Genomic DNA, 71,202 nt, shown 5'->3' with positions numbered 1-71,202 from the left:
GAAAACGATGGGGAGAAAGAGGGTCTCTGAAGCCACTCTGGATCTCCCATTGTTTCTGCAAAGCCTTGCTTCCCTGCTTTCTCTTTCTCAGAGAGAGAAGCAGAGATGAGCATAGATTCGCACTGCATTGAAGCACAGCTCTCAGCAGTGAAGCCTACTCACTCAGTACAGTATTGCTGGGTTACATGGCAGGTGTGAATGAATGCAGTTCATTTGGATCCAAAAGAACTCAGCAGAAGACAGCAAGATAAATAACTTTGGAAAAATGGTGTTGACAAGCAGGGACTTGTGGAAAGTAACTGGATGGACCAGGAACCTGCTCACACAGCTCTCCCCACTGCCTCAGCAGCCTTAAAGCACCCCCACATCACAGCCTTCATATTCTCTGCATGACCCTTTCCACTGACAGGGCATTTTGGTGAGGTTCTGCATGCAGCCAGCCCTACTGCCTGGTCCTTCCAAGCCTTCTGCCCACGAGGTTTTCTGACAGCACATACCTTGAAGATACGCCCAGCCCACTGCTACCATCAGTGAGTCCTGACTCCACTGACACTGCTTCTTGCCCCCAGCACTGCTTTTCCCTATCAAGCTTTGTAGCATCTGAAAGCGCAATCAGCCAGCAGGAGGTAGAGAGCATCCAGCTCCTACAAAGGATTATCCAACCTCTGATCACAGATCTGAATGAACACAACATCAAGCTCAACTCCAGGTAACGATTTGCTCTGGTTTCTGCAGCAATACCAGAGCAGTGACCATTTCATAGAACTGAGGCAGACCACTGAGAAGTTCACATGAACATCCCATGTGCACAAGAACTGTAACAACTTCCAGCCACTGGCAGAGCACAAGCAATGCAGAGGCCAAGTATCAAAGACAGAAGGGTTGTGTCCAATCCAGCTCCCCTCCACACCAGGCTCAAGCAGATGTGAATTTGTATAGGCTGCTTATGAAGGCCTGCAAAAGGAAATCCTGACACAGCAGTGTGAAATCACATGCAGCTCTGTCACTCTAAAGGCTTACACTATAAAACCTTCATTGCTCCAATCCGTGAAGCAAAATGACAAATGACTCCAGTCAAAAGCTTGCAGTCAGGACCTAAATCTTCCACCACCCCCTTTCTGCGTGAATTAATTTTAGGTGTTCTGTGAGATAAATTGAATTTTGCACTCCTCCAGCTGCAGAAATAGATTGTTCTAGTTATTAAAATAAATATATGAAAAATAAAAATGAAGGAGATAAAAGAAAAAGGAAATGCTAATGTAGTCAGAAGCCACAGAGTCGTGCCAAAGAATTGCAGTGGTACTACGACACTTGTGCTATATTTATGCAAGAAATAAACAAAGAAATAAACAAAGAAACAAAAACCATATGCACCTACAGCCCTCTTCTGAGAGTCTTTGTGGAGGCAGTTTAAGGTTAAAATGAGAGGCTGCCATGTAGCAGATGTCATAATTTATCCTGACAATCTACACTGCACTGAGTGATTGACTTCCGAGGGAGAAAGAATGGGCCAAGAGTTTTTAACCTCCTGTTTTCCCTCCAGGAGTGTCAGTGCATTCACTGATCAGTGTGGGTTTTTCATGTCTAAATTGCAGATTTTGCCCATCATATTCAAACATATTCAAATAGCCTTCCTCTGCTCTCTCCCACCAGACACCATGCACCATTTTTCTCTAACTGACCAAGCTCAGTCCTACACAGAAGACACTACAAATCTTACCTGTTCAGGCAAGAGCACTTAGACTTCCCAGAAAGTCCTTCTGAAAGCTGCCTTGGTCCCTCAGGTACCATTTTCCTCCTTCCTCGATGCATTACTGCACATCTGGTTTTACATACCTTCTACCAATATTTCACCAAGGAAAAGTCCTCAGGCAGTAGCAAGACAAACAAGCAAACAATATCAACACTTAGAGACTAAAATTAAGATCGTGGCATCTCCATGGTTGTATATTTGGGCCCCCGTGACCATTACATAGGGATTATCACTTAATAGCCCTGAGTTTCACCATCTCAGTCACCCACAGGACTGGAGCCTCTCAGGTGGGCCAGTATGACCTTTTTAGACATCTGTTTTCAGACAGCTGTACACCAGGCTCAAATGGAATTCTGTACCAGGCTTGTAGAAAAACACACACTGAGATGAGGGCATTTTATTCAAAAATAAAATATCTGATATTTTTAAGCAAATGAGCTTTGAACATGAAGCTTTCATTTCAGCTCAGATAAAATATTTCATTTGATTTGAAACAAAACTTTTCTTAGTGTTTTGATTCATCCAGCAAAACAAAAAAAGATCAGTTATTTACAGAGTGCTGCTTAGATTTGGGCTCTCAATAGATTTCAGTACAGAGGAAAAACAATCAAGTGCTGTAATGCTAACTATGACCAATTAAGTCTTAGTTCTGCAATAGTGGATTTTTTCTTAAAGCTCCAGCTTCTTGAATCACGAGATGACATCTCAGCCTTCGTTAGCACAGAAAGTGAATGTCTGATAATCTGGATTGCAAACAGTCACAGACTGGAGCTCCAGAGGCTTATAGCTCCTAAACAAGCAAAAAATTATTTTCCCATCTTACTAATTTAAAAAAACCCAAAAACTCATGGTTTGAGATGGGTCTTATTTGTGATTTTTTAACTCTTCAGGTAGACAATACTGGAAATGACTTCCCAGATACTTCCACCCTCTGGGCTTTTTCCCCTTCTCTGTTCTCGTCCCCTTCCCCCATTGGCTCCCATTTGGTTTGGGGAAGGAAACCCTCAGCCAGCCAGCTCCAACCCCCACCAACAGTAAGAGTTAATTTCTTGCAATGTATCTCAGTGTAGTAACTGATTACATTTTTCCCCAAAGGAAACTTCAGTTAATTTGGTTAGTGACTCATATGCCAGGCTGCCAATTACAACACAGATGATTACACACATAAATTCATGTCGGAGTGGCTCAACGATCACAGGGAAAAAAAGAAAGAAAGAAAGAAAGAAAAAGGCAGAAAAGAAACCCTTGGATTCCCTTTTATCCTCCCAGGAAGGGGGTGGGTAAGTGTCCCATAGTGAGGGGTGCCCACCAAGATTTGAGCCCCAGTGCCCCAATCTGTAGGATGGAGCACAGCCTTTGAAATGGCAGTGTCTCCTAGCTTTTGTTTGGGATGTTCATTGCAGAAATGTGTTGCATGTTCTCTAAGAGATTGTTTGCCAGTATCGTTAGAAGAATCCATATACAAGTGAGAAGGAAGGAGGTTAAATGAGCAGTGCTTGGCAGTACGTCCGTAAATCATTTAAAGATAACCTGTGCATACCAATACAAAAAAAAAAAAAAAAATCCAATTAAAGTAACTTATTACAGACCTAGTCCTCTCTCTGAAGTGCTTTAAATTTCCTAAGGAGGAGCAGGAGAGGGGGAGGGAAGAAACAGGACAAGGATTCAGAGTCTAATGCTACAACATGGGGAAGGCCCAAGTTGGGCATTAGAGAAAATCCCTCCACGCCTCATCAATTAGCCAATGAAACCAATATCCAGGAGTTGGCTGGGCTCCTGAATGCATTCATACAGAGAAAATTAGACTTTGTACTTCAGAGAAATAGGAAGCTCTGACATTTGGTGGAGCGCGTAGGAGGGAGGTGTTCTTTAATGAAAGATACTTCACTGGCCCAAAATGCATTTCTGTCTCGACATTCCTCTAGATAAACAGCTGCATACGTTTCCTTCACTCAGGGTCAATGGGCTGGCTATAGTATAACTCACACAGCTCCTTGCTTGAGAGGTCAAAATCCCTCACAAGCAGTAATTAGGCTTCATGGCACCGGGCTATTATTATACCAGTTTTACAAGGAAATAAATAAAAGCATGTAGCGGCAAAGTGATTTGACCAAGGTCACCAAGCAAGGCAGTGGCAGAATGAAGTCCCATCTCATGTCCTCACCTCTCACCAATACGCTACTCCTCCATGTCTGCCTTTATTAAATAACCATTAGAAAACGTATTAATTGTAATTTGGAACTATGTAAATTGACTCTTTCTCAAAAGACAGCAATTGGCTGTTAAATAAATACCAAGTGATTATTACAATCGTATTTGCTGAAGGGTGGATCATCAGTGTAATGTGCTGGGTTCAATAAAAAGGTTATTGCCTGTCAAATAAACATGATGAGCAGAGCCTGGACTGATGCAAAGCGTATTGAACAGCAACCAGCTCTGCTGGGAGCTGCAGCCACTCAGCACCATGCAGCCCAAGCTCAACATAGGGAAGTGGCACTGCCAAAGCAGAGCTCTCCATTAGCAAAATAACTTTGGGTCAGGTTGTGGCACCAGGAACTTCACCGTAAGGACAGCTGTCCTACTGATTTCTGGCAAAACAACTCGTGGTGTGAGATGCTGCTCTTAAGCAGGAAAAAGGTGAAAGAAATCACTGTAGAAGAATGGGATGGTTTTTATGTTAATGCTAAATTAAGTGCAGATACAAGAAGCTAAGGATCTTGCTTCTGCTTTTATAATAAATCACCAGAAGGGGACAGCTGTAAATACAGTTGAATGATCAGATTATGTCTTTCAGAAAGATGGCCTGAGCACAAAGGAAACTATTTTAAATTGCCCATTTCTTTTATGTTTTTCTGAAGTGTGAGTTTTTTAGAATAACGTTTGTTCTCTGCCAGACAATCGTGGACGCATCAAAAAAATCTCTGTACCCTGCAGAACTGACTGTCATTTGCAGTTTCACGCTAAGGCAGCACCCTGCTATGAATGATGGCCATCCATTTTTAGGCTGCTTCTCTGGCAAAGTGGGGTAAAGGGACACAACACACAACAACCCCGTTTGGATGCAGTTTGTCAGCACAAGCAGCTGGAACAGCAAGCACTGCTGCTTGTCTCAGAGCAAATATTGTTCTAAAAGCAAAACAGTCCATGCGTGCAGTAACTGGCACTTACATCAAATAAGCAATTCTAAGAATCAGCTTTTCCAGCAGTGAGGCCGGCAATAGGACGCGGAGAGCAGTACCGAAGCGCAGCACTAGGTGGCAAGCCTCTAACAAAGAAGGAACTTCTGGGAGCAGAGCCTCCACCAAGGCTTGCAGCAGTCACCTGACAGAATTTCGTGTGGTGGAAAAATGTTCTTGATTTAAACACCTAATGTTTCCCATTAAGAGCTAATGTCCTGTATGCTTTAGCTGTGCCAGCATATAGGGAGGACATGTTGTACTGCAGACAATGCTCAGAGACAACGATTCTTAGCGTTCTTATCTGGAGACCTTACCAAGATGTACTTTTCCTGTTAATGTTTCTTTATTACAGTTACTTTCTTCTCTCCTCCCTTCACATTTAGTCTGTTTGCGGTTTGGCTTCTGGAAACAGCTGAAGGTTAACAGATAGGGACTGCAAAAGCACGGGGCTCGGCGTGGTTTGGAGTGGGATCGGGATGCACACGGTACAGAGAGCCAGGCAGCGCTTCCACGCACATCTGCACTTGCACAGGCCAATTAGAACGTTAATAATAATTAAGTGTCTTACTCCTAAGACGCTCCTACACAGGGGAACACTAAAGTGCCAGTCAGCTCATTTCATTACAGCCAGACACCTCTCGGACCTGGCGTGCTGCTGGGGGAGCAGAGCAGCGCGGTTCCAGCGCAGCTGATCTGCTTACAGACTGGAGCAGCAGACAGAGAGAAAACATGGACCCAAAAAGAGAAGTCCAGCTGTGGCAGCCAAGCTGCACCTCTCACCCCAAACTGAGCACCTCGGCAAATAAATGCAGAGTGAAACTGATTGCAGGGGTTGGTGGGAGTCTCTTTAGCTTCAATTCACACACTTCAAAGTGGCTCCATTTCAGATTTGAGATAATCTCCTAATTAAACACAAACTCAGCCTTAAGCTGCATGTCATCTGATTTCTACCCAAGCACTCGGAGCTGGACACAAACTCACTCTGAGCTGCTCAGCCCATCCGGCACCAAGATGACATTTCACTGTGCGGTGAGGGCTGGCCCTGAGGTCACCTTCCATCTGAATGTGAGTCACCCACCTTCCTCATCTTCCATAAGCACAGCAGCCTGGCTCTCAGCTGACCAGAGTGCTGCTTATTCACCGATGAAGCCATTTCAGATGCTAGTTTTCAAGCAGTGGGATCCTCCGATAGGCAACAGGACAGAAAGCCAGCAGAGGGAATGGGTTTGCTGCTGGAAGAGCTCTGGGGTTCCAGGCTGCCCATCTGGTAACATCCAGGAGGGCTGGAAGAAAAGCCTGGCTTAGTTCTCATGTGCACATCCTCTTGGGTGACCCTGACACGTTTTCAAGTTCCACCATCCCTGGCTTTAAAGGAATGTGTATCAGAAATGTTATGGCTGCTTTTCAGTCAAACCTCTAGGAGCAAATTAAAAATAAAATAAAATAAGAGGAGCAAGGAGCAAAATCTACAGAAGTACAAGAACAGAAAGCCCTGTTCAGAGCACACTCTAAACAAAGCAGATAAAAAATATGTTAAAGCAAAACTCAGCCACTGTAATTTCCAGTAAATTAAAGGAAAAAATATCCTACCACTTTTCACTCTATCTCATATCAGAGAGCAGTCACAACAGAATACTCACATAATGTGATGATGACTTTACTCTTGCACCCAAGGGGTTTCCCTGCCTCTCTCGTACAGGTCTTACAATTATCACATTTGCTCCCATTTTGCATCCTTCCCTAAATCCAGTTTGCCCTGTTTTGAACACTTCGGGCTGACAGAATTGCCTGCTTGCAGTTTCCTTTTACTATCCTTTGATATTTATTATTTTTTTTACCAGCTGCAAGAGAAAAGTCAAGAGAAAACGCAAAACCACGAATCTGCTTAGGTGTGCATAATGCAGAACTTTGAAGCTGGGTACAACTCAGGTGTCATTTTCCTGAAAGATCAGGAATGTGAGCAAACTCATGTCAGCTCAACATCCCGAATCCAGCAGAGCAAAGCACTGTGAAGGTCCCCTGCACCCCATTTCTTGCTTCTCCACCTATAACCAGAGGGAATGCTGTTGGCCCAGCTCCCTGCTGGGGTAAAAGCCTTGTGTACACAACCTCAATTTTATCTCCAGCCCTTGGATGTAAAAAGCAAAATGAGGAATCTTTCTGTCTCGTGCTCACTTTGCTTGAGATCAAATTCCATCCATTCATTCAACCAAGAAATTTGTTCTCTCAAAAAAGTCGCTGAAATTACAGAAATACAAAAACAATACAACAATACAAAAACAGAAAATAACAACTAAAAGTGAAAAAAAAAAGTTTGAATAACTCTAGATGATTTGCATTAGTATTACTCCACACGCACCAACTTTCAAACCACAGACATAACAAAGTGTGCTTGATAGTCATTTGCCTCTCTGCCGTGTTGTAATGAAGACAATCTGTTTTCTTGTTAGTGCAAGGTACCAGTGAAACTGTTGGACAATATCTGAAATGGGAAGAAGTATTGAAAAAAGTCAGATGATCTGAACTTTGTTATTCACATGCAGCTAATAAGACTAATGTTAGCGTTCACAGGCATTGCTATCTATAAATTAATGGAAAATGAGCTGGGCAATTAGCTGGAAGCAAAATAAGCATCCCCATCTCCTGTAAAATACAGTGCAGTATTTTATAAAGAAGCGTTTGATCAAACAATCATTTGATCTTGAGGTCTGTGTAACCAAAGTTTTCAATCACTTCTCCTTGGCTGCCACGAGTTTCAGAATTACGGAAGCTGTATCATTTTGTCAACCTTCAATGCACAGAAACGTTGAGGCATGTCCCCACAAGATGATTATCTGTCTGACTTGCAGTTGAAAGCTATTAGATGTTACTTTTTACATTAGCTGAGAATTGCCCAGTTGCAGTTTTTAAGTCTGTTAAGGATGACAAAGATGGGCATGACAGAGAGACTTGCCGTGATTAAATGCTACTTGAATTTATTTCACAACGTGCTAAATGTTTCTTATGATACGATCTTAAAATTAGAACAAACTGATCTTGTACCTACTGAAGTTTATGACATGATGAATTCTTTAGAGAGTAAATTACAATGAAGCATTGATAGCAAATTACTTGGTTATAAACGGAGCTCATCCAAAAACACATCATTACAGGAACAATGTGAAGGATTTTATTCGGTAGTATACGTCTGCTCTCATTTCTGATTTCACATTCTGATTACAGCAAATAAGATTATTTTCACCTTAGACAATCATTTTCTCTGGGGAAGAAAAAGAAAAGACTTTACAACAGGTGCTGAAGAGCTGTGATTTTACAGGAAGCTGAACTGGGACAGTTTGATGAGAAATATTGGATATATTATACACTGTAAGGTTAAGTGGAGAGTGTGTGTGATGTACTTCAAAAGCCTGGAATTTGGACATGGTATATTTATCTATCTTCAGAGTTCCGGTTCTTTCAGTTTCTTACAGCTCATGGATTTAATTATGCCCATTTCTACCTCAAATGCAGAAGTGGAACAAATAATTTCCTTGGATAAACAGACTGAACAGATTGCAGAAGACCACAAAATATCGATTATGTTAAGTTTGAACTTCAAATTAAGGTACAAATGAAGGTTAATTTCAGTTATTCGTGCAAAGAGTCTTATGAATTGCTTTAAAATGTATGAAAAGAATCAGAACTGGCCTTAAGTACTATTTTCAGTAACCCATTTACCTTTACAGGATTGAATTGTATATTCGAGGGTAGCAGATGTGAACACAGGGAGAAAAAAAAACAGAATTTACTAACAGAAAGAAAATTTCTTTATATTGCCCTTTCAAAGTGGCATCCTCCCCTAAAGTGCTCAGCCATTTCCCAAGCAGGTGGTCGTCCATCACTGCAGGTACAAGAAAGGCTGTGGTCAGAACAGCTCTGTATTTTTGCTGCTTTGCTAGAATAAGTGACAATAACCTGCTTCAGCTCCTGTCACCATTGCTTTCTTTTGCAAGTGCTAAGAATGTTGTTGCTGTCATTACTATTAAATTTGTAGCATGGTTGGTCTGGAGTCCCTACAAACACACTTCACTTTGGGAAGCTGTGCTGAATTCTGAGGTCACAGTGTCACATACACTGTGTTCACACTCCCCTTGGGGATGCAGTGTGAGATTAAGCTGGGAAACTGAGTCTCTCTCCACAGTAAAACCAGAGAAAATGCCAACACAAAGGCTGTTCAGATAGACTGGAATATGGGGCTTCTCTGTCTTGACACTGCAGAAGGAAATCAGCCAACTAATGGGCTCCAGCAGCATGCAGCAGCTCCCTGGCATGGCATTATATCCCCATCACATCACAAGAGGCTCCCAGCCGTGGCATCAAAGCGTTGTGAGCACACAGTTTTCCTGGGTAAGTCTTGATCACCTTGAATTGAACCTGTGAGATGTTTCTGTCTTTAGCAGCAAAGTGGACCAAAGCTTCTCCACATACCTCTTCAGCCCCACACTTTGGAGTCATACACTTCCGCCATTTAAGGCTTTAGGAGGCTTCATATCATTGTGTCTTCTTTATAGTATTTGCACATATCCACACCCGGCACTTCCTTTTCTTAAAATACAAATATGCACACGTGTAATAAAAATGCTGACAAGTCATAAGAGTTCAAAATGATTTAAACCTGGAAAAATGTACCTAATTCTAATATCTCTGACCTGCTGCCCATCACTGGGCATAAACAGCTCCTCTCCTATGATCACAGCATGGAAGCTTTGCTTTGCTGTCTATCCCTTGTCATTAAAAGCATAAAGCACAATGCAAGATAGGAATTAGACACAGAGGCAGGCGATCGCAGCGGAGCCATGAGGAAGAGTTCAGGGAGCCCAAGGGCTGGCACACGTGCTGACGGAGCCTGTCCTGCTGCCAGCTGCACCTCCAGAGGCACAGCTGAACCTGGCTCACTGAGCAGAGGAACAACAAGGCACAGGCGATTGAGACCACACAGATGTGTGCACCCATTTCCTTCTCTGGACCTCTGTGCAGGTGGTAAGAGAAACCTCTCCCCAGCAAACTGTCACAGATCTGTTGCTTTTTCTTTTCTAAGCTCTTTTTCAAAACAAACACGCACATGCTCTTTTCCTGTGAAACAAATTTAGTTTTTTTCCTATTTAAGTTACAAACACATCAGAAATCTTCCTCACCACAGCGCATCCTGTTTGACATTTAGAGTACAAACTCTAACAGTCTATCTAGAGTGCAGGGTCTCTTTATTTTTCAGTGTCTCACACAGTGCCAAGTCGTTGTTTCAGTGTTAAAAAGTAAGTAGGAAATGCCCACACTCCTATAGAAGTTTAAAGGATATATGATAGCTTATGTCTGATACACACAATATTGTCAGTAAAACAGGCCTGTGCAACATACTCGTCTATTCATACACAGTAAAACAGATCCTGATTTATGTGCTTGGGCATACAGACATGGTGCAATATATATATATAAATGTATATATATATATAAAGGAGGTCCTTGAAAATGTGCATGCATGTCTCTCGTTTATAAAAGCACCATCAGGATCCAATCAGATTGGGAGAAATAGCAAAGAGCAGAGCAAAAAAGGGTGTGCAGCAGGAGTCCTCTGCATGAAGCTCACCAAATGATAATGACGTCTGGAGATCCTCCAGCCCAATCCAGCTAAAGCAGATTACCTCAAGTAGGTTACACAGAAAAAGTATCCAGGTGGGTTCTGAGTATGTCCAGAGAAGGAGACTCCACCACCCATATGGGCATCCTGTTCCAGTGCAGCTATCCTCAAAGTAAAGAAGTTTTTCATCATGTTCAGATGGGACTTGATCCGTTCCAATTTGTGCTCGTTACCCCTTGTTCTGTCACTAGACCCCACTGAAAAGAGCCTGGCCTCATCTACTTGACCCTTGCCCTTTGGATATTTAGAAGCTTTGATAAGATCCCCCCTCAGTCTTCTCCCTACTGGCCACGTTCCTTTTAACACGTTCCAGGTACCATTGGCATTCCTGGCCACCAGGGCACACTGCTGCTCATGGTCACTGTGGCCACCAGAACACTCAGGTCCTTTGCAGAGCTCCTTTCCCACAGCTCAGCCTCTAATGTGTACTGATGCACGCAATTATTCCTCCCCATGTGTAGGACTCCACACTTGCTCCTGTTGAATCTTGTAAGGTTCCTCTCTGCCCAGCCCTTGAGCCTGCCCCGTGCTGCTGAATGGCAGCCGACTTCTGGTGTGTCAGCCACTCCTCCCAGCTTCATACCGTCAGCACACTTGCTGAGATTGAGCTCTATCCCATCAGCCAGGTCATTGATGAAGATGTTTAACAAGGCCGGACTCAGCACCGATCCCTGGGGAGCACTGATAGGGACAGGCCTCCAGCCAGACTCTGCACTACTGATCACAACCCTCTGAGCTCTGAATCTTCTTTGATTCTGACCACATTCCAGCTTTCAGTATCATTCACACCCATGTGAAACTACAATAGTGGATAGACGTCTGCACTCTTGACAAGCTTGTGAGTCTGGGGTTTGGGAGGGAGCCACAGACATTGGGCCCTGACTGCACACCCACAGCTCAGCCTGACCCTTTCCCCAGGCAGAAGCACGGGAGAAGCATCTCCTTCACCAGCTCCCAAGCTCCAGGTCCAGCAGGCGCCATGATGACATCAGCTTTGCTTTCGCAATGATTTAACTTCTTTCAGATCAGCAGTGAACCAGCAAGGCTGACTAACACACACATCAGCTCTGGAAAATTATCAACATACCTAACATGGTGCTGGCCTTCAGAAACGAACTATTTTGTTTCATGAGTCAATTTGTTGTGTGTCTGGGGAAAGAACGTATGAAACCAAATGTTGCATGTCCATAAGAAGATACAGGCAAGCTGCCTGTGCCCCACTGAAAAGTCAGCCCTCATGCAGATACAGCAGAGATCACTGTTCATCTCATTTCTTTTACTTTATGCTACTCCCCTCCAGCTCCAGCTCCTGTTCTTACTCTCCACGCAAGCACAGAAAAAGAAGCTTCTCTTAACTGACATCTGCAACAAACATGCTGATACTTGAGATATAAACTGGGAGGCTGGCATTATAACAGAGCCTCTAAATCAACCTCAGGACCTCGTTAGCATAATTAGAGATAGGATAGGTATCTTACAAGATCCAGGACAAAAAGCAGAAAAACAGTAATAACACTAAAAAATATAGCTGTACACCCCAGCAACTGCTGGGGGTTCAAGAGCAAGTCATATCTTGTGTGAGATAAAAACGTTTTATATGATGTTTAATCTCACAGGAATTCTGTCAGAAATACTCAGAAGCTTGTTAGATGAAAATAAGAGTATTTACGCACATGAACAGTAAAAGATTATTGTGTGGAAGAGCTATTGTGGTGTGCATCTTGCAATCACAAGTGTACTAAAAATTAATGGTATGTTCACTGCTCTTTTCTACTGATTTAAAGATTCAGAGAACACAGCTCTGGTACTTCTTCCAATTGAAACTCAGGTAAGATGTAGAAACACAGTGGAAAGGATTTGTTCAAGATCAATAGGAAATCAGTGACAGATACAGAACAGTACCCATCTGTGAGCCCAGACGTAATGGCTCCAACTAGCCTAACCTGGAACTTGCATCTTCTGCCCACGGGCACAGGAGCCCCATTTAAGCTCAGCCCAAGTCTCCAGTCCCTGTAGGAGACCCATTATCCCTTCAACTCCCAGTCTCTTTGGGAACAGCAGATGCCTGCTGCACCCTGATGTTATCTCAAGACACCACCATGCTTTACTTATTATTTTCCACAGCACTGAGGGCAGGAAGAGAAACGTCATATAATTTTCCTACAGTTGGGAAGCAGAAGCAGAAAGAAGTTGAAGTACAAACACAGACTGGAAGTCTTCTTTGCTCACTGTCTTAAGCATGTCCTTCCTCCCACTTCCATATTGTAGATGGCAGCATCACTTGCCCCAATGCAACACAGCAGCAAAACAATGTCAAGGGGTTAAATGAATGAAGACGTTCGTGTTCTGCGTTAATGTCCCTTGAGAATAATAAATCTTGCCTCGCAGAGTAAAAGCAGTGGGAATAAGGTTTTAGCAGGAGGAAGTTATCACTGAAGAAAGCTTGAGATTCCTGGGAAGGGGAAGAGGCACTATTCAATGATCCCAGTAGCACAACTGGGGGAAGTTGGCTAAGCACGCGTTGCAGAGAATGTGAGGCACAAACAGCTCACAGCGGAGAGAGTCAGGTTGTCCTTTGCCTGCCATTAGATACATTCCTGCTCTTAACTTGTATTAGATCTTAGCTTTCTCGAGCAGTCTTTGGTTCAGGATGCAGCATTCCAGTAAGGTTCATCTTGCAGTGAGAGACCTGGATGTCTGGAGCCCTGGTACCACGTGGGCAGGGCAGAACAGCTCATCCAATGGCTCAGTCTGTAAATACAATCTCACTTAAGCTTGTCTTTTCACGTACAAGAGGAGAAATTCCACATGCAGTTCACACTGAGATGTGGTATAAGACAGCAGTTGTCTAAATCTTCCTATATGAGCAATTACTGGCCGTTTAATTTGGAAGCTGGAGGGGTGACTCAACATAAAAAGATTCAGGCTGAGTCGACAAGGTCTTTTCCTTGGGAGTTACATATCCAGCAAGAAAGCAAAATAACTCCGAGGGAGGCAGAAAAAACTTTGCATAGTGGAGGTTCAGGACATGGAATGCAACTTTTCCCACAGTTTCTGTGCTTTTTCCTCTTCCATCCCTGAAAACATCCACATGCAGACTATGGAGTGACTGCAAAAAAGAGAGGAAGAAAAAAGTTAACCCTTTGTACCTCCTGACCAGCTGATACCTCAGTAGCTACAAACCTCCTCAGCCACTACTTATCTGGCTCAAAGGTGCAGCTCCTTTACTAGAACTGGGCCTTACCAAAAGTTTATTTTAATTTGGAGATTAGAAATCTCTGTCAACCTTACTATTCAGTGTCAAAGTAAAGCTCAGGATCGAGGCTTCTACAGGAATGGATGCAGAGAAGGAAAATAGTGCACTGCACCTCTCCGGGGTACTACAAGCAGCTAATTAGCCTGAAAAAGCACAGAAACCCTCAGTTTCTCCCTGCTGGAGGCAAGCCAGGGGAGTCTATCTTATTTTACATGAAGTAGTATCTGAAGAAAGATCAAAGACCAAGATTTCATGGCTAGTGAATCAGGCGAGTCTGTTGAGGGTCTCAATACGATCTTTACAATAAAGAGAAATCTTTTTTGCTTAGTGATATGTCAGTGATGGGATATGTATTTTCTACGTTTTACTAAAATGTATGTTAAGTTCCTTTGGTCAGTTGATGGCTCTATAGTTTCGTGTACTGCACGTGGGAAATACTGGTGCAGATGTTTTCAAATTTTGTAGGGGCTCAGGAGTAGTTTTTAAGTGTAATGTCTGAGATTCCTCCACTTTCAAAGGGATTTGGGACACTCACTTGGATGCTTTGGAAAATATTACCTTAAGCAATTGTTTCCTGAAAGAATTACCACTAAGGCCAGCGAGCAAGCCTCAGTCTCTAAATAAATGCTTTTTAGGGACCAGCTAGCAGAGCTGAACGTGATCTATTATGTCTCTTTGCCCTTTCACCAGTGCACCTCAAAGCACTCTGTGATCATAAATATAGGAAGAATTTGCTTCCCTTCCGTCCATCCCCACCCTGCTATGGGAAAGAAAAGAAGAATTATGACAATTGAGCAATTGTAGAACAGGGTAATTAAGTGGCTTGCCAAAGGCCAGGTAGCCAAACTGGGGAACTGATCCTAAGCGTCCCAATTCCCGCTCCTCCTTTGGAGCCAGTGTGCACAGACCCTGCTGCTGAAAGGTCAGAATGCTTCCCTGGGGAAGATTTCATTTCCTCCTTTGAACGCTGAGGGAGGGGCACCTCTAAATCACAGGTTAGGCAGGCACTCAACTGCCTTAACACAATGTACTTCCCTACACCGTGTCTTGAAGGTGTAGTTAGATGTTATTACATGTACTGCTCCAGCTCCTAGAGGTCTCTGCCAAGAGCAAGCCCCATTGTGTTGGACACCGTTCACACACAGTATGAGACAGTCCCTGCTCCCAAAGAACTTTAATATTCTTTGATATTTCTGGGAAACGTTTCATGAGAGAATTTTAGCATAGAGTGCAGGGCCTGTTTCTTCCTTTTAACCTGGATTACACCAGCATAATTCCATTGACTTCAGTCCACACCTGTCAGAGATGAGACTCCAGATTCTGTATGCTGCAGCCTCTCTTTTTAAAACAACTGGAGCATGTATAACAAAGAATCAGGAAATGAGTGGGCAGTTGGCATTAATTTCCTCCATGTCACCATCTTTGGTTTCTGTTGTGGAAACACAGCAAGGCACAGCAACTGCTAATCCAGTGCACAGAGCCATCCCCGAGCCCCAGATGGTGACCATATGATCTGTCCCTCTTACAGACCATGGACACATTTCTTTTCCTTAGTATTTGACTTCTGCATACAAAGAGTGCTCACCTGAATGTGCCTAACCACCAGAGCATGTGGGTGCAACACAGGTCCCTTTAGGAACCCAGTAAAGACCCAGACAGAGGGTAAACAATTTGTGGAAAAAGCACAACCTGACTCAATTAGAATTTCCTCCATGAATAGCTCCCTATGTCAGAACTTAAGGCCCCAATTCACAGGGAAATCTGGGACCCATTTCCTCAGGAATTGCTAGCTATTTATGCAGAGAAAGTACTGCATTCTGATTTTGTTTTCTGGACAGTCTGGGGTGGGCTTTACTGCTCACTTGAATAGATGGGATTTATGCTGAGCTGGTAGCAGTGAGATGACAGGAGATCTGTACTTCTGAATGTTACCACTTGTGCCCTTTGGCACCCGTCTCTCTTCCTGGCACAAGGTGCCCAGCTATCAGAAACTGCTCAAATTCATCGTGTAGATCACATTCATCAGCCGCTGCAGATGAGCACACCTAATACCCATGCTGCCTTTGTCAAATTGTGCTGTTCTGTCTTTGGTAAGGACCCCTGGACTCCCACCTACATGCAGCTCTAGGCAGGATCTAGAGAATACTGGCATTTACATTTATAATGCTCCTTGTGCTAAAATCACCTGTGTGCCAGAGCCCCATACATCTCACAGAGCACGCTCTGCTAGGGCTGCGAAAGGAGAAGCAACAGCTATCTTTGTTCAGAAGAATCTTACTGTGCCCTTTACTCCAGGCAAACCAGACTTGTCTGTGGAGTAAGACATTATAAGGGAAGAATGAGCCCGGCACAGCCTGACCCTCAAGGAATAGTTACGACAATCTTCCAAAACCTTCAGAGTGTATAATGTGCCCTTTCAAAGGCCCAGCCTTAGCCACACACTCCTGTGCAAACAACATTGGATCTAATTCCAACTCCTATGGCCTTTTCCAGAGTTAAACAAAGCCTTGTAGAGCTGAATGATAACAAACCACAGAGCGAGGGAGAAATTACTTGAGAAAAAAAAAACCAAAACAAAATATCTGTCAGTGACATTTCAAAAACTCTCATTTGCCTAATTTGCTGGATTTCAGAAGAGCTGCATGACTTTACGCCGGCTTCGAAGTCAGGCTCTTTTTATTTCATCTTTCTTCTGACGAGCTCTGAAATCAGCAGAGGTGTTCAGGCAGACTTGTGTAGGCTGTCTCAGACTGCAGGGGCTTCAGGCAAGAAGAATCTCAGGCCAACAGCGGCAAGAAAGAGAAAAGGTTGGTGGTGGAAGAACAGAAGATGAAGAGGGAAACAGTGAGAGGCAATTCTTGTGGTTTGGAAGTTCCTGTGGCTCTATGTACAGTCAGCATTTCTGTCTGCAAACAGAAACATTTCTGTTTGCTTTGCAAACCAGATTTCTCAACCTTTGGCCTTCTGACCTTCACTGTATCTGGCACTATGATCAGGTGTGAGATAGGAGCTCGCTGCTTGGAGCTGCAGGGCTTTCTCACTTGTCCAGCAGCCCGATGACACAGGGCCTACCCTGTCCGCCATTGATAGAGCGCCGTAAAAGAGACTGCAAGGAGAAAGCCCCCAAGACTCCCTGTTCAGAAGAAAGCACAGAGCTTACATGAGCTTAAATAATGCCATGTTATCCCATTCCAACAAAGGCCAACTTCAAGCATAAGGAGAATCTACATAAGCCCTTTGCTTTTGCGTGGTTTTAAGAATCAGACAAGATTTCCACCTGCTCAAAGATACACTGTGTTATCTCTGCTGGAATCTGGCAGGAGATGAGCAAAGGGGTGTCCTTACCTTTGACCAGAAAGTTCATTCAATTTGCCCTTATCAAATTAAAATAAAGTTTTTTTAAGTCTGTGCAGTTTCTTTATACCACATGCCCATGTTTATAGCCATATAAAATTCCCTGTTTGCCTACACCCCACCCAGGCTTTTGTACACACCTGCATAAGTCTATAATTTTATCCCATGAATCATTCTGTACCATCAGATCACACCCAAGTTACCAGAACTCTAAGGAAGTGGCAAGTTCATTATGCTCGTTTTCATCTTTCAATTTTAAAATAAAAGGTTTTTCTATTGCCGCCCTGAATCCACAAGTATTTTTTCTTTCTCATATGACAGGCAAAAAGAGCATGTGAAATTAATTAAATAAATGCACCCAACGAATGGGAGTACAAAGGAAGAGAGACCTAGAATATGATTTTTAAGGGACCGTTTGGACCTGTCCTGTAGCGGTTGTATCTACCTCACGTGGCACTGCAAGTCTTAAGCCTTCAAAAATCGTGCGTCAGGCTCACCAGCAACCGAGAGGCTGAGGAAAAATCATAATCTCCAGGTTAAATTAAAGTTTTCTGGCTTATTTGTTGGTTTTGCAGTAGGCCGTGGTTTTAAGCACTTAAACAGCCTTTGAAGGACCTTTTTCTTGGGAAAGTGGACATTTTCAGCTAGTCATTTTGTGTCCAGGAGCTGGCTGCTTAAGGAAACTACCAAACACAAGAGGTTGGAATCCAACAGAAAGCTGTGTTGTAAGAGCAACACTGCAGTGACTTGGGATAGTTTAGAATGTTGTTCATTAGAAGCACAGAGCAAAGCACAGATAACACGGAGAGAGATGTGAGCAAACAGCCACAAGTGACAGTGAGGCTCAGTGTGCTTTTTGTGGCCTTTTCACTGTTACACAACTGTACCACGCAGTAATGACACAACGTCTTGCCATTCAATCCAAAATGCCAGGTGGCCAAAGAGTAAATTTGGACTGTCTCATACGTAACTTAAGTTCATGTAATATTGCCACTGGGTTGTTTCCTGGCCAGAATGCTTAATTGCTGAGAAAAGTGTTTACAGCGTTGTGTGTGCATCTCTGTCCATTTGGGACCAAGACAGGTGTGACAGAATCCTAGCAGCCTAGGACTGGCCAGCAGGTTGCAACATGCTGCTGCCAGTGGGCAGCTCTGGTACAGTGCAAAGAGTGAACATCCGTAACAAAAGTTTTATCTGACCCAGAGAGGAAGGAAAAGAAAAACAAAGAGGGGTTGAAGTCCCATATCTGCTCTGGAAGGGCCTATTTTTGCAAAAATGATTGTGCATTTTAGATGAGAGGTCTATTTTCCTTTATACACACTCATTGTGCTTTATTGCTTACTAATGGAACAACAAAGAAATGGTCTAAATCTAATCATGCTGCAGCTGACTACAGCTGAAAAAAAAAGCTGGAGCACAGAGTATCAGATAGCTCACAGGTGCTCCCCTACACAAACTCCTCCTGTTAATGGCCTTCTGTTTTACGACCACACACTCACACTGACATTTCAAATTGTGGTCTCCTCACCACTTCGTTCAGCACTACCAGTGCAGTGTCCACTGCTCTCACACTAACCAGCTTTTCTGGGTACTTTCAGATGCTCTGTGATTGGCAGGGAGGCTCAGGGTAGCAGACAAGGTGAATCCTGTAAACATGGCAAGAGATAAGGCAATACCAAAGGGAACAGTAACCACAAAACTAGCTCACAGAGTTCAAGGGATGGAGGTATTGTTTATTTTCTGTGCTCTTGGATCAGCTGCAATTCCACATGTAAGCTAACTTCTTCAGCCCAAACTTTTAGACCTGGAAAGTCCCTTAGCACTGAGCATTATTTAACAAAGAATATATGCTTTCTTTATCTTTTATCTATATAGGAAACAAAACAAAAACAAAACAACCAAGACAGTTGAACAATGCCTACAGCTCTGACTTAGGCCATGTCTCTGCCCTTGTTTGCACTGATGCAAATCAGAGATCACTGGAAGAGATTTAACACGGGCCTTTACATTTCTTATCACATCACTCCTCTGCTCCGCCAGTGATCTGTTCTCTGTGTTTGTAACAACAGTGCCCAAGCTTTTGCCAAGCCACAGTTACACATGGAATGCTTTCTCTCTCCAGGCACACAGAGCGCCTGTCCCCTGTACTTCCATATAAAACATGCATCTTTCATCCCGCTCACAAGAAGCACACTACCAATTACACCAATCTCAAGGTTTTTTAAGTCATTTCCCCAGCATTAGCTCAGCTGGCTTGCCCATCCCGTTTGTTTATGATGAATGTTTTAAGACAATTACATATTCCCAGGTGCATTTAACCAGAAAAGCAGGAACAGAAAGAAGTAACAGACCTGGGACTGCCTGGGCTTGTATGGTGGCAGCAACAAATAAGTTTACATGCTTCAAAGGCACTGATAAATCTGCTTCTGCATTTGAGGGACTCGTGATTAGAACTGACTGGTAATGGGTGATTGCTACTTTTCAGCAAAATTATTCTTTTTGTTTGGTTTAGCTTAGGGCCTCTGTAAATGCCGTTGCATTATCTTGCATTGCCAAGCATCAGTTTTGTCAAGGCCTGGAGATAAAGGGTGAATAAATAAATAGACAAAGTTTTTCTCTTGTCTGGGAACTATCTGCACCTCTGAGCTGCTAGGTAATATCATGTAAGTTATATTAGGCCTTGCTCGCTATCTACCCGTGGCTGCCAAAATTAGTGAAAAGGGATTGATACAGACACAAGGCTGAATCTGTATCAGTCTGAAAACCAGGCAGCAGAGCAATGATATGAACTACCTAACCCTACATGTATTGCACATTGTTCCAAAACATCCAGGCAGTATGGTCTGTATGGTTTTCATACCTTGCATGGTTGAGGAAAAAATAATGCTTATTTTAAAACTAAAAAAAAAAGAAAAAGGATTAAGAAATAGGGTCTGAAACTGTATCAAACAGAAATAATCCCCAAGGTGCATTAAGATCTGACAGTCTCCATTCAATTAGCAAGTGGGAAACAGTTGCCTGTCACTCTTTCTCTTCCTTGAACACAAACATATTCAAAGTCAATCCAAATCTTTTTGTTTCATCAGCAGGTTCATCCAGTTACCTGCAGGATGCAGAACAAGTTTAGGTACCAACATGTATATGTCAATAATAGGCTCAGTGTTATTCTCCCTCTCTCTACTTTGTCTGTCAACCTAATTGTCAGAGGAAAGAGGAACCCACTCTCAGACACTGCAGCTTTGGGACTTATATCTGCTCCTACATTTGCTGTTTGCATGTCCCCTTTTCTAAGCACAATTTGAGGAACTCTCGCTAAAGAGTAAGGCTCTTTCTCCCAGACACTTTGAGAGATTTCCTATTAGTCACTAGGATAATTAAAGGTTCCAGTTGCATTGCATTAGCACCTTTCGTGTCATTAGAGTCCAGCTGCAGTGTGAGAATCACATATTTGCTGAGACTCCTGTGCCAGCCAGCATGCCGAGAGCTGAGTTTTACGTTTCATCACTTTGTAAAAGAAATACAATTAAGCAGTGTTCACTGATCATATTGCAGGGCAGGTCGTAAGTGGGGCTCTAAGCATCAATCATTGGAATGCCTGGCCAGGAGTTGTACTCAAATGGTGCCTTGACAAGGTTTTATGAGCACATTGTAATAAATCCGTGGTCACCTAAGACTTCTTATTTGTCACTGTGCTGATGGTGAAGCAGCTCAGGACTCTACAGTGAAAATGCCAAATGGCACTTGGGCACTTGCTTCCCAGTGTATGGTATCTCCCCTTGACTTACAGGAAAATCTTCAGCCTTTATTAGTAGTGCAGGTGCTGTGCCACAGGGTTTGGGAGTTTTGAATTCACCCTCCAAAGGCTACCAGTACAGAGATTTACTTCATTATAACATTCTTAATTGACAGACTTGTGTGCCTGTCTAGTCAATAACCGCCTGTTAAAAATATGCATTAACCAGAGAGAATGAATCAGCTGCTAATAGCAGTCTCCCGATTGTCAGCTTCCATCTATCTTCAGTATTTGTTGGAGCCTTGTCACTATTGTACTCCCGCGGCTCCAAGCCTCTAACATATTTATCCTCCAAACACCCCTCTGGGGCAGGGTGGTTGTTGCTCTCACCAGTTTACAGATGGGAAACTGTGATACTGAGAGGGAGAGTGATTTGCCCAAGGTCACACAAGAAATCTGTAGCAAAACAAGGAATAACACATCAGTCTAGCAACCCTGGGGGGATTAACCTACCCCCAGCCAGGACATCCTTCTTGTCTCCTTCCTCTTTCAAGTCAGCAGAGCTATACCAACTTGTACCAGCAGAAATTCTTTGAGATCCTTTGAGAATACAGTCTTCTGTTTATAGGTGGATGAAGTATTAGTTAAATATCCTCTTTTCACGTTCCCAAAATGCAGACATTCAAAAGTCAATCTTAAAAACATGAAATATGCACCCTTCAAAACTTGTATAAAATCAGTGATTCCTTTAAACCATATCCTAGCTCTTTTGTTTGTCTATCTGTATTTCTTACATTCTCCAGCATCTCTAGCTGCAGGTCTTGGCAAAGAATGCCCACCATGCACTTCTGTTGGAGGTCTAGATAGAGCAGCAGTGTTAGAGAAATGTGAACCTGTGATCTGGCTTAGAGTCTTGGCAATCATGAGTCCTTTAGTTCGTGTACCAAACATGTTTGCTTTTACTTCAACAGACTGACATAGGATCTTAAGGAACATTAACTGCAGTGTTCCTGTGGATCTGTGATTGATTGCAATATTGCTCTTATATTAATGTTTCTTATGCGCTGTGGAATGAAGAAATGCAAGGCAAGCATGATCCTTCACATGAAAAGTTTGTCTTCCAAATAACATATGATAAATAAGAAAGGATAAAGAAAGAGTGGGGCAGTTGATCTCGAGAACGTAGACATAAGGTAATTAATAATGGGTTGGAAACTTGCCCAGTTTGTGGGAGCCATGAATTCAGGCAAGGAAGCTAAGCTGTGCCAGTCTCACTAGAGGGGAAAGATGGTGTAATCAGGTGAGAGAAAGCAGTGCCAAATGCACATTACTGCAGCATGGCTCCACGTGTCTCACCGCACCAGCTAAAAAAATCAGCCATGCATGTGAAGCCTCTTGAACAGCTCTCTGCTATTGCTTGATGAAGCAGTGACTGCAGCTCTGTTCCTGAATACACACAGAAAACAGATAAAAATTTCTAGTATGCAGCAAGTCTAGAAGTGAGATGGTAAAAACAGCAATTTCTGATCAAAGAAAAAGTTGTGTATCATTTTCATACCTTTTTTTAATATTTTTTTTTTTTTTTTGCTTATGCACTTTTCCAGTAAGAAGCAAACGCGTTGTATTACATCGGGGTACCTCCTATTCCTTCCTGCTATGTGCTTCAAAACCCCAGGCTGCAATATTGCTGTTTCAGGACTGCAGTTCAGCAGAGGGAGGCAGTGTCAGAAGAAAAGCACCATGGTTTCTCCGGGCTGGGGGGAGGCCCAAACCACTAGTTCCAGTTCCTCTGCCTGCCTTTCCTCCCTACGATTATTCTCTCCCCACAGTTTCTAGGAGGCTGCTTCAGGAAGTCCAGGCCCCCACTGCACTCTTCTGTTTCTGCAGGCAGTTGTGGCTTCAGCTGCTGCATAAGGCGATGACTCTGCAGGTTTCTCCTTCCTGTCCTCGCAGTCTATCAACCCCTCCATCAAGAGGGGACACTGAAGCTGGCAGTTGGTGCAGCTGCAGGGAGCTCCCAGCCAGCCATGGTTACTGGGTGGCATCTTTCAGAGGAAAGGAGAAGTACACAGGAAGGCCTGCCCAGCTGTGCAATAGGCACAACCTTCCTTGTAAAAACAAAAGTTTTCAGTTTTTCAAGAGCCCCAAGGGATTTTCCTCCACCTTCCTACAGGAGTGATGGGGCAGACACTTGTCCCAGTCGTGGTGCAGCCCTCCCAGCACACTAGCAGTAGGTTTTCTGTTCAAAAGACCTGTGTACAATTAGGCAAGGCAAGCTTCAGAGCTGTCTAGCCCACTGACCCAAGATGGGACAACATAGTTAAAAGAAGTAGAGATTGATACAGTGTCAGCTTTTACTGGGAAAGATCTTGCTGGAGGTAGAAAAAGGTTGAACTCTGTTCTAAGAGCTGTAGGTTAATCTCCAACCAAGGAGGAACTGAGATCAGGGCTATAAGAACAATATTATTTGAGTACTTGAGTCTGAAATGCCCATTTTCAAAACTCACTAGGGTCTGGCATCGATCATTTGCAGTTCTCCTCCGATGTCCAGGCATCAAAGGAAAGCAGAGACTGGTCTTTGTGAAATGGATGACTGTCACTGTGGGAAGGATGATTCCCAGCACAGCTGACCCAGTGAGTGTGGATGTGCACGCAAGTGACTTCACCTATTTGCACCTCTGCATTAGCATCACTAAATGGACACAACAGCTAGGTCTGGAGGTGACACAACCCTGAATCTGTTTGTATTTGAAACCTACAGAAGAAAGGTATCTCAGAAACTGCAGACAGCACTGTAATAGTAAACACCAAAGTGAGTAAGTTCATTCTTTAAGAAACTGGTAAACTGTCTTTCCCAAATGAGAACTGGGTTTTTTCCATTTACATGCTTTGCCTCTTCTCTGCCCTCCTGGAAGTATCAATTATTAAGGAGGTGTAAGTCAATTTAGAAATAAATAAAAACTCTAACAAACCATAACACTCTCATTAATTGACAGCCCGAACTTCCTTTGCTCTATGCAACCATGTGTTTAGTGCCAGATACAAAGCAACTAAAGCCAGAGGAAGTCTCTAGAATATAGGCTACTCGACTGCTCACAATTATTAATGAATTCACGACTTTTCAGTGGGATGGGTCAGTGTTCTTAACCCCATTTTACAGACAAGGATATTGAGGAAGAGAGAGAGGAAGTGACTCACTGAAAAACACCCTATATTAGAAACAGGAATAGGACTCAGACCTCATGACTCCCATTCCTGAGTCTTAATCACTAGGAGATCGAAGCTGTGTAGCTAAGACTGGAAGGTGGGAAGGGTGCGGATCTTCTTTGAGTCAAAACGAAATGCAAGTTTCCTGGAATGGAGCCACCACTAATTTCAATAAATTTACTTAGATCTTGAGCTTTGGGATGGCATGAGCAGCTGTGAGTCATCTTGGCCAGTCAAAAGAATAATTAATTGTTGTGGGCAAATCTCAAAAGGTTTAGGGGGTCATGTAAGGTAAGCAGCTCAGCTTATCCTTGACTGCTCTTTTCTGCTGTGCAGACTATGCTGGAGACATTCACCAGAACACTTACCCCATGTTTTCCTTATGCCAGATCTATCCATCTGTTGCGCACACTTTCTGCCTTGTCTTATATTTTGATTACAAACTAATCAGTGCGGGGATTGTTTCTTTTTAGAGGTTTTTATAGCACCTGCCGTGGCACAGCTCTGATCCATATAAGGATAAAGCAGCCTCAGACATACAACCGTCACCCAAAAGGTAATAAAAGGCTGAAAAGTTTGGCTCCTGAGATTTCTTGTGCTTCCTGATTAGAGCAGGAGTGGTTTCCTTGCGGTGCTTTGATAGTTTTGCTCCCAGCACAACTCACAACCAGGAAGTACAAGAATGCAGTGCAATGATAGCCAGAATTTGCAGAACAGCTCAGCATGCACCATCAGAAGCGGATTTGCAAAAGAGCTCAGCTCTCATTTAAGAACCAAAACCAGTATCTAGATTTTCAAAACTGCCAAGCTGGCGGGCTACAGTACTCTTTAGCAAATCCAGCCCTCATGGCAGCTTCTGAGCATTTGAGGATCTGGCTCAGCTCTTCAGGATGAAATGGAACCAGAGCTATGTGATAAGTCTCTCCTGGATTTGGTGTTGAGTATTCTAATTTCTTTTCATGCATTTTAGCTCCTGTCAGTATTGCAGTATAAACCATGCAAAAAAGAGTTGTGTTCTTCAACATCTGTTCATTCCAAACAAAAATTCCAAACAAAACCAGAAGAAGAAAGATGTTTGGTTTTTTTGCCCGTTCTCCTGCCCTGAAATCTCATCTTTTCTCTAGCCCCAGTCCTTAGGCAGCACCCGAGGTCAGTGATTGTGCTTCAGAATTCTAAGGGTCATATCCAGGAAAAAGAAAATCCCATAGAAAAAAAAGCGCTAGCTCTGCAGTTTCCTCTCCACTGTCCCAACTTAATATCTCATCTTAATCTCAGGGAGGCAAGCAGGATGGATTGTCACTTAGGACTCCAGCATTCTCCTTGAATGAGACAGGACAGCTCTAACTGGCCTACCAACCGCCTGCTCAGCTCCATCCCTCCTTCACCCCACAGTAGGGCACCAAGGAACATCTGGCTGTGGAGGAGGCCTAGGAGGTCCTTCTGTCTCATGCCAAAAGCCATCAAGGCTCCTTGCAAGTATTGACAGGCTGTCAGCAACTGCTCTGTGCTCTCTGGCATGTTTGCAGAACACTACTCTTGGCATTTAATTACCAGGCTGATACCTAATAGCACATCTCTGAGCTGGGTTGGCACAGCAGCACTATGGGGAAAGGGGATGGAGGAGAGGAAGGAAGAGAATTCCCCACTGATCTCCAAAATCAACAGATCAGGATCTAATGCACAGGGATAACGACTCAACTGCTGGCGATGTCTCACAGAACTGGAGAAGAATTCACTGCTGAAAATTATTTGTGTCTCAAAAGTGACAGTGTCCTTGAAACTCAAGAAACTTACTGGCTTCTTAGACACAGAAGGAATCCTGACTGATCCTGGCCAAGTAAGCTTGCCCCATAAGGTATCACGGAGCACAGGTTTCAGGATGTGGAGTCTTGTGACAGCTTCTCCACGACAGCAGACTGGTCAGGGAGCTATGCAGCTGGCAATATCATGTTAGTGGGAAAGTTCCCATTGCAGATTTGGCCCAGAAAGTGACCTCTTGCTTTTGTGTACTTTTTGCTTCCCATCTGGTCTAGTATGACTGCTCTCTTTCTGTTCCAGAGCAAAGTCAAACAGCCGAACTATTGGTGGTTTTAAATGATTTTTTTTTTCCCTAGAGCAGAGGCACTCCACAGCCCACATTGTGCTCAGGGGAGGTGACGACCAACATACCTGTGGAAGCCCTGAGAACCTCACTGAGAGCCGATAGGCATGCAGGAATTTAGAAGCCCTGAAGCCATGTCTGAACCAGGAACTTCAGAGCACAGACTTTCAGGTTCAGTTTCATTTTGAAATGTCTGCAACGAAACATTTTGATATTTAAAAATCATTGTAATTTATTTTCCCTTCCATGGGAAATTTCAAATATGTCACTTTTTTTGCATTGAAATAGAACACATCACCCTCCCTCATAAACACACATTTTCCAGGAATTTCCCCATTTTTTCAAATTCCAGGATTGCCTATAAAGCAGACGTGCCGATTTTCAACCCTCTCTAGTGCCATTACTCCACAGACTTTTTTTTCCAATGATGATTACATTTTAAAGAAAGAGTTTATAATCGTCTGCCAAAAAAAAAAAAAAAAAAAAAGAAGCTTCTTTTAGGTTCCAAGTCTGGAGAAAGGTTCCCTTTTGTTCCTCCTGAGGAGATATGTTGCCTGGTGCTGACTGGGAGCAGAGACACTCCTGCATTCCCAGCCCTGACACTAACTGCCCCTGTGGCCCCAGGCTAATCACTTAAATGCTCTGGCTCAGGCTCCCCATTGGTAAAACAGAGATAATGATACTTACCATCTTCTTCACAGGGGTGTTGCAGAGAAATAATTAGTTTGTCTCTGTAAAGCACTTTGAAGATAAAAAAAACACAATACAATTGATAATAATTATTGCTATGCAGACCGGTTCTCCCCTCCCTACCGTCTTATTGGTGCAGAAAGGTAAGAAGAGCCCAAAACTGAACTAAGTAAAGTAAAAAGATGCTATTTCAGCAAAAGTGCATCTAAGCCAAAGCCATAAGCCAGCCACCCCAAAATTCTGTCAGAGTCAAATCTGGCTTAGTGACCCTAGCTTTAACTTGCCAAACTTAGATGTACCACTGCTTGGAAAAGAGATTTGTTTTCCACTGTCTCTTTTTCTCCAGTCTCTCGCAGTTTTTAATAGCATTCTGTGCCTTCAAAAGCTTCCACCAGTCCCTGATACCTCTGCCTTTCCCGGCATGGGGCAGCAGCTTATTATACACCAGTTTGTTACAGCCTTGGCTTCAAAGACCCACAGTTCAAAGGGTCCTAGAAGCGTTGAACAGGTCAGCGCTTTAATGCTGATCCACACATCTTTAGAGGGCAGTAACGTAGCCACAGTTTTGTTCCTGGGGGAAACAGAGAACAACTGGTTTGTAGAGTTCCCTTTGGCCTTAAAACTGGCCAAAGAATTGGATGCTCCTGGTGGCAAAGATCAAGCGTCAAGGAACCCTGTCGTGGCTGAGCATGTAGGGCTGTGATGTAGTGAATGAGTGAAAATGTGCCTTTATGAGTCACTGACTTGTTCCTAATGGGAGCTGCAGAGGAACAGAGGAAGGAAAAAGGGAGAGGGGAGTAAAAGAGAAAAAAGTATCAGAAAGGATAAAACAATCTAAACTACTTCTTTCCATGCACATATTTTTCAAGATACATGATGGAGTGATGGCATACCTAGAGATTATGAAAGGAGACCAGAGAAAATACTACCTCAAATATACCTCCTCTTCTCTCATCTTTGGGGGGAGGAAAGATATGGAATATTTGCTAAACTATTTTTCCCTTGCACATAGACTTGAACTTCCTGCACAGAGGTTCAAGGTCTTCTGCAAAAGGCCCTTCTTGCTGCATTTATGGCCCTAGAGGAAGCAAGAAAAAGCAGAAATCGTCCTGTTCTGCTGAGATCCCAAAGACCCTTTTCCAAACAGTTTGAAGAAGTAGTGTTTGAGTCACTGGACAAATCTTTAGGCTGAATCCAAATACTGAAACTAAATGCCAACTCTTCCTTTCTGATATCAGCCAAAGTGGAAGAAGCCATTTTTGCAATGAGTATTTTTTATTGTCGTATTGTCTCTGATGTGAATCAGATATGGTATCAAGGCCTGGAAGAGCTTTGCTATTACCAGCTTTATATGCATATATATATAAACCAGTTTTAATCAAATGCAACATGCATAAGGGCAGAATTTGCCCTGCAGTATCTAGTTGGGAGATTAATATTAGCAGATTGCTTTGAGTAACAGAAACAGAGACGCTTCAAAGGGGAAAAGAAAAGGTGGGGGGTGTTTCTGTCTGCAAGGAATTCACCTTGGGAAGAGCTGTGTGCTATAGCACATGAATGAAATGCGTGACTGAAATGTATCACAAAGCAACTGTATGAGAAAGCTACAGCATCTCACCAGTGTGCTTTTTTGCAAAGCATCAACTACAGATGTTTCTAGATCATAGACATTTAGACTGTAGACATCTCTGGACAATAACAAAAAGACTATTTTGATGGTTAAAGTGTTGTATGGGTCTTGCATTTGGAAGGGCTAAATTTCCTACCATGATACAGAAAATTGGGTTCGAACAGAACATGCTCCATCCTAGCTGCTTTGATTTCAGTTGATCATTTTAAAACCCAGTGCACAAATAGGACACAATTCATTTCTTACTTCTGTTGTTTTATCTCCTTGCTTCCAGTCCCTGGGGGAAGGGTGTTTTCATTCACTGCAAAGCTGGTACAGCAACAGCCTGAACACCAGGACCTACCAGCCTCAGCCTGCAAAGGTGAGCACTTACACTTCTGAAAGGCTTTTTTTTTTTTTTTTTTTTTTTTTTGCCATTATCATCCAAATCCAAGTCTATGCCCAGAGACCTGAATTTGTGTTTTCAGAGCTGTGGGAACTGCTGTAAAAACCTACATTTTTTTGTAAGCATACAGGGCTACTGAAAGCATACAAAGTGCACAGGTGCCCACTATAAACAGGTAATTCATTTGAGAAGGGGGATGTTGCATTTGACCTGAACTATGAAAGAATAGTTCTCCTTAGTCTCAGGTGAAACAGTCTGTAAAGCTGCCTTGTCTATAAAGCCTTATCCTTCTGCTGAGTTTGCCTGAGGCTCAGCCATTCTTGCACCTTTAGAAAAAGATTCAGAAATATATTTCCCTGCTTCTTTTTCCAGGCCTGGGTGGCATGATCTCTTAATGCACCTCCCTGTTTACGTTAGCAAAATGGAAAGCAGCTTTGTTTATGGAAAAGATCTATTTTTGTTGTACTTTTTTTCTCTCAACTAAACTGACTTTCATCCAGGATTGTGCTTTGCTTTGGGAAAAGAAATGTGCTGCAATTCTTAGCCCTAGTTTGAAAGTCGGGTCAAGAGGAAAGGGGGAAATCCTGATCATATTATTTAATTTTGTAGGATTACATTGCAGCCTGAAAATCTACAAGAGCAGAAGAGTTAATATATAACACCATGATTTGTGTCCCTGCGCAATTATATTTGCTATTCTCTCACTTCCATTTAGACAATCCAGACCAGGAACAGAATCAGTATTTCCATTTTATGGGCAGGAGGACAGCGTGTGCAATCCAGAGCAGAAAGAAATTTCAGAAGTCACTGTGCTCCCCTGAGGATAAATCATATAATTGTGTCTTTCAGCTTCTTCAGACTTTGATCTTCGGAGAGATCAAACAGGGTCAGGCCACAGATAGCAGATTTTGAATGAAAACCCAGACAGGGCTTTGTGACGTGGAGATGATGTGGAGAGGTGAGGAGCACAGCATGAGGTATCCCCCCTCTGCAGATATTACTGAGTACTTGAAAACACATACATACACTGTTCATTGCTGAAAGCTGAAGGGTCCCACTCTTGACTCAGAAATCAAATTAAGGTCTGACCAGTCCTCCTCATGAAAGTCTGCTGGGCAAAATTTGGCACTTAAGGCTTACTTTCTAATTTTAGCTGTAGTTCTGATTCGGGACATGAATTTTGGTAATTGTCTGCATCTTCTTCAAGGAAACTGAGCTCCTACTTTCCTGCTTTATGGAAATGGGCTCTTGAACGTGTGGTGTAGAGTTGAAGGTTGCATAAATTATGGACATCACTTTGTAACACTTAATAACTCAAGGTGAAGCCTATATATAATATAACCTTGTAACACAGTTCCTGAAGATGTTTCAGAAACATCCCTATGGATTCCCTACTATGGATGTGGTACTTAGGGACGTGGTTTAGTGGGCAATATTGGTGGTAGAGGGATGGCTGCACCTAGGTCTTTTCCAACCTTGACGATCCTATGATTCCATGATTCTAATCTATTCTTAACCTTCTGTGACACAGGGAAAAGTCTTTATCCCAATTCCCATTCTAAAAATTTAAATATGTATGCATACTTTATGGAAAACAGTGGTGGAACATTGCCTACTGTGAAGGTTTTCTGATTTTCCACTGTAAAATATTTGTACACATGCGTGTGTTTGTATAATGTATACAGACACAACTGCATTTAAAACCTACTGTGGTAATGCGTTGTTATTTTAATTCTAAAGCAAAGCACTCAAAAATGAAAGAAATTATAGACTTGAGGTGGGCCATGTAACTTCAGTTCAGCCCCACTGTGCATATGGCTTTATGACACATCCAGTTAGCATATGATCACACACCGCTTTCATTCCACATTTCCCATTTCCAAAGCCTTGTGCAAATCACAGTCCTGGTTGCATCCTTCAGAATAACAGCCATAGAAATTTTTAAATACAAACTGTTTAAGTGACCTAAACACACGTTTGCTTCTACTCTCTCATAATAATATAATAGCCAGGGTATGCACTATTAAAAAGGATAATGAACAATAATAATAATCCTTAATAAGTCATAAGAAATGGTAAAGTAGGTAATGAGGTGCCAGTTTTCACAGTTAGCTGTGACATGTTTCTGAAGTTGATGTGAGAAAATCCATAGGAGGGGATGAAAATGACCATATCTCTTGATTTACTCTCACTTTTGATGTTTTTTCCTAGCATCAAATTTGTGAACTGGAACAATGGAGCTTAACCATGTACCAATACATGTCTGGTGCGAAGAAACCTTTCCAAAATGCAAAATCAATTGAAGAACAAGAAGCAATAAGATATCTGCTAGTTTCTGGCTGATTTCCCATCTGACACTGTAAAATCATCCAAGACTATTTGTTTAATTTGAAATAGAATAGTGAACCATGCCATTCTGGAACCCCTCCTAGCACATATGCATATACACAGACACAGCAACAAGCTCCCTACCCACAGCCATCTGTCATATGTGCCAATTGGAGTAAACCACTAGTATTACTCAACAAGCAGCTCAGTCTAACTTCCTTCTCATATACTGGGCTTTTGTAGAAGCTCACGATCTTTGGGAATGTACAGCAGGGAGAACAGGCATTCTAGTCTGAGGTGCAGTCTTTTCCACTGCTACACATCCACATCAAAGCCCGTGCCTTTCGGTAACAACTGTCATTATTGTCACTGACATCTCCTCTTCTTACAACATAGAGCAGCTGTGGAATCAACCTGAAAATGACTGGCATTATGACCTTCTCGGGACAATTGCAAGAGTTTATTTCATTTTATCTATCTGCAAGTATGTTTTGAATCACCATTTATTTTAAAATCTTCCCAATTTCCCATCACTAAAGTGGAAATACTCACAAGAGTAGATTTTCAAGAGATAACACTGTTCAGTTCTACCATTACACACTTCATTCCCTGTGATTTCACTGCTGGTCATCCCCTATTTAACACTTCAATGAAGTTTCCTGCCCTTGAAACTCTGTAAACTCTTTGGGACAGAGATGATTTTATTGCACTGCAGTATTCAGTATGCAGCACAGCAAGGCCCTGAGCACAACTACTGCACTATATTAAAGAGAAAGGGCAAAAATACAGTGAAAAAGTCTGGCACTCAAACAGATCCCTTCTCTCAACTTGTACCTGAAGCAGATGTTGGTGGTATGTTTTCATGTGAGGCTTCCCTGATTTACACCCTTGTAAAAATCAGTATTCAGAGCTCCTTTTCATGTGCAACTTTCATCTAAGTAAAGGAGATACTGCATATCAAAGGCAGCTGTACCAGCCACTTTAGATTTATTAGTAAATCCATTGAAAAAACATTTCCAGTGAAATAAATCTCAGCCTGCTGACTTCCTCCTATTCTTTACTTATCCTCTTATTGATTTTTGTCTCGGAGATCTAAACCTCTCAATTTGTTTTATGAGACACTTGTCGAACAGATGACAAGAAAAAAGACAGTGCTGGATATTTTCCTTAGCAGTTTTAAGTAGAAATAAAGAGCATTTCTTTGAAATTAGTCTTGCTCTTGTGACACAGGAGGAAGAATGTATCTGACAAGCCCTTTAGAAGGCTTTAGCTCAGTGCGCAGAGAGAGCTCACTGGCTGCCACTGACACAGTTTCGTGGCAGCAATGCCCCAGCAGTTCATTGACAAGTTTGACATGTAAACAAGCTGTTGCTAAAAATATTTAACCTGGGGGACCCTGGCTAGTTCAAGGGGCTCGTAATGGAATACAAATCCTTTCACCTCTAGGCGTCTGTTCAAAGCTACACCATTGACTGAGAGTCATTACCGTCTCATGGCTGTTCAGAGGAATGAGTAGGTGGGCTCTGCTCTGTGTCCTGTGAGCAAGTTGTTGCATTACTAAGCCACACAGTGAATCTCAACAGAAAGCTGAGGCCAGGTCCCTTCCAGCACTGGAGCAGCAGCTCCACGTATGAAATTGTCCTCAACTTCCTCTGGAGCTCCCCTCTGAGGTCGTGACACCTGGAAGGCAGCTGTGTCCTGCTAAAACTCCTCTCCTGCTGCTACTGCTGCTCAAGAGGTAAGAGAAGATGGAGGAGCACACCCATTCCCATTCTGCTCCTGCCACCTGTCCCACAGTCCAAACCTATCCCAGCCAAGGAACACTTTTTTTTGGTTTAGAATCATAGAATGAATCCTAAAATGGCTTGGGTTGGAAGGGACCTCAGAGATCATCTACTTCCAACCCCTGCCAGGGGCAGCAGTGCCAACCACAGCATCAGGGCGCAGCTCAGGCCTGTTCCTCTCAGCCTGGCAGGAGCCTGCCTGCAGTGGGGAGGGATGTCAGAGAAGGAGAATTTGCATTCCCCCACATTTTAAATTGCTGTTATTTCACTTACCCACCGAGATGACTCTGTCAGCTTTCCCCTCAAGTCATTTATGCCTCAAATCCCATCCTGAGGGAAACCAAAGGCAGGCACTGAGGTGGAACCACAGAAGCTCTGGGCCTCCCTGTGCTGGAGGGACGCCATTTTGTGTTCCCACCACAGGATGGCTGCCTCTGAGGCCAGGCCCTCACCTCACAGCCTCCCCAGATCTGTGTGCGTTGGGGAGAGGGGTTGCATCTCACCTCACATACCCTATATTCAAATATATATCTATGTATGATATGACATAGGTGGGAGAGATTGCTGTCAGGCCCCGGGATTTGTACGTGGTGGGTTTCAGAGGCACTGTCATCAGGACAGGTGGGGACGGCTGTGGGAAACCAGGCCTGGAGGGGAGAAGTAGGAGACACTTAACTAGCTCTGGCTTTATGGAGAAAAGTGGCTTTCCCAGGCTGACTGTTTCTGCCCCACTTGCTTCAGGTTGGCAGAGGATCCCAGGTGCCCTGTGAGGGGACTGAATGCTGTTCAGTGCTGCCAGCCGCTCCTGAGGTGGATGTAGGGTTGGTGTCCTACTGCACACTGCAGTCTTACACGTCTTTCTGCCCTCAAAAGCAGAGAATTTAAATCCATTAATTTTTTTAAAATATATTAAGCTGGCACCTCTCCTGCTTGCTCGTTTCATTGTGAGGCTTTTCAGTTCCCATTTAAGAAGAGACATCTCATCCCAGGAGCTGCAGGGCAAACTCCCTCTCCACACACAGAAGAACATGATGTTGCTAGGCAAGGTTGGTGTTAATTTAACTTTGGGAATAGCAGGAACAGTAGGACTGGAAGGGGCCTTCTGGTTCATCAAACTAGTCGTCTGTTGTTAGAGGCAACTATGTTATATAATCCCTTTTGCAAATGAAGCTAGCTCTATCCTAAAGCCTTCTAGGTTATTTTTGTCCTTCTCCCTCCATGGGAAGGACCTCATTGCTGTGAGGACATCTCCAGCTGAGGAGCACCTTGCTTGCTGCAGAGCATTGCTGTCATTAATCCCAAATTGCACAGCCTGAGATCTCATCCTATTACATCTCATCTTGTTTCTAATGCTCTTATGTCTGAGATCATACAGGTCTTCCCATGGAATACTCTGGCCTTACGCATTTCCAATACTGCTCTTTGTATCACAAGCATAGTCCTACAGCAAGATCATTAATCCCATCTGATACATTTATAATCTTAACATTTCATCTAAAAAAATTTCACCATTTAGGCTTCTCTTTGAGACAACTATCACCTCCTTCATATGGAGTTCGTTGGGCAGAGTTACATGGCCTGGATAAATCTATCAATTCCCATACAGGTTTGTTCAAATTCAAGATTGGATCTGCTACTTCTGTTCTTCTATCATGTAATTTGAAGGATGATACATCCTGGGTTGGCTGAGAGACCTGTGAACTCCTGCCTTCTGGAGAGAACTTGGCTGCCACACCTTCCCGTGGCTTTTACTCAGGTCTCAGCATAGATTCCCCACATTTATAACCTTCTTTTTCTTTTGCCCTAGCACTGTGGAGATTTTTTGTCACATTCAATGTTGACTCTTTCTACACGATTTATTTTCATTCAAACTCTTGGCAGGGAAGGACAGAGCAGGAAAAGTGCAAGACCTCAGCAACTTGTTGCAAGAAAATCGAGAAACACCCCTGTTTTCTTATACCCTGACTGTCACACTGAGTATGTGAGTATTCTGGAGATGGAGGAGGGGTCCTGTTAACAAAGAGACCGGCTTCCCACTCTCTTTTTCTCGCACTTCTTAGAAGGCCTCTTTGGAGGAGGAATAATGGCCCTTTGGGACAAGCCCCCTTCTGCCAATAACCATAGGTCAAAAGTTAAAGTGAACAGAGAAGAATGAAAACCGGATAAAATACACTATAAATCTTGACATTCTAATTGAGAACTGTCCAATGCAAACTGCAGTAGTGTGTCTGTTTTACCTCAATGCTCTACAAGAGGCCAGACTCTGCTTTCCTTAATAGCTTGGAGCATCCTACTGATTTTTACTGGGACCTCTCACTTGATTAAGACAAGCAAGATTTGGGCCTATATAGTGTCCTTGAAAAGACTTGATGTTTGATAGTTAAAATAATTTCTCTTCTGCAGGGGCAGAATGATGTTTTTGATTTCACAGTAAAGGCAAGTTCATCTCATCTTTCAGGCAGAACTGACATGACTGTGGATGTGTGTGTCTGAGGGCAGAGATTTGCAGGACAAAAAGATCTGTGGACAAATATAGCTTGTACAGCGAGTTTCTCAGTGAATAAAAATTTGCCTGAATGTAACATGTCATCTCAGATGCTTTATAGATATTTTTGCTGGCTGAAGTAAATGAGGGAGGTTTACACCTATTTTACAAACTGGTGAAATCAGCGCATGAAGAATTTGAATGACTCACCCCAAATTACACAATAACTCAGTGGCAGACCCTAGCAGACATTTTAGGAGTCTGGAGTCCCTGTGCTTGGAACACTAGCCCAAACTGTCTCCTTGGTTTCATCATTTCTGTCAGACTTACATCGCCTTCAGACACTTAGAATACATACAGATTCAAAAATAGAAGAACAGAGCTTGTTTATTCCTCTGCTTATATATTAAACATTAGTTTGCTTTCAGTGAATAGTTTTGTTGTTTTCACTTTCATAGGAATTCTAATTATTGAAGCAATTCATTCCAGACTTTTGCTATTCCGTCTCACAAAGAGACATACAGATACTGAAACAAAACTACCACTACTATAAGCAGACCACTGTGGTTCCCATCCTGGCAGCTCGAGAGAACAATCCTGTAATATTGGAATGAAGGAGCTTTTTATTAATGTTACACCTTGGAGCTCTTCTCTAAATAGGAGACTTTCCCAAAAGCTGGATTTGAAATTACATCCCTACACCCTGAGCTAATTTTTTTTCAGCCTGGTTAGCGTCATGAAATGGATCGTGAATATGTCCTTTGAAAACGATGCCAGTTCCCTATAGCTTATACAGTATGTATGTGTTGGTGCAAAGAAAATTGCCCCTACTCTTTAGAATGTGAATGCCAGAGAAGAGAGAGAGGGTTAAGGAAGGGAAAACATATACTGGAATGTAGTGGCATAACAAATCTATCGCTAATCTTGAAAGCTCAATAGTGCATGAGTAATGAAACTAAAGATGAATTATTACGTCTTGCACTCGTAATTTACAGGTACACGTGTATTATCTTACAGCATAAATATTCCATTTATGTGTTGTGATGATGTTTTTCTTCATATAGGAAAATAAAAGTAATATCAGTCACATGTCCATAGCTTTGTCAAGTGGCTGCAAAATATTTTTCTTTCCAAGAGGAAAGCAGAGTGAATAATGCAACACTTATATTTAGGCTGTTTTTTAATTCACTGACACTTTCAAAATCTAGAAATGATTCTTTTAATTTTAAGGGCTACAGTGTCTGCTCCCTTTATTTCTGCCCTTTATCATCTTACACACCGTGTTCTTATAGACAAGGGGGGGAAAAAAAACATTCCAGTGTCTAATAAATCTGAAATCCATCAGGGGCCGCAAAGCCTTCATTCTCCTTCCTTGGTTCAGATCGTGTTACATTCAGCAGCACAACAAATGCACTTTGTGCACAAATGCCAATGGATTAAGTACTTTCGTTCACTTTTCCAGGGTGGGAACTGATTCAATTTTTTTAGAGTTTTGCTAATTTCCAACAAAGAAAAGAGCTCCACAATTGATTTTCAAGCTAAGAGAAGGAACATTTGTATTACAATACATGTTTCCAAGCAGGACTTCAATACTGTTAAAGGATTTTAAAAATATATTTTATGATACCAGACTCCCATAGCATGCAAGGCTCTACCTTCAGTTTCCTGAGCTAATTTATGAGAATCTCTCTGTGTGCAAATCTCAGAATTCCTTTTTTTTGTTCTTAAACCTTTTACTGCCTATAATAGTGAATTTGCACATGCTGTGCTTTCTCAAATAGGACTTTTACTTTTGTTCTTTCCTGATGCATTTCCCTAAAGTAAAATATTTTGGGAGCAAAAATAAGTATTATATTACTATTTGTGTAAGAATCTGTAGTGTGGGGCCAAATTTTTGGGCACACCAAGACTGATTTTCGAATACGTGATCTCACAGGTATGAGAGATTTGATTTCAAAAGAGCTCAGTTCACAGTTACATACATTAAAGAGAAGTAGATTAATAGGTGTCAGGCATTTTAATAGTTTTTTTCTGACCCTTGTAGACAGATTTTTTAGAAGAGCTGAGCTCTCAACAAGCTGAGTTCTTCTACAGGGTGAACCTTTCTAAAAATAAGAGCCTTTCTTTCAGATACCTGCATCAGATCTGCTTCTGTAAAATGAAAACATTAATAACAAGCTAAATCATCATTAATGAATTGATTAGTGAATTATGTCTATGAAATTATGTTAAATTCACAGATGCTAACGAACATTAAAACAAATAAATAATTTTCTGGAGAACTCGCCCTTGAAGTTTAAAAGTGCTCATGAAGGTTATCTTTCAAAATGTGTTCCACACAAAAAGTTGCATTTATCAAATTCAGAGCAGTTTGCAAAGTGAATAGCAACCACTGTGCGTGGTTTTAAGGAAGAAGCAATAGTCAGCTGATGAAAGTAGAGCACCTTCATGTAGCACGAGTCTACAAGCTTGCAGCAGCACAAAAGCTGAAGAGCGGGATCAAAGAAAAAAGTAAATGGACAGACCCTCAAAAGATGGACTTTCAATGGGCACATTCTAATCTCATCTGCTGAATTTGTGTGTACACACTTTGGGGTGTGGAGGGGATACAGTCCTGCATGAGCATTTTTGTGTGTACCAAAATTAAACGTTTACATACAGACAAATTGGCAGGTTTGAAAACATCTGCACTGAGTGGTACACAAGTGAGACAGCTGTAATTGTGCCTTGGTCTCTATCTGCTGCATTAACTTCCAGCCTTGTCCACAGCTTAAAAAGAAGACAAGACAGAGCAAGTAGTCCAGCCTGACACATCGTTGGCTTTGTGCTCAACTAAATCAAGTCAGAATTCAGACCTTTTACAGTAGGTAAGAAAATAAATGATGTCTTCCATGTTACTGTTGTCAGTCCACTGCTTTCTTCCTTTCACTGATCCATAAATGGTATTACTAGACCTGGAAGGATGCAAAAAGTTTATTTTTTTTTTCCTGTTATGTCTGACATTTTGAACTTTCAATGTATTCCTGTGCATTGTAGAGGGTTTCTTTTGCTCCAATCAGTTTTCATCAGGAGTGGCTTATCAGACATAAAAAGCTGTAAATGATTGCTGGTGTTTCGAAGCAGAAATTCTCCTTTGAAAATAACATGTTCCCAGTGCTGGCATGAAATACTTGCCTGAAGAAAATATGTTATGGTCCTTAAGAAATCATCATCAGTAACAGTAAAGCAGCAAGGAAAGAAAAGCACTGTGAAGACACACCTTGAGGAAGAAGAAGGTATGGTGGTCACCCAGTTTTTTTGGGTAACCTTCTGTGTTCTGCCAGTGGTATCACTGCTTTATTTGCAAGGAGCCATCCATTTTACCCAAAGAAGGTGATCTCATTTTAAAGCAGAAGCATCTGTTTGGAGCTGCAGTCCTCAGTGTTTCTCAAGAAACGGTTGAAACTGTCAGCATTTTAGGAAAGCTAGAGGTATTACAGCCATTTCCTATCAGATGCTGACTTTCTAAATAAGCAGAGTAACAGTACATTTGAACAGATTAGGTTAAATGTTGAACCGACTTGATTAATGCTGGTGGAAACACAATGCTCACTACTCTATGCAAAATTACGGTTTGAATGAAAATTTCATGTTAAATAAATCAGATTGTATCAATTTAGAACTGTTAAACGTGATACTGTTTTAACATAACATGTTTCTAAAACTGAGTATCATTCTGAGATAAGCAGAGATGTTTCAGTCCTGTGAATTTATAAATGTTGGCATTATTGGTGTTCTTTCTTTGCACTTTTTAAATCCATTTCCATCAGAAAATTCTGTGTGGGAAAGAAATTGGGAAAAATTACTCTCAAGGATCTTGAGTCAAGTTATCTACTCAGGAATTTTGTTATGTTCATCATTCTGATTAAATAGAGAATTAAGTAGTCAACCTTTATCTATAGCTTGCTGAATATTTGTTTTGCAGTACAAAACCACAACAGAAAGCTCAGAAGGTAAGTATGTGCTTTAGCAGTGCTGGCATCCCTGATGATTCTTGTACAGTAACAGGGTAAAAATAAACAGAAATGCCTTTTGAATTACAAGTTCCATTGGAATCACAGGGGGAAGGTCAGTGTTTGCCAAATTGAAGAAGACAAAACTGGCATGAAAGGAATTTTATGTTCAGGCTTCTCAGAGGGGATTAGAAGTGCTTTCTTAATAGTGACTGAAAGGAAACTAGAATGGTGTGACTGAACATACAGACATTGCCCTGCTTATGCGCATATACACCCACAGTCACCACACACAGCAGCACAAGAATCAAATGCATAAAGTTGCTGCAACTTTTTTTCATCCTTCATCTCCACATGCTAAATATATAATAAGATACCTTGTTTTCTTGGCCTGTAGACCCACATGACCAAAATGAGGGACATTAGTAAGTGTTAGAAAAAGTATTCAAGTGTGAAATGAATTTCTCAAACATTAATAAGTATTTCTAGAACCTCAGTTCCATAATTTGACAGTTCCACAGTTAATAAATCACAGCAAAAGGAAAGTGTGATAACAGCAAAGCAAAAGGAAGCCTGGATCTATGAAGTGCAACTGAGGAATAAGTGAAAGAAGCATGCTGATGACCCTGAGTTTACTTTTGGGTTTTCTGAGCTTTCACTCAATTAAATTCATTCCTCTCCTCTAAAGACCTATTATATGCCTTTACCTTGGTTTCTAACTGATTTTTCTTGTAATTCAGCTTCTTTGCCAAGTTATTTCCATGATTTAAGGAGCAATGATTTAAAAAAAAAAAAAAAAAAGCAACACTAAGATGAAAGGAGCATCTACAGTATATTGGAAAGGGTTTTCTAAAGAGTGGGTTGATTTAATTAACTTCCTGAATGAAACAATTCGGGTCTGGAGCTGGCAATCTCCAATAATCACTCTTCGGCTTCTGTATGAAAAAAGGAGTCAATTACACAAAACAATGCAACAAAAAGGCAGTCAATGGAAGGAAGTAGTTATGTGTATTATGGCAGTATGCACAGTAAGAGGCTCAGCATCTAGAGGCTCAAAATGAGACACTCTTAAATGAGCGTCTACTGTGGTAGACACTAAATACACATTGGAAGAGACAGCCCCCTACTCCAGGGCTTATCTTCTCTGCAAGACTAGTTCCTGTTTATGTATTTTGAGCATTTCCCCTAATTCAAACTCTATCTGCACACAAAACACTTTAACACGAGTTGCTGTCCCAAGTTACTCAACGACCATATGTCAATGTGACCATTCTGTAACATGGACACCGCTTTGCATCGCTGCTCCTGCATCTCTAATTCTTTCCCTTTGTCTCCTCCTTTGCATGTTCTGAAAAGAGGTGATTTAGACCACATTTTTCCCAGTTAGAATTAATACAGAAACTTGAGGAAGTACTCAAGGCCTTCCAGTTGCTAGTGAGCATGAAAGATAGAATATAAGAGAAGAGTGAATGGGAGAGAGAATGGCTTGCCAAAGCTCATGGAAACAGGGTAGTATGTAGATTTTTTCCAACTCTTGTGATAATAGAGTCCTGATATCTACTGCCATAACTTATGTAAGCCATGGTAATAGGGAAACTTGTGTGAAAAGGGAGCATCATGAGATCATGAGCGTCGTGAAAAGCAGCATGAGCATGGGAAAAATGTATTTAGTTGAAGAAACAATAAATATTCCGAATCCATCTCTGACAAACATGGTTTTCTCCTAAAAGGGCCCACAAGATTTAATGTCTCACTCTTAGGAAGCCTTTCAATTCCTACAGCTTTCAGTGAATTCTGGTATATGGCGTATCTTGCTGTATCCATCTACTCTGCATGGACAGTTCATCTCATGTCCACTTATTTCTTTCGTGTCACAAGCAAAGACAGAATCATGGGGAACCTGCATTAACCACACAGTAATGGGCTTGAATTGCTGGTTTGGTTTCTGCAGGAGACTTACATAGCCCTGAGAGTCTGAAGCTCTCCCTAGAAAACCAGTTTAACTCCTGTAGACATCAATGTCTTTTAGCCTTGACAGCATGTGAATATTTACTGCAAAACAAAGGAAATGACAGTAGAGCAAATCCAGAGACATAAGTCTAGTTGTCTCAGCATTTCACCTCTCCCCATCTTGGTCTTCCCTTGCAACAAAGTGCTCACATCCTTTGCAAACACTCATACTTTAAAGGCCACAGCCCAGAAATATGTGAGTGAACAAAAAGAATTCAGCAAGATCAAGGCATTTGTCTCTCCTTGGTCTTAGTTTTGGATAATTCTGGGTCAGAATTTAATACTATGCTTTGTTCAAGGCTTTAAGGCAGATTTAGTTCTGAACAGCATGGCACATCCTCACTTCAGACGTGCATCTACTCCACTGCACCTTCAATCTATCCAGCAAAGCTCCTGGGCTTCTCCTGACCAAAGGATGTCAGTTGAGAGGACTGTGCTAAAATTGCTTCATGGTTTTCTGCTGCTGGGACAAAGAGAAAACCCTTATGATGGAGGTGAGAGTCTGAACTCTGCCACCTGTCAGTTCCACTGACATTAATGTGATAATTCTGGGTTAGGATTTGGTTTAAGAAGGCATCCTCAACCAGGTGAGCACATTAGCTGAAAAGCAAGCATATTTATAAGATGTTACCCTGAAGCAGTTGCTTTTATCGATATAGCTCAAATCAGAGTCTGACCCACTGACTCTAAGCCCAGAAGACAGTTACTGAGTAGTTTAAGCATCAAAGCTACTTGTAAATAAAGAAAATAAAACTGGCTTCTAAAAGTGAGATTTGTCTTATCACTCCTAGTGTATTTTTCACCCTACCAGAGGAATCAGTGAGTGGAGACTAAGCAGAAAGGAGTGAGAGGAGTAGGGAAGCTCTAGGGTTGTGATTTTATCAGAATGGCATATGCACCACTGCTTCATTCCGAATCATCCTATCTGTGGATTTAGCAAAAGAAATTTGAGACACTTCAAAAATGAATGAAAGTGATCCTGAATGGGAGGAAGAGAGAGAGAAAAGCTTAAAGTAAATAGCTTAAGTCAATCTATCCAAATGTCACATGTAAGGATGGCTCTGCTCTGCTTAATGACAGGAGAGCAAGAAAGGTGAGGGGGAGGAAGGGACCCTTTTGAAGGGCTGTTGTTCTAATGTACCTGTGTTTATTTTAAAAGCTTTTCAAGGAGGCAGGGAGGGAAGCTACTGTCTCTCAGCGATAAAAGTTGAGTGATTGAAGACACCATTTGGGGGCAATCTGTTCTCTGTCTGCGTAGTTGCCCGCGAAGTTCCTGATAGCTAGGTAAAGCATGCTCAGAAGAACGTTGCTGGTGGGAGAGGGCTAGGAGTCAGGACTTTATTCCTTGTACTGAGCCCAACTCCACATGTAGGCAAGTAATGGGAAACTTCAGTGAAACCACCCATCTGCCAAGTGCGACAATGGCCCTTACTCCTAAAGAGGGATGCAATGAGGTTGCTGAATGGAAAGACTTTATGGGTGAAAAGAGGTACAGATATATTAAATACCTGCTAGTTGAAAGAGATCAGCATGTAGAGCTAGATCCTTACTGAAGAAATCCTAATTTCTCTAATATATTTGTCCCAGTTCTAATTAAGTGTGCTGTGGGAACATCTGCACCCACCATCTTGCTGATATGTGGCAAATAATATCATGGGTTATGGCTCCTCCGTTACAAATGGCTTTTTGCTCAGAGTCTGATATTAAATGGTTTCGGGTTGGAGTCTACTGTGCTGTTCGTGAACTACTCTGTTTTAAAAGACAAAAGCTTTTGCTTCAGTTGCTCTCATATACAGACACTGTAACCTGGCTCTTGTGGAGAAAGCTGGCTGTGGAACATCTCCCGGCAGGTTGCTGAGGATAAAGGCATTCTTGGTTTTAGTTCCAGGAGATTGTTCTGCCAGAAGTTCAGAGTCAGTTCCAACACTTGCTGACCCCTGCTGTCCTCACACACCTCCAAACGGCCCTTATTTAGCTGATAGGAAAAAAACTCTCTTTTTTCTCTCTGCCTCTCTCCTGTGCTCTTTCTCTTCTAATGTTCTCCTTTACGAACAATGACATATTCTCACTGTTTCTCCTGTGCCCTTCCATTAGATGAAAAGCAAGGTGCAGATTTGTTTTTTGCTGTCATTCCAAATGAAACCAGAAGAGTTATTCCGGGAATCATCTGCACTCTGCACTTTACCTAAACAAATTTGGAAGGACAGGTTTTTGAATGCAACTGATCCTGCAAGGTGTGCAGGCCTTTAGTCAATGAGAAAGAAGGACATCACAGCCATGGTGCGAACAGAGGGCTTTTTCATAGCACATGCGTACTGATATGAAAACTATTTTCTCCCATATTCTGTGATGTGACACCTCAGAAAAAAATAAGAACCAAGAAAAGGAAAAAAAAGAGGGGGTGTTGGAGGGGGTGAGGAGGCAGGGGAACAAATAAACTAATATAAAAGAAAGGTTTGAGGACATGAGGCCAAAACTGGGCATCAGTATTTGTAGGTGCTAGCCATAGTCCCACACCCAAGTATATACAAGAGGACCAGATTTTCAAACTTGTACAGCATTCAGACTGTGCCCAGCCAGCTAACCTGTTTTGTGCAATCTGATCAGTTTTCTGTATGGCTAAATAGGAATTAAGCTCATAAAAGGAAAGGGCCCAAAGGTTTGAGACAAATTACTTCAGACAAATCCTTGTCACTAGCATTCCCTTTTAGCTTGTGGCTTGTTATTGCAGCCTTCTGAGTCATCTTACTGCAACTCTGAAAACTCTTTAAAATGCCTTACTACTCTATTTTCTATGCAGAGGGACCTGCATGGAATTTAGGTCATACAGCTGGGAGGTGACACAGATGGCTTGGTTTCAGCAGGGCAAGTGGTAAACAACAGGTGACAAAGATGGAAGAGATGATAGATAAATTACTGATAGACATTATAGATAGGCAAAATGAACATGAGGGGTTTGAACTTCATGAGAACGAGAACAAGGAAGTTTGAAATGTCAGGTTGGTTCGAAGAGTGTGTTATAGGAGGCAGAGGAAGAAATAATCAGTGCAGAAGCTATCTTGTCCTGAAGTTTGGGTGGAGAATGGGAGTTTCCTTAAGCGTCCTTTTTCCTACTAATGGCCATGAGACAAAAACAATCACTCTGGGGACAACAAGGCGGTTCAGGAAAACCAGATGGGGTTGTTGTGAACAGGCTACTTAATTCATACTTCCCTACAGCAGAATTTTCTCATCTTTCGTATGATTAGTAGCAAATGAGCACAACATTTCCTAGAAATAAACCTGAATTCTGTCCCCAAACCAAGACAAACAGCATCACTCAGTAAATCTTCAGACATGTGTGGATAGTGGTTAGCATCGCCCTAAGTGCAGAACTCCTGAACAAGCAGAGTTGAGGTTCAGCGTGGCAGAGCAATGGGAAAGTTGTAAATTGGGGTACATTTATGTCTCAGCTTATTTTCTTCTAGCTCACCACTGGAGTTAACTGCAAAGGGCAAAAAGTCACATATTCTGACCCCTAAAATATCTGTCCATGTGAGTTCAGCTCTTTGTCCTTGAGGATCTCTGGCTCTGGCTTAATGGAGCTGCAGCCCAAGAAGGAGACAGATGGTACTGATGGGCTGAAATTATACTCAGCTAAGTGCAGAGCTATAACTGCTATTTGTCATTCTAACATCACTGATTTGTCTAGAGAGAAAAGCAAATAACTTGTTGGGGGAGTAAGCAACCGACTGGCAGTGGCCAGGCCAGATTGGAAGTGGGTGGAAGGCTCAGCACACCGAGACCCAGGTGCCATCCGCGCTCAAGGGAGGCTATTAGGATGTCATTTCACTTTCTTTCTCTGTCTGTCTTTCTCTCTGCTAGCTGTGGAGGTGGAAGGTGCGTGTGTTATGAGGTGAACTGGGGAGTGAAGATAAAAATCTGTGGTAAGGAAATGCTACAGCTTTATCTCTCTTCTTTGATGTGGCAGGACAAATTAATTGATAACAGAACCAGCCAAAGCAGATGTGGTCATGGCCTCCTGAACTGCCCTATTGCAAGGAAAGGGCCCAGCAACATCAAAGACAAAGGTCAGCCAGCATTCCCCAAGCACAGAAAGACAAATCATGACAGGCAAATAGCTTAGGCTGCCATTGGGAAGGGGTTATTACCACAAAAGATGAAGTCTGGCACATGGCCACTTCCCCAGTCAGCTGGACTCAGTGGCTTCCCTTCTGTGCCATCTCTTTCTGTACCCAAAGGCAGAGTTTTGACATAATATTTTTCTGTAAAAGTGATGATTGCTCTGCCTGTGGTGGCACAGGAGAGTAAAAACACAAAGTAGAATCCAAGGAGAAAGACAAAGCCCACAGAATGGAGTTAGAAAATTGTCTTCAGTTACTTTGAATGCTCTCGGAACCATGTCATTTGGAACTAAGGTAAACCTACCCTCTCACTTGCTAGTAAGAATAAAAAGACTTGGATTCTAGTCCCAGCTCTGCCATTTGGCTTGAGCAATGCAGTTCCTCTCTTGTGTCTGAATCTCTCTGTAAAATGGAGGTGACATAGACAGCCACTATGAGACCTCCAGCCCTACCAGGACTCCAGATGATATGAGTATTTTGTATGTAGTATTGCTTGTTTCTACCATTCCATTTACTATTCTCTCACCATTATCAATATGCTGATTTCCTAACATGCTTCCTACCTATAAGAAATATTTCAGAATTCACTGAACACATAACATCTTACCTTGCAGTGCTGACTGCAATTTCCCAGATTTAGTTTATTTGTTCCTTCTTCCTCCATCTGGGAACAGAAAAATACGTCCTTCATACACTACGACCTTCAAAACAAAACCCACTCTGCCCTGGAGTGTGGTTTTCAACTAACTTGGGGTGTGTGTTTTCTTTTTGACTATAGTAATAAATTCCTTGTATTCAACCTTGCATCACCATACAGCATCAGCATGGTATAGTGACATCAACATGCCACTGAGGTCTCTGATCACGTATGCCAGGATTTAAGCCAAGGCTTTAGCTATTTTTCTGCCATTCACGTGGGCAGAGCTGCTACACAGGACACATGCTACGCTGTAATCTCCGAATGCATTTCTTTTCACTGCAATAAGGCAGTTCAGCAGCAGATCTTGGTGCTCTCAGGCAGCCCTGGAGAGCTGCTCAGCACTGGCTACCAGGAGATGCTCAGTTGTTCCACTTTTAAGTGTCCTTGTGCCCATTATAACATTGTAACAAAAATAACCTGAAGCGGGTATGCGTTCCCAGCAGGCAACAGTGATTCATAGCAAACTGTAAAAACCAATGTATGACATAGATAAAGGCATTCAAAGCCCCAAGACACAGTGCTGGTGTGTGTATACACCCTGGGCTACGTCACCAGCCAGCAGAGGACTGGAAAAGCTTACCTCCTGTAGCGTGCAATAGAAATGTGGGGGGACAGGTCACATTCACTAGCAGCCAGATCCCGTCTTTCTCCTTTGGAGAAACTGAAAGGAGAGAGCAGAAAGGCAGAAAAGCCCTGGGAGGCAGTCCGGACAATGTTCTCCAAAGGAACGTGAGACAGCTTTAATTGCAGTACCCAGGGCACTGCAGAAGCAACGGCATGTTTGCTCTGTCCCTGCAGACCTCTGACCCTGTTGGGGAAAGGAATCTATTGATCATGCCTGTTTGGTTTTCTGTGTTCATTTCTGTTTGATTAATTTTGTGTCTTATTTTCTGGAGAGAAGGACCAACTAGATTTTGTCTCTCTTTTCCAAAGTAGCCTTGTGAATCATAGAAAGTTATGGATGAAAGAGGAAAATAAAGGTGACACAGAAGTAAGGAAGGAGCCAAAGGAGTGTCTTTAGGCACAAGAGCAGCTATACAATTTCAGACCTAAAACTGATCCCTACTGGTGTCAAGGGGAGCACTCTCATTTACAACACCGCGAATCGAACCCACTGGAGTTATTTCTGATTTAAACCTAGAGTGAGTGCAAGGGAGCTAGACTCCACCTGCACAGTTCTGGCAAATCTGAGGAATAAGGGAACTGGGGAAATCTGTAGCTGCTGCTTGAATGTGGGGAATGTGAGTGTGCACACCAGGCATACTGGTTGTGGGTCTTGGAATGACCCTCACTCATCTGTCGGTTCCTTTTGCCTTGGTTTCCCTGGCTGTCAGAGTGGGAAGTGACACTGACCCCCTTTTGGAAAGTGATGTGACAAGCACTAAGTATTAGATTGTTAGACAGCTGGGGGAAACATTGTGAGATCTCTTGGAATTACAGATAAAGAAACGAGGAAAGATTTTGTCAGCTGGATACAAGGACTAAAAAAAAGACATTCTGACGTGCTATTGCTGCTGAAGTAGCCTCCCTGGAGAGGTCTGGCGAGGGCATTTCTCAGTGCCCACTCTTTGTCTGAACTCCTCCACAAGCCTCAATCCTAATCCAGCACAGCAGAGACTCATCCCATTGTGTTAAAATCAAATGTACTTACAGGTAAATGTCACTCTGCCATAAAAAGAAAGGAAACCACTTAACTTTCTGTTTCTTTGTCTACCTCCCTCAGTTCATGTCAATTTACATTATTCATGACTAGCAGAGCTAACTTAAAATGTATCTTTCAATGGAATATAGCACAAACTGTTTTCTGTGTGAGTAGGGTAAAACAAAATAATAATTACAAAACAAAATGGTGGTGCTCACAACAAAATATTATTTCCATAAAAAGGTTTTTGTGGCAGAAATGCATACTCCAGCAACAACAAAGAATACCGAGAAAGGAAAACATCTCTACTGGTTTATTTGATTCTATCAATGACACTGATGGTTTCATCGTCTAAATAAACAGACAGATAACGTACGACCTGCAAAGTAAATTCTTAGATTGACAGGATAAAACAGATCAACTTTCTTCTGTCTTTGTGCCCCCTACCAGATTCACAAGCAGACTTCTCCCTATGTGGGCACTCCAACAGCAAGCATCTGTCAGGATCAGCTATTCTCGTAGCTTGGGTCTGGTAGTTTATGATAAACTGACAAAATTGCATCAGTCCATTTCAGATGCTTTTTCCTCTCTTTTCAGCAATATGAGCACCAACCATTTTGACTTTAAAAGAACACTGCACCTAGGTAGCTTGATTCTGTGATTCAGGATAACGAACTGTATTGTGTGTGTGTAGGTCTGTGCATACACATCATCTATATGGAATTTAGTTAGAATGTAAACACATAGCAATGCAGCCTCCCCATCTTAAATCGATGAGTGGAAAACCCAACATGAAGATTTGTGTGCTGCTCTCACTAAGCTTCTGCTAGCTTTTCTGGCAGGTTTTTTCTGCCTCAAAAGTGAAGTAAGTGCTGTTGGATTAAGGTATTCAGTAAATCAGGCCCCAAAAGCTGTGTGAAACACAAAAAGCATACACAGGAATATCTAGCAAGTTAATTCAGGCTAACTCTACTGTCCAGAGCCAGAGCAATATTGAGATGATAGGCTTGGCATAAAAAAGCTAAAGCAAAATCCCACCATAACTCACAGTGCTGAGCGAATTCAAAAGTCAGCTGACTGAATCCAGAAGATAAAGTGACAGGGATATATTCCCTCACAGCCCTAAGCAGCTTGCCCCACAGATCACAGTCCACATCATGACAAACTGCAAAGAAAAGCTGTTAGTTAAAAAAAAAAAAAAATCACCTGCAGAAATGTTGGGATTGTGTTACTCTTTGGGAAAAATAATAACCTGCAACATCACCTGCCTATCTCCACCACTCTGAAGGTGCCACTGGTAGAGCTGCTTTGGTAATATTCTTGTGCTGGAGGTTTTTCCCATGTTATTAGAGTCCCAATGGACTGCTGTTTATACATCTTCCCCAGCACTGTGGTGACCTTTTCTGCAGGGTGGAAATGCTTTCAGAAACTATTAATCTCTCCTCTGGTGTGGATGGAGAGGAGCCGTGGAGAGAAAGGCTTCCACACTCTTCTTCATCCTTGTCAACAAATATCAGAGCCAGGAAGTAGGTTTCTTGTTTGGCAATGCAGAGCAATAAGCGCAGAGCTATTACAGGGCAGGGCTCTGTAAAGATGAAGGGCTGAGGAACATGAAATGGAAAAACAATGCTGCTCAGTAAATATTGATAGATGTTCCCTGTACTCGCTCTACCTCTGTTGCACGGCGATCCCATCACCACTGCCTTTCACGCTGTCACTCTGTAGATGAGAACATTACTTCCCTTCACCTTCTGGCTGTTTAATTTAAAGCAGGCTTCTGCATTTGCTCTGAAAAGTGAAGAGGTGAGAGAAATGGTAGGAAACTTTCCACTCAAGACTTTCTGCTCAAGGACAGCAGCACAGACGTAACCCCAGCTTATTGCATGAGATGAGGTGAAAGGTTTTGTCAGTGTTGATCAGTGTTCATTTCAGCAGTACTGATTTCCCATTTTAGTAGAAAGATCAAGGGCTGAATGCTGAATGGCAGGAAGGTTCTTTCTTCCCAGGAGATGATCACTGTGGGCCAGGCTGGAAGCACATTAGCCAGGTATCATAAGAGGAAGCAATGCTGAAACTCCCGCCATGCCTGTTTGGCAGATAAATAAAGAATTTCAGGCTCTGGGGCAGACAGATCAGCAATAAATTCATATTAAGAAACGTCTGTGAGATTTGCTAACAAGGCTTCAAGTACCTCGGGGCAGAGACCACGGCCTTTCATGTGTTTATAAAGCATTTAACTAATGGAGCCCTGGTCCTGAACATGGCACTGACGCATTACTGCAGTACAGGTAAGAACTGTTCAACAGTTCTGTGGGCATACAGGTGCAAAGGAGAACAGTATGAGTTCAACAGTACAGACTTGAAGCAGTCGTTGGTGCTAAACGTTCTCTTCACCGTTCTCTCCTTCCTCCTCCTAAAAAAGGCAGCTGCTCCCTGGAGAAAGCCAGACAGAGGGGTTTAAAGTTGTGGAGGAAAGCCATGGGTTCAGCTGAGGTCTGGCTGTCATAAACTCCAGAATGAGTCCAGTTGCTGATTTGCCACAGATATTTTTCTTTACCAAAGGGAAGGAATTTGGGATGGGATTCTCTGAAAATACCTAAATAACGTAAAAGCAACAGGAGTGACTTCGATCACTGAGTGCTTCTAAGCCTCTTGCTCCTAAAGCAGTGTTTCCTGCCTCTTAACAGCATCCATAAAAATGAAATAAAAATTCAACTTAGAAAGGTACTGTGAGGTAGAATTTGATAAGTTTTGCAAAGCATTGATGTGAGTGCTGAGTGTCACTGTCATAACAAGACAGAGGGAAAGTTATGTGGGGTGGAGGAACCAGCTCCTCTCACTAGATTGCTTTCAGACAGACACCTATGCTTTTGCCATGCAAAGCTGAGGTCCAACTCCCCATTCCCCAACTCCCAACCCCTCCCTGTCATAATTTCCTCCTACCTTCTACCATCTTCTCTCTTTCAAATTAAGCAGGTTCAAATGTGGAAACTTTCCTTGGATGGGACATTGACTGAATGGTTTTGGGTTGGGCAGGACAGGAGTTTGGGATGCTGCCACATGCAAGAGGGGAAGCAGAGGAGCATATTACTGCTTAGAGTTTATAAGGACAGCAAATTTATCCTGGCTTCAGGAGGTCCTGCTTTCTCTGCCCCCTCTCCATCATAATTAGACACATCAAAGAGCCGATCTGTCATCGGGGATGGCAAGATGCCTAATATTCATATTAGAAGGAGTCAAGCCCCAAGCGAATAAAGATCAGGAAAATGATGGTGAATGTTGGGGGGGGAAGGGGAGGGGAAATTAAAGTCTGTCTGTGGACCCCAAGGAACCTAAAGTGATGGAAAGTGTACAAGCAAAGAAGAAAAGGCAATCAACCTTCCAATTAAGATCCCCAAGGATGAGAGTTTTGTCTGTGTTCGTATTAATCAAGGGTAAAAAATCAGACAACCCAATGAGACAGGAAGAATTGTGCTCAGAAGGAAAGGACAGGGAAGAGCTGGGGTCACTGGGGGATGGGCACGCACAGGAAGAAAGAAAACAATGACTAAAAATTTAACTACAAGGTGCTTAAAGGAAATAAAAATCTCCCCAGGTGCCGGGAGTGTTCTAAAGGCAAGACTGGCTTTACTCACCCCTCGACCTAAACAGCAGGCTTTCTTCAAAGTGGAGGCCTACTCAAACATGCTTATGCAAAGAGGTTTTAAAGCTTTTATTGACAGCACTTAGCAACTATGGCTTTCCTGCACCTCAGCTCGCCTGGGGTGAACTTGCATAGGTTGAAATTCTTCCTCTGGTCTGGAACGCTGTCCCACAGCTCAGGAAGATGCTGGCCATGAGCTGGGGGCTGCGGAGGGAAGGGTTCCTGCTCACTTTCATTGCATCAGGAATTCTGCAGCAGCCCCTACCTCCTGCACCCATAGGAGAGATCTCAGTCAAGCCCATGCTGATTAGCCTCAGGCAATAGATGGTGTCAGTGTCAGAGCCAGATTAAAACTCCCGTGGTTTTTGGCTGCCAGTCTGATGCTCAAATCACTAGACCACACCTCTCATTATAAAATAATTGTCTGATTTTCCCTTTGAAATCAAAGCTGTTTACAATTATATGGGAGAGAGCTAGAAAATGCAATCTGGTTCTGTTTAAAAGCATTTATTTGCACCTTTTTATGTAAAATTTCAGCTTAAACCATCTCTGTGCATGCAGTTGTTAGGAGACTGTAATCCCTTATTTTGCCTTCAGTTTGACAATAGGATTTCTTGCTCCTTTCAGAGAAAATCTCTACAGATTGAGATGAGTTAATGTATTTTTATCTTCCTGAGAGCTGATCGTGAGGAATATAAAATGTTAATCTTTAAACACAACATAGATGTCTGCCCCTGAATGAGGAGGTGAAGATTTTTGGTAATGGATATCTTATAAATTTATGAGTGTCGTGTAGGACCAAGAATTTTTCTGAAAGACAAGCTTGTAACACCATAGGAATGAGTATTAAATATCTTTTTCTCTATGAACTGAGTAATTTTTTATAGTAAACTAATATTACTACTAATGAAATCGTGGAATGTTTAACAATTAAACACTCAGAAATAGTGAATTTCTGTGTAGGCTAACAACCGAGCGCCGGCAACTTCCATAAAAACCCACAGAACTACTCCAGCATTTCAGGTTGTGCAAGTGCCCAATACCAACTAATTAGGCCTTATTTAGTAACAGAAGGGGACACCACCTTTGGAGGGTTTTAACAGAGCCGCATGGAAACTTATTGCTATTGGTCATATCTTTGATTTCTTATATGGAATTTCGGGGGGGAGGGGGTGTGGGGGTTTTTATTTTGATACTTTGGGCTTAAGCCAGACAATAGTAACATCAGTGGGAGCCCTTCCCTTGGGTTTAAGGGGCTTTGGACTGGATCCTGGGTACTTAAGGAGCTGTAGACAAGTCTGTATTGTAGTCAGCCTTCATATTTAGATGGTAATGTATATTGCTCATAGTTATTATGAAAATGATTCCAATTAGAGATACCAGATGCCGTGATATGAGGTAAGCTAAAGAAGCTGTCTTTAGCTAAGGAATCGCATCCAGACCTATCATTAACAAAAAAAGGCTGAAGCTGTTGATACTTAAGACTGCTCATAAATATTAGTCAGTAAAACCTGTGCAATATGTTCTCCCTAATATTCTATTACTAAAACCAGCAAGATGGTGCAAAAATGATATTTTCAGTATTATTTTTCCTTCAGCTCCATTGCACTTTTCATGTAAAACACTGTTTGTGGATAGACACACGTTAGTTCATTAAGGTACCTATTTAACCAGACAATCAACACTGCAAAGTCTGTTCTCTGTGCAATGCCTTTGAGTTAACACTGCTCTTGGGTCTTCAAAGTTCACTTTCCTGTGGAAATGGACTATAGATATGCATAGGTAGAGTACAGGCAAATGTTAGACACAGAGATAGATTTTCTTTCAGTCATTCAGTCATTTCAGTGATTCAGTGTACTCAGCAACAAATAGAAAGCTGCCTAAAGAAGCAATGAGAAAAGTGAAAAGGAAGGGTAAATTTGACCCCAAATAGTCAGAGTCCTGTGTATTTTTCTTGGTACATCATGTATACAGAAACAAATGTGTTTTTTTCAAGTTCAATAGGGCTTGGGTGGTGGCATGTACATAGCCTCATCTTCCTGGGTGGCATATGACAAATGTGTTGACACCAATCAGGATAGCCACGTTTTGTTTTAGTGTTAAGCATAATGATAATGATGTAACCTTAGATAGTGCTGTATTGTAATTACACTGTTGTGCCAGTTATTACATAGTTGTAACACAGATCAGCTTCTTGATCAGATATGCCCAGGAGCTTCTTTTGCTTTACTCCTAATGTAGGAACAGAAAACTAGATCCCTAATTAACTTTGATTGAACCGTGATTAGATAAGGAAGTGGGGCTAGTAGGCACCAAGCGGGCGGGGAAGTCAGCCCGTATGTAGATATGGTGAATGTGTAGGCACCATCCTGACTAGTCATAGGAAAGAGAAAGGAAACTCCCTTTTCAGGAATTGATATCTCCCGACAAGCACGAAGGAATTGGCCCAGACTAGCCCTCAGAAATTCAAGCAGCTCCTACCTTCCCCATCTTGCATTGCCCCCACCCCACCAGCAATTCACCTTGGGAACAGGTAGATTTCTATCATTCTCTCCTGCCAGCACAGAAGGGAATTTTAGAGAGAATTTAGTATAAAACATAAGTATTCCTAAGTACTCATTTCTTAGTTTTTTTTTTTTTCTTTTGCTAAAAGTGCTGAATTGTTAGTGCTCCACAAAGCCCCTCTGGCCTGTCTGAACAATCTCACCAAATACGTGATTTAATAATCGAGTGAATGAAGCCAGACTTGGTTAACTGTCTGGTGGACAGCTGAAACCTAACAAGCAACAGATGCATCTGAGGAGAACACAGCAGTAAATCCGATTATGAGACAGGAGATGCACAGATACCATCTCACTTTTCCAGAGCTGCAGTGGTCTTTTTTTAAATTTTAAATCCAAATGGTGTATTTGGTAATGATACCACCGGAAAATGAAACTTCAGTGTAGTAGAATAAACATTATCCTTTTTTTTTCCAAGAGTAGAATTGGATAGAACTCCAAATTTTTGCTGACTATATTCGTTTTTCTGGGACTTCCTAATGACACAAACTCAATATAGCTCTAGGATGTGTAGTATCCCTTAAAACCTCACTATTCCTAATCTAACTGTTGAACAATAAATTGGGAAAGCTTGAGACACCCTGAAAACCTTTCTTAATCCACTAAGAATGACTTTTTCATATGTGTCAAGCTGATTCCTAACCTGTTTTACAGAGCTTCTTGCCTTAGCTCTGTAAAGAGCATGAAGATATTTAGGATCACTGAGCACAGAATATTAGGAAAGTGCAAGTACCACTCTGAACATGGAAAGGAGCATAAGCAATTGTTTTGCAGAAGCATGAACATCTGAGCCCTGTTTTAGCACCGAAGGTAATTACTGTTCAGTGAATATTGTATTGACTTCTGTGGCAATACCAAGCCTGAAAGATTTTAAGTTATCTTAAGTCCTGGGCCCAAATTGGGCTAATTGGCCCTTTGGGAGGGCAGGGGGGAAATCTCAGGAAAAAAGTACTTTAGTAACTAACCCATAACTATCCCATCTAGAGAGAACTGCCCTGCAGACAATGTCTCACAGGCTTTTCTAAGGTACTGAAATATTCTGTTGAATGCAATATCCAAACTTCAGTCATTCACGCTTCAATATTATCTAGACAAGCCCTTTTTTTCCTGTGGTGGCTGCAGACATACCCTCAAAGAGAAGTGTTTACATATCAAATATCAGGTTTCAAAGTTCTCCAGTACATTAATTGCCCGTGCGATGGAGAAAATCATGGCAAAAAAGTTCTTTAAAAATTAGGAAATTGTGCTTAATTCACTTTTGCAGAACTTAGGAACGGCTGGAGTATCTATTGTACATACACAATCATGTCATGAACACACAGTTAAGGATATAAACTGAGCACGGACAGCTTGTGTGCAGGAGAGAGCTTTTCAGAAATGAATGACTGAACTAAATGGAACCTGTCTGCAGGTTCAGCCACGGTCAGTCCTACCAACTTGTCATCATCTAGGTGATGGAATGTCAGCATTTCCTAACACGTACGTCTTTCCTGCTTCCTAGCATGTCTTCTCCCTTCCAGCACATCCAGTGTATAGGACAGATCACCCAGACCTGGACCTTCATCTCAAGCTACATTCAAACTTTGAAAAGAACTGAATCACCAGCTTTGCTGATTAAGTAAATCACAAATCACCAAGTATATGCCTGACTTGGAGCTGGTGAGCAGCAATCGGTTGTTTCAGTTCAGGATATGCCTTCATGTTCTGCTGGATCAGGGGCAGCATTCTTAGCATTGAGCCACCTTTCTGATTTTGCTGCTTTCAGAGCAAGGGAGGTAATAATGACGTGGCACGAAAAGCATCCTGTAGATCATTTAGGAGTTTGTAATAGCCACGGAGACTCCAGTGCAAATAAACTATCTGATGATACTGATTTGGTTTCTGCTGAGTAGGACCTTAATAGTGTGAGGCTGAGATAACCAGCTCAGCCCCAACGGAGAGCTTGGCTCTACATTTGTCCCACTTTGCTCATATTCATTTCGCACAGAAAAAACAGCTTAGCAGTTTTGCCTGCTTTACAGCCAGCAACACAGTGACAGAAAGCTGTAATAAATGGCAGAGAGAATGTGGCTTCCAGCATCTAAACCTCTGAAAAAAAAATACGTTTCATTTAGAGCTCTAAGGAAGGACTCTGTAAGTACAATGCTGGCTTTTTCTCTTTGCCATGGCCTGCAATTCTTTTGCCAGGACTGGCTTCTCTTTCTGCCTTAACAAATCATCACAATTTGGGCAAATACTCCATTGAATGCCAATGCTGTGCTACCAATAATTCACCAGAATTGAGAAATTGTGCTTTCAGTCTGCACAGCTAAATTATCTCCTGCGTGCCTGGATCTGTTCAGGTCTGGATTACGTACTGGAGGCTCCATCCTACCCTGATACTGGGCACCATCTCTAGACTATGAGCACTCCCAAGGATTTCAAAGTTAAGATAGCAAGAGAATATTTCAGGTTCAACTGGGGACACTGTGCTCTGCATCTTGGAAAAGAACTGGGGATTTGTATTACTGCTGTAAATCAGAAAGCAAAAGGAGTTGTTCACAACTTATTGTATTTTTAAGGCTTGCGTGCAATTTTGTGATTTCTGATAAGTCAGCAGCAAAGAGCACCTTCTGCAAGATGCTGCACCGACGCAGATTGTAAAGGGTCCCTATTTAAGCAGTTGGTAAGATTAATGTAAAACAAGGTGTGATAGCTGCAGAAAGATGGACGCGAGCACAAAACGAAAACGAGAGAGCAGCCTGTGACTGTAGTGTTGCCTTCTTCTAGGAATCTTTTTTTGGGTGAGCAGTAGGTAAAGCAAGGAGATGTTGCATAAAGCTGCAATGAAATTGGTCATATTAGCCTTCGTGCTTAGACGAAACTTGTATTAACCTGGCAAATAATACAAACGCCGTTGCTAAGCCCATTCTTGTAGCATTTCTGACCCACTTCAGACTCCTTTTGGTAATGTGGGCAAGGACCTTTGTTCCCATGGCAGCCCATAATTTCCTGACTGAAACAGTTCAGCTGAGCTCTGAATGACACAGTCAGGCATTTGGATGCTTATCTTGCTTCCAAGTGTTCTGAGGTTCCTCATTTCTCACTTATTGCACAATGCCCCAATCTCACTGGGAAGGTGAGAACTGGATCAGAAAGAAATATAATTGCTTTTTTTTTATTAGCTTATGATACAGTCCCGCCCTTCTGTGTTGCCAGCTTACCCAGTTATTCACAAATGATGATATACATACAGGGAATTATATAATTATCAGCCTATAATTACAGGTATATAGATATATGCATCCCCCCTGAAGGAGAGCTGGGCTTGGCACATACCTGCCTGCACCTCTGGGTCTTTAGGGGATTCGTGCCCATTTTAAGTTGAAGATTATTTATTTATCAAATGCTTGAGACATTTTATGAAAAAGGAACCCCAAAGAATCCTTTGATTCTTTTTAATAATGTTCATAAAGTATGTAACTGAACAAATCCAGGCATGCAGGAGCAAACTCACTTGTGCAGAGTGAAAGCAAGGAAGTTTCTCAATAGTAGTAAATTATCGGTAGCACAGCATTGGCAGTCAATGAAGAGTTTGCAGGAGCCATGCTGATTTGTTGAGGGAAGAGAAGATGCCAGTGTTGGCACTGTGATCAGAAGCTGATGTTGAGAAAGAGGAGTCGGCACAGTATTTCTATAGACACCTTTTCTGAAAGCATTAGACAAGAATTAGTTTATCTTATGATGATGCTTTAATGCTGTAACCGTAGATAAACCCTACTGCCTTCCCACTATGTTTCAATGCCTCATTTTGTCATTGGGGCAGATAGTGATTCTCAGCTGATATAAATCAGCAAAGCTCCACTGATTTTTAACAAAGCTGTGCCAGCTTTGCGAGCTGAGGGTCTGCCTAGATGTTTCTCTGCTTGTAAAGCAAAGAATCCAGCAGGCAAAGCTGATGTAGGTTGGATATTTTTCTTGGCTTGTTTTTCTTTGTTCTGTCTTTCAAACGCTGCTCTCATTCATAACCGCTTGGATGCTTTCAAGCCAGCATACGAGACTTATGGAGCCCGAGCTGGCTCCTACAACGGTGCAAATCTAGGGTAGCTCAATTTAAATCAAAAGCTTCACTCAGAAGTATTGCAAAGCAGTTAAAGCAGCGTACTGGTGCGCTGCAACTGGTCTGTAAATCTCATCAGGTGCCCAGTATCTTTTCAAGAGTTTATTAGCAAACAAACAAAAAGAATCATCGTGGCTGAGCAGAGCTGATTCCAATCCCTGAAAAACAGACTGAGCCTCTGCCAGAAATCAGCGGTAGACACTTGCTAATTACAGTTTGTGGCCAGCTTACAAAGTTCAGGAAAGGAGAAAACTAACCCATTCAGATCCTCTTTCCCAGTCTGATGACATCATTCACATCATTATGTTGTGATATGCCAGATGGGAAAACTTGAGGTGGGGATGAAGTGAAAACCTGGTTACACCTTCTCTGCGGGCTATTTGCCTCTCCATCATTTTACAACATCACAGAGAGTCTCAGACAGTTTCACTCTGCATCCCCAGCTGGTTTGGACCAAACAGATAAATGCTGAACCATTAAGAGTCAATATGCTTCTGCCGATGTGGCAGGTTATGCTGTATGCAGCTAACTGTAGTTTACTTAATTAATTTAAGCTCACTTGTATATTTAAATAGAAAGTGAAGGTAATAGCATAAACTCTGTAATTTCTATTCCCTAGGAAAAAAAAAAAAAAAAAGAAAAAAAGAAAAAAAAGAAAAAAAAAGCAGCCCTGCATCGAATGCTTATTGAAACTGAAACATATGTATTAACATATGGCAGAATTTCACTTACTGTATGTTTTAGTGCAGAGCTGATGAGGAAGGCATCTGTGCTGAGAGCGTCTGAATGGAGGCTCAGATAATGAGCAGAGCTCAAAAAATATACTCTGAAAGGTTGGGATGTGTCAAAGTGCCCTGCAGTTGATTTGTGTTAGAGCCAAAAGAATGTACTTAAGCTTCCATGCAGGAACATGGCTGTGCTTTGCTTTTTGCGTGGAGACCCATCTGAGTCTTCGTGTGCTACTTTGGGTACGGCTTCGAGTCACAGAACCATTAAGGTTGGAAAGACCACTCAGATCATCTGGTCCAACCATCAGCCCGTGGCCTGGAGAGAAATGCTCTTGAAAAAAGTATTTTCACACCAGAAATGCTGACACAACATCTGCCAGGAGTTTAGGGAAGTGTACTTTCAGTATCACTGTTTAACAAAAATATTATTAGAGAAGATCTTAAACATGAAGCCCAAACCTGGGTCTCAATTTCAGATTCTCTTTCAGCAGCTCTTTGGAGCTGAGGTTGTGGTTTTGCACTTTCTGCAGACCTATGAACTGCTATATTTGTATGCTCTCTATCTTCACGCAAGAGAGAGCTTTCCCTGGAGATATTCTCATCCTGATCATATAAACTTACATAAAGGAAGGTCTTCGGGTTCCAAGATGAACCCCTGAATAGTAACCATTTCTCCTGCATGCCGTGCTGTGGTGTTTCAGCAAGCTGCATAAAGACTCCCAGAGGCTCTTGCTGCCAAGTACTGATATTGCTAATGGGCACTACAAAGCCACACTGTTCTGCACCTACTTACTGGAAGCAAGATATGAGGATACCAAGTGTAATTACTTTACTGCCTTAAGGATAGAAGTCTTTCTTTCTGATTTGACCACAGCTGAACATCTGCATCACTCAACCACAGTTTACCTGGCTCTCAGGAGATGCTTTCAAAGCACCCAGTAACTGCCTGGTGACCCAAAAGAAAGTTTACCACCTACTCACAAAGCCTCATTTGGAAATACTGTGCCTCATGTAAAAGCAAGGAATCTTAATCTTCTCTAGGGCACAGGCCACAAATTAAGTGTGCAAACTGCTTGTGTACTGTTGTACAAAGAAATTGTGGCTTTCATATGAAGCTGTATTCCAGAAGTTATTCCTTCTCCATAACTACACTCCACTGAGTATACACCATTGCCTGTAGTGCACTGACTGTACTCCATCGAGTATATATATCCTTCTCCATAACCATTCTTCATAACATAACTCCAGTGAGGCTATGGAAAAGTATTTAATGCACTTACACTGCTTTTTCTGGAAGTCTGCGTGGAATTCAAGAAAGTTGGGAATACTCAGAATCAAGAGAGTGGTGCAGGGAAGGCATCAAACCATGCTTCTCTTTTCTGAGAAGGTCCAAATCTGTCATATTTCTCTTATTAGCTGTACTGAGGGGCTGCACCCATGGAGTGGAATGGTTCTTGCCATCACGAGATTTCAGTTTGAGAACAGGAATATTTTTCTTATATTTATTGAACTCCACCCAGGTACAAGTTTCTCCTTGACAGGAAGGACAGGTTGTATAATTAGGGGCAAAACCAAACTAAATACAAAGGGATGTCTCAGTTCTGCAGGGTAAATGCTGACGTGTGCATGCCCTGGCTGCAGTGCAAGCCTGCTGAATCCCCTTTGGCTGCAGAAGATGGCATTACTCCCACTGCTCTGCTCAGTCTCTGTGCTGCAGCTCACCTCTCACTGTAGCAGGGAGGAGAGGAGGAACCTGATGGTGTCTTTGTGACAGAATGGAGACCAGTCATTTCTCCTCTTTGAAGATGGGTTTGTGCTGAGGGCCCAGAAGTTACACTGAAGTGGCTGATGCTACCTGAGGGATTAAGGGTAGCGGTTGGCAGCAGACAGCTGAAAGTTGGGTCGTCTTCAGCCAACGAAGGAAGATTCTCCAAAGCTTGTCTGTTAGCACCTTGAAGAAGCCCCCGACTTAAATCCATAGTGACTGAGAAAAGGGCAAAAGAGACTACGTGTGCATACAGTCATGTGAAAACATATTTAGATGTCGGTTCAGGTATCTAAATAACGCTGTGAACGGAGTCTTGGTGTTTTGTTCTAAGTGAGGCAGAACCACTCGGCACGGCCTGGATGCTGAGCTTGGCTCTCCCAAGCCCCAGCCCACCATTTCAATCACAGGGCTATTAGTCTTTCTGAGTATGGATTTGTCTATCCCCTATGTCTTTTCCATCATCTCTAAACTTGAGTGACTCCTATGACTAATGTGATTGTAAGTCATAAAACATTAAGTTATGACACAATCAAATCAAAGCCAAGAAATTCATAGTTAGGGTGTAGGCTACATTCTTAACTCAAAACCAGAAAAGCAGCATTACAGGATAAACAAAAGGATGAAGTGTCAGCCCTCATTTTTCATTTTTGGACTCTTATCAGTTTGTATCAATTTAAGCCTTTTTTAAATATGTAATTTCTTTGACTTACTTTTTCCCTCTAGGAACTGAAAATTATTCTGCTTTGAGGTCTGGAACCTGCCATACAATAAACACTACTTAATTGGGACATGCTTAATAGGGATGGCCACTTTAATGGGACATCTCCTAGGGAACCTATGTATGTTAATGAGACTGAATGACAATGGCTGTTTCTTAAGTGGGGCAACAAAAGGAAAGGAACTCCACTTCACAGGGATGCACTCAACTGTTACCAGATTGTTAAGTGTTCAACCAGGTGTTAAATAGGTACCAAATTCTGAGCTTCCATATTTTAATTCAAAAAGGAGAAATTAAAATCTATCTCATGACGAAACGTGGTGTTATTTGTATAGTGCATTTAGGACAAAGAAGGGACCAGGCTGTTCTCAGCTGTGCCAGAGATGGAGATTCTCTTCACCAAAGAGCTGAAATAACTCTTCTCTGAGCGTGGAACTACCTGTAGATTGAATTTGTTCAGATTCATTCCAACGGCTAGAGATAGCCCCATCTATCCTAATTCTCAGCCTTACATTTTACCCCCTCCTCTCAAATCCTTCCACTTCTGTATTTAGGACAGTAAGATGGAAGCAATAAAATACAAATAGAAAAGCTTTTAAAACCTGAGTGATCCTTTCTCAGTCTTAAAACCCCCTAAGAAATGATGTCTGAAGACTTCCAGAAGCTTCCAGAAGCCTGTAAGCCGTTTGGAAGGTTATTCCCCTCGTAAAGATCCTTCATGTTCTGCGGTTTCCACTGAAGATGTGTACACTTGTTTTAGGGATGAACAGGAGACGGTGCTAAGAAGTTGTCTTAAAAACAAAAATCCCATCTTAGATGGCAGCAGTATGAATCTGGGGACTCTCCCATGCAAACCAAGACATCTGATTATGCCATTGTATCCTGTTTGGCAAAAGAGAGAGTGAAGGAAAGTGATAGACATGAGGGGCAGATGGAGTTTGCCTAATGTGTCTGTTCTTTTCTTCGCTGCCTTTTCAATTTAAGAATGTAGCAAAATAGCAGCTGCTCATAATTTCATGAATCAAGAAGTATGTAAATTTCAGCTACAAAATTTGTTGCATAGTTAGACACACACACAAAAAGAAGGGGAAAAAAAAAGGAAAAAAAATCTTGCTTGCATCTACAACTTTCTTAATCTCGCATGCAAATTTAGCTTTCAGGCCCGGTTCTCCTCTTGTTCCAACCAAGGGCAGTTCAATCAGTTTTGTTACTGTCACAGATGGCAAACACTGGGATAATCCTGCTGTAAGGATGCTGCTGGTCCCTGCTTCTTGCCCTGACCCTTGCCTGGAAGGGTGAGCCCAGATCCTTCCATGCCCCTGAACCAAGAGGGGTTTGTGCCTCTGCTTCCAAGCTGCAGGTGGAGATGAGGGATGGGGCAGGAATGGCTCCGCAATGGGAATGGGAATGGGAATGGGAATGGGAATGGGAATGGGAATGGGAATGGCTCCACAGAAGCCATGGTGATGAACAGCTCTACCTGAAGATGCTGATGGCCTCTTTGGTTGAGACGGAACTCATGCGCCTTGTATTTCAATCCTTAGCAGCCTCCGAATGAAAGGATGGAAAAAGTGACTTGAAATGTATCATCCAAATGTACGAAAGAAAGAGCTGGGGATCAGGGCCTCCATATACTATACAGCTGGTTCTAGTTTTCAGACAAGATTTACTAAACACATGTAAACCGTGCATATCTGTTTGAATACTTTTTGTGCAAATAACTTCCTCTGTGGTCAAGCTGTTCCTTTCAGATCCAGGCTGCAGATCTGTGCTTTCTACTCACTGCTTTTTTACCCTTGGATTTCCACCAGTATCAGTTCACACTCAGAGTACGAAACTGTGAAGAGCAGAGCTGAGTTTGGCAGCACGAGTCGGGAGAATTTACAACGCGAAACTCAGAGCAAACTCATGATAAAGGGCAGAAATCAGAGCTGGCTGAGCTCCATCCCAGTCAGTGGGCCAGATCCTGAGCAGCTATAAACAGACACAGCGTTGCGTATTTCATAGCAACTGCAGCACTCGTGTCGTTCAGCCCGACAGCCTCTTGCACGGAGGCAGAGTTTGACCGATTCTGGTGGGGTTCCTCCTGATTTATACCCCCAAGCGAGCAAGCAGAGCCCTGGTCTGTCCTCACCAATTAAAGCCGCCCCACAATTACGTCTGCTGAGTGTCACAGATTCAAACTTTAAACACAAAGCAACAGCCGAAGCTGGATATAAAGAAGTGGGAGGGCAGAGTTTTATGATCAATGTTTTATTGGAATCATATAAAAAAGCATTTCACATATTTCACGGAGGCATTTTATGTGCAAATTTAATATAAATCCTTTTCTTGTTAAACTCGTAGGCGATCTGTGCCTTTCGGTATGTAAAGCAACATATAGGACAACTACGAACAAGTTTATTAAGGCAGCTCGGGTTCCTGTTGACATCACCAACCACACAAGTGCTTGCTCAGGGTTGGTGCGATCTTATCGGCCTCTCCTTACATTTCAGGTTACCTACTTGTTCGTTTTCCCAATATATCTTTCATTGCTACAAGAATTCAACTCATGGGCAGATCTCTAAGATAAATCTACTTGTCTGCTTTGGGAATATGGCTCTAGTTCTAATTTTGCAGACTTCGTTCAGGCAATACTCCCTTTGACTTCAGGGATTTTTGCCTGAGTAATCCTTTCAGAATTGGACTCTCCGTGATTTTCATTTACTTAACAACTTGGCATTACATCTGTAAAATATTAGCAGTAATATTCACAGTAATGTGAAATATCAAATTAGATTTATGTATTAATCTAATCTATATATGAAGCTTGATAGTCAGCCCTGTTACACCGCGTTATTGCAATTCCAGCCGTTCTATGTCGCTTCAGATTTGCACTGATGCTGCAAGAGAAATAGAAATGAGGGGGGGGGGGGGCGATTACAGATGAAATTCAGCAGCTCACGTGGCATCAAATCACAGCACACCCTGAGCTGGAAGAGACCCACCAGCACCATCGAGGCCAACTCCTGGCTCATAGGACTATCTAGAAGAAAATCATACGTCTCAGAAAGTCCAACATTTTGTTGAAAATTTTCTAAAAATTTCAATTTCCAGAGGAAGCAGACAAACAATTTTCTATCAGTCACACGCGGAAAGCAGACAAAAACGCTAATTAGAACCAATCAGCCAAACAATGAGATATTTAAAAAGAATAAAAGGTCAAAATAAATATCTGGAGCGCAGTGCATTCTCTAGAAATCCTTGATAAAGACAAATCAGCAATTATTTCTTTTCTCTGTGACAGCTGAGGCCCGAAAAGTTAAAAAAAAAAAAATAAAAATCACTCTTTCATACATGTTGATGAACTGCATTTATAAACATTTCACGTGATGAAATGATATGTGTTTCCTCCCGGCTGGCTGCCCTCGAACATTCTTCTCCTTGCAGTTTTTAAATGTTTTAATATAATCCTTCCATGAAAACAGGAGCCAGCAGCCGGCCCCACACAGCAGCACATTTAGGAACGCGTTAAAGTAAAGTTTTGTGTGAGCTTGGGTACTATTAAAAACTGGAGACTTGGAGACAGCCCACCAGTACACTGTTCTGATCCCTTAAACCATTTACCTCTTTTCTTTATGAATGGTTTCAATTTGTTTTACTTTTGTTGGGCCAAATCCAGCTGGTTATTTACAGAAAGAACACAACAAGATGCATTGGCCATGGTCTGCAACTAGCCTACCCCATAGAAACGCATAGCAATCCCATGGGCTCCATGGAACTCCTCTGGATTTACATCAGGCCTCCATTCAGGATCAGGCCAAGCAGTGCAAATAAGGGCCAGAGCATACATGTGGAGAGCTGTGACCTGAATGAGACTGGATCTATTTATTTAAAAGTAGAGGGTAATTTTAAACTATATTTACTTTTTCTTTCTTTTTTATTCCTTTTTGGTAATCCATCACCACCCAAACACCAAATAGGAAGTGAAGCAGTGCCGAGAGAAAAACAATCAATTTCTTTTCTACATGTTACAGAACAAATACAATTCTGATCTGCTGTCTTGAGCACGTGGGTTCATTTTCAGGTGCACCGTTACCCCTGAGGGATATTCACCTTCCAAACATGGCCTTCCCACAGCACACAGGCACAGGTCTGATGCTGCGTTGCATCTCCTTTCACTTGGCTGAGTCTCTTATGAGTGAGAGTGGCACAAAAACCTAAGCAGCAGCTCTGTGCTGAGACAGGAACCCCTGCACTCCCCTCAAGGAGGTTCTCCACAGCAAAATATTTACTGCACTGTGCCAGTGTATGATGAACACTGGCAGGGTCTCTATTTCCTCCCTTTTTGCATTCATCCACAGTTACTGCTTCTCCTACGCCAGCGTTTGGATCCAACAGCCCCAAACACGCTCGTGTCTGCAGCGAATCACGGTTGTTCCGAGCAAGTCACCGCCGTGTTTCTAAGAAAAGATGCGCTTCCCCAAATGAAATCACACACGTTATTTGAAGAGAAACCACCTCAACCATCCTAAACATCCTGTGCTGCCACGAATGCAGCTCCCAGCGGGCGCTGCGGGGTTTTGTTTCGCACCGGATGAGGCTGTCTGCCTGTCTGCCTCGCTATCCGCCCATCTCCGCACACACCTGTCTCTCTGGCCCCGCACAACCGTCTGCCTCCCGTCTCCCATTGCTGCGTGTTGCAACAAGGCCTGGTGTGGCTGCCCCTCCCTGAGCACCGTGGGGCTGAGCCAGCAGCGCCAGACCCGGTGCCACCCCTGGGCCATGCTCGGCAGGGTGAGCAGGAGGATGGGGAGGCAGTGCCCGGCTGGGGGGGAGCGTGGGGACCTGCTCTTCTTCCCAGTGGGAGAGGGAGCTGCCACGATTGGAAAGTGCAAGAACAACCTTTCTTCTCTCTTCTTTTCCAAGATAGCATCGGCTGTATGCTTACCTGCTTTATGGGCCCGATCTGGAAATGAATGAAAGGGAAACTGGTGGGGGAGGGAGCGCCCTCTGAGCTGCCTCAGGTACGCATCTCTCCATCGCCTGCTTGCAGCTTCCCTCTTCTGACCTCGCAGCCACCACGAGATCTGTATCTCCTGATGACCACAGGTGTTTCACAGAACGGAGAAACTGAGGGGATATTCAGTGAATGTCACGAAGAAAGCGGTGACAGTGGCTGAGCGCAGCTCCCAGCCCCAGCACTAAACCAGCACTCCCACCATGGGGAAATGGCACAGAGTAAGGAGCATCATCAGCACAGCTCAGAAAGCAGGACGGGATTTTGTTTATTGGTTTCAGATTTTTAATTTTAAGTAATATGGAAAATACTGACGATCCACAAGAGGAGAAACAAGAGTTGAGGAGCAGCAAGGGTTGAATAATATAGAAAAAGATGTGCAAAAAAATTGAAAGAAACCGGGAAGGAGTAAAAAATAAGTGCAAAGTTCCAGGAGTGGGGAAAAAAAGGTGGGAATTTTGCCCACCCAGAAGAGGCACCTGCAGGCTCACCCCAGCAGAATGCTGCCTAGGATATCACCCTGCGCACGGGGTGAAGCTCAACCAGGCAAGGGTAATGCCTACAATTAAAGCCAGAACAAACCACATGCTTATTGGATTCAGCGTGAAACTGTTCTTCACTGCCAGCTGCAGGGAGTAGATGATCTGATAGGTCCTTTTCTTCTCTAATTCTCTTGATTGCCTATGGGTATTGTTATTGCTTATGTTGGCCAAAACCTGACCATGTATCTGGATAGAGTGTACTGTAAGAGAGGCAGTTATTTGACAGGAATACTGCAAATGTGTCCAGTCTGTGAAGGCAGATTCCATTCACTGTGCACACCGATGTCATTTGTTCTTTCGGGGTCTTCAGTAACTTCTACCACACACGGCAAAGAATACCACTACAATGTCATCACATGCCTTTGTTGGTGTGGGTTAATCCACAAATTCTCAGTGAAGATCTGTTGTGGGTTATGCTGGATGCTTATGGATGTCTTCAGAGCTAATGAGCAAGCAACCACACTGCCCAAATTTGCTTCGCTTTTAATTGTGGCTGTTTTCCCTGCCCTCTGTAAGAACTGCTTTCTTCTCTTCCACCTACCTGTGCCTCTGTACTACTCAAAGGATTTCATGCTTAGATTACGTGTGCTACCGTGTACATGATTTAAGGTAAAACTTCCCCTTAGTACCAAACAATATGGGAACCCCCACCGTGATTCCAAGCATCCTGGATGAGAAAAGGAGCCCAGCCAGGAGAGAGTGCTGTCTGCCACTGCCCTCGGCTGGGCACCCAGGGAAGGCTGTAGTGCCCTCCTCCTTCCATCTCTCTGCAGCTCAGGGGGTTCCTGAGCCTGCACAGATCACCACTGCTGGCCAAATTTTCTGCAATTTATGTGCTGCAAAACCTCCGGCTGCTACAGGATATAAATCAGTGGAGTCATTGACAATAATTGGAAAAAAAAATCCGTGATGTTAAAGGCATAATATGAATCTTGATCTTAATCTGGGCTAAATCTCCAGCAACATAAATTACCTGTCTGCTTGGCTAGCTCTGTTCACTGCGGTCCCTATGGAGTCTGACTATGTAATGGGCACGGTGTAACACGATAGATGGAACAAGGCTTTCTGTGCTCTCAAATCCAGCTGAAGAGTGGCAGAATGATGTGTTCAGATGAGTTCCTCTCTCCTTTTCAGGTACTGGACAATTACACATGAAGCACAACAAGTCCAGTTGCCACTGATGGTCTAATGCAAGTGGCAGAGCAACTGTGCTAGTTAAATCTCTGTATTAGTGACATCTTACAGCACAGTGGCATTAGTAAGAAATGAATTTTAATTAAATACTTGTACCTAAAATCAGAGAATCACAGAATGGTTTGAGTAGGAAGGGACCCCCAGAAGCCATCTGGTCCCACTGCCTGCAGTGCACAGGGACACTCACAGCTCCATCAGTGCTCACAGCCCTCCAGCCCGACCCTGGGGGTCTGCAGGGATGGGCGCCACCACTCTGAGCAGCCTGTGCAGTGCCTTTCCACTCTAATGGTAAAAAAACCTTCCTTATATCCAATGTCAATCCCCCTCTGTAGATTGGTAAGGGTGTCTGGAAGGACAAAGAAATCTGTGTAACACACCTACAACTTCAGTGTTGCAGTTGCCATCATTTTAGATTTAAACTTCAAGTGCACAGTGCTTACTTTTGCAGCACTCTGTTAATGCGCGTTGAGAGAAGTTAGCATTTACACAGATCAGATCTAACCTTAAGGAAGCCTGCCTCAAACGAGCACACAGAGCTGATTTCTGAAAACATCATAATCCGAGGAAACTTTATCCCCGCCGGCTGCCTGCCGGGGCGCGCCGACAGCCCGGCTCCTTCCTCCCTCTTGGCCAGGTACGATCCAGCAGAAGCGCGGCGCAGATCAGCTCCGCAGAGCTCTGTGCCCTGCAGGACGGCGAGGAATGCAGCGCTTCCAGAAAGCAGAGCTGTCAGGAGAGACCTCCTTGGTGAGCGGCAGGCAGGCACTGATCCTGCACTGCAGCCACCAGGAGCAGTGGGGGCCCAGCAGCTGCCTGCCGGCCCACTGCTCCCAGCGCGTCCTCAATTCGGTCACACCGTGTGCTCCTCTTCACCACCGCGCTGCTGAAACAGGTCGGGATCCGGCACAGAGCTGCTCTGTCAGATTGGCAATAAGGCGACAAGATGGAAAAAAAAAAAAAAAAAAAAAAAAGGCTGCAATAATGTTAAAAATATCGTAAAATGTTATTTATACCAGGATACATTTGTTACCCCATGTGACAATCATTCATTTTTCTTGACAGATGTAAACCTCTGCTTAACACATTAGTATCATAAATATTATCAGATATAACGCTGTAATTTAATACCTACCAAATGCATTTTAAAATATTACTCAATTTAAAACTTTGGATTTTAACCAGATGTGTTTCCAGAAAATGATTCGGGTCAGATGCTTTTTTCTTTCCCTTTCTCTGTGCGTGCGCGTTCAAAGCGGAGCATTGCTCTGTGATTTATTGCACCACGACTGCGTGCCCCCAACCCACAGCAGCACCGCGATGCTTCATCCTTGAGGCACACACACCTGCAGTCCAAACTAACAAGAGAAAACATCTACATGGCACGGCAGGAGCCTTTGAAATGTCTCTTTGCAGTTGCCTGGACACAGAACAGACTGGTAGAACGGGGAGGCAGCGGAGAAAGGGTGAAGGCAGCAACTCTGGCCTCTTTCATCTAGAAAGGGGGGACCATGGAGAGATTAGAGGATTTTGATTAGATCACTGGAATGTGAAATGATGCTTCCCAGGATTAAAATCCTATTTTAGTGCTCCCAAACTGGTTACGTCGTTAGCCGGGCTCCGGAGGGCTGCACAGCTCCATCCTTGCAGACATCCGTCAGGCTGTGCCATGGGGCCCCCGAGCCTCTGTGCCCCCCACACCACAGAACCCAGCCATTGAGGAGCCAGCAGCCCTACAAGCTCAGGGCTTCGGGGTTCCCTCTCCGGGCATCAGCCGCACGTGCCTGGTGCTGCCGGCTGTGAGCTCAGCGGGCGCAGGCCTGGCGCGTCCCCACCCAGTGCCATTGGTCACAGCCACGACATGGCCAGCCAACAATTTGAAGGTCTGTAGTTGCCGGGTTGATCATTACGTGCGACTCATTAACATAAAACCCGCCATCGCGATTAGTATCTTTGTGAGCAGCAGCCTCGGCAAAAAGTGGAAATGGAGGCAGAAACGGCGGTGCTGCTCCGAAGGACGGCGTTGGGAAATCAGCAGCAGCGACTGCTCTGCGCTGTCTGCAACTTCTCCAGTGACACAGAGCCATTTTCCAGCCGTCCGTCCACCGACCGGAGCGAGCACCACATCCACTTGATGATCAGATCCAATTTGAGGAAAAATCTACGCTCACTCACTTACCCAGAGGAAGACGTGTTTATTTTCCCCTTGTGTACAAAGTGCACAACAGTGTTGGGAGCACAGAGTGGGGCTGACCTGGGGCAGGGGGTGGGAAGCACAATGTAGGTGACGGAGAGTATAGGGCAAGGGATAGGAGCACAGAGTAGGGGATGGGAGCACCGGGCAGAGGACGGGAGCCCCTATAGGGGATGGGAGCACACTATAGGGGACTGTAGCACCGTGAAGGGCTGTCCTGGGGGGACAGGTACAGCTCTGCTGGTTCCTTGCCAGGAAATGGGGTTTTGGGGGCTGCTGTATTTGCGGGCTGTGCACGCAGTTTGTTTTGGGGAACGGATGTGCCTGGCAAAGCGCTCCGTGCTTTTCAGGAAAGGAGCAAGGAAAATGTTTGTATTTGTAGGACACGTTATCTTTCAGCACCAAATAACTTCTCTCACCTTTTAAAATCCCCTTTTCTATGGATATGCCGCATTTCCTGGCCCTCCCCGAGCAGCGCTCTGCGGCAGCGACCCCCGAGCGCCCACATTTCCCCGACTCCCCTTCCAGCACAGATCCTTGTGCGCCCCCCCCCCCCCCCGGACGCCACGAACCAGACACCCCCGGCACTTTCCCATCGCCGTTTCCCTTCGATTCTCCCCTCTCACACTGCACACCGCGCTGTGGGGCGGCAGCACCGGCCGCTCTGCGCCGTGCTCCCCCCCTTGTCCCCACAGCCCGGGTTCGGCCCCCGCGGGCGCTGCGGGGGGGGGG

General features: G+C 43.0%; 1 long non-coding RNA gene across 1 annotated transcript; it reads right to left on the bottom strand.

Moving 5' to 3' along the window:
• Positions 1 to 38,372: 38,372 nt before the first annotated feature.
• On the bottom strand, positions 38,373 to 47,111 carry LOC122166374. The gene is made up of 3 exons (XR_006170786.1): positions 46,966 to 47,111; positions 46,293 to 46,349; positions 38,373 to 38,513 (listed from the first exon to the last, which is right to left on the bottom strand). It is a non-coding gene; the product is annotated as an uncharacterized LOC122166374 (long non-coding RNA).
• Between the last annotated feature and the right edge of the window lie 24,091 nt (positions 47,112 to 71,202).

This window comes from Centrocercus urophasianus, unplaced genomic scaffold (genome assembly GCF_019232065.1).
Source record: "Centrocercus urophasianus isolate 14NV4802_14NV808 unplaced genomic scaffold, USGS_Curo_1.0 seq_33, whole genome shotgun sequence".
NCBI classification, from domain to species: domain Eukaryota; kingdom Metazoa; phylum Chordata; class Aves; order Galliformes; family Phasianidae; genus Centrocercus; species Centrocercus urophasianus.
Note: the sequence above shows the minus strand (reverse complement) of the source record. Positions and strands in the feature narration are given on the sequence as shown.